We start from the raw sequence: 72,089 nt of genomic DNA, 5'->3' as shown, positions 1-72,089 counted from the left end.
CTGTTTGGGTCTGTGTGGGTCTGTCCGGGTCTGTGTGAGTCTGTGTGAGTCTGTGTGGGTCTGTGTAGGTCTGTCCAGGTCTGTGTTGGTCTGTGTGGGACTGTGTGGCTCTATGTGGGTCTGTCCGGGTCTGTGTGGGTCTGTTTGGGTCTGTGTGGGTCTGTCCGGGTCTGTGTGAGTCTGTGTGAGTCTGTGTGGGTCTGTCCGGGTCTGTGTGAGTCTGTGTGGGTCTGTCTGGGTCTCTGTGTATAGAGACCCACACAGACCCACACAGACCAACACAGACCTGGACAGACCTACACAGACCCACACAGACTCACACAGACTCACACAGACCTGGACAGACCCACACAGACCCACAGAGACCGGAACAGACCCACACAGACCAACAGAGACCCACACAGACCCACACAGACCTGGACAGACCCACACAGACCGGGACAGACCCACAAAGACCCACACAGACCCGGATAGTCATGTATGATCATGTATACTCATGTATGGTCTTGTATAGTTATGTATGTGTGTGTTGCTTCAAAAGCTCTCCATCAACACAGGGGAGTGGTCACAGTCAGACATTGAGCCCTTCTTGGGAGGTGATTGTCTCTCTGGACACTAATCACTGTCACAATGAACAATTATTGGAAATATGAGTGTGTCTGCTTGTCTCTTTCCTCTACTGTACCATCCAAGCCACACGGGCTGAGGAGATCAGGGTGTGTGTGGGACTTTCCCAGCGACAAACCCTCTAAGCTCCCTGACACACATCAGAGAAGGGACTGACTGATGAGGGTGGGCGCCACACTATGTGCCCAGCCCAACGTTTCTCCTTCCTTCCATCCTTAATAACGGCCACTTTCAGAGATCTGTTAAACCCTACTATTGGCATGGCGTGAGCTGAGGCAGACTGAGAGGACTGTGAGGCAGCCAGACATAGTATAGGAGAGATTCCGTCCCACTCTCATTCATAAGTTTATGATAAACAGACGTCTATGACAGATGTCTATGACAGATGTTCGTTCGTCTGTCTGTCTGTCATAGGCATCTATCTATCATAAACTCATGGACGAGAGACAGACAGACAGGTGTGTTTCAGAAGACACTATAAACATGTACACGCTGCCTGTGTGTGCAGTCGTGTGTGACACACCTGTCCTAAGGAGATGTGTCTGTCTGGGTGGTGCACCACAACATGAGCCTCTGGAAGCCTTATTGATGAGCCAGATTAAGGCCTGTATAATGACTATGTAATAATGACTGTGTAGTAATGTTTGGCAATGACTGTTATTATTATTATGGTGGTGATGAACAACACCTTCCCTTGTCTCTCTGTCTGGGTTCTGCCTACAGTAGAGTTTCTCCGGAGGTCAGATAAGGTCTTGGAAGTCTGAGGCTATTGTTGTTTCTTAAGAGGCTCCCGTCAACAAATTAGACTATAGTTATATCAATATATCATTCATCTTCAATCCCTTGTCCCGATATGAAAGGTAAATAATTACTACAACTTGACCCAGCTTGTCAAAGCTGTGATGCTGATCAGACATTTCTTTTCTACAACCCAACAGACATAGAGAAACAGGTCTCGGCATGCTTCTCCACATCATTATATTTTGGGTCCTCGTAATCTACTGGACCACTAAGGATGGGGAAAATACCTGAAGTGTGACCTCAGACACAATACCTTATGATCTGTGTTTTACCTGGATGAGATGTAACCAGACTGTTCTCATGAATCATACGCGTCTGTCTGTCTGTCTGTCTGTCTGTCTGTCTGTCTGTCTGTCTGTCTGTCTGTCTGTCTGTCTGTCTGTCTGTCTGTCTGTCTGTCTGTCTGTCTGCCTGCCTGCCTGCCTGCCTGCCTGCCTGCCTGCCTGCCTGCCTGCCTGCCTGCCTGCCTGCCTGCCTGCCTGCCTATTTGTCCGCATAGGGAGTTCTGACGATGAAGGAACCTATTGTTTAGGATTAGCTATGCCAAAGCAAACACCTAGCTTTTGTAAAAGGTAATTACCATCTAATACAGATATGTGAAGAATTAGCTATGCCAAAGCAAACACCTAGCTTACAGGGGGTACCGGTACAGAGTCAATGTGGAGGCTATATACAGGGTGTTCCGGTACAGAGTCAATGTGGAGGCTATATACAGGGGGTACCGGTACAGAGTCAATGTGGAGGCTATATACAGGGTGTTACGGTACAGAGTCAATGTGGAGGCTATATACAGGGTGTTCCGGTACAGAGTCAATGTGGAGGCTATATACAGGGTGTTACGGTACAGAGTCAATGTGGAGGCTATATACAGGGTGTTCTGGTACAGAGTCAATGTGGAGGCTATATACAGGGTGTTACGGTACAGAGTCAATGTGGAGGCTATATACAGGGTGTTCTGGTACAGAGTCAATGTGGAGGCTATATACAGGGTGTTCCGGTACAGAGTCAATGTGGAGGCTATATACAGGGTGTTCCGGTACAGAGTCAATGTGGAGGCTATATACAGGGTGTTACGGTACAGAGTCAATGTGGAGGCTATATACAGGGTGTTCCGGTACAGAGTCAATGTGGAGGCTATATACAGGGTGTTACGGTACAGAGTCAATGTGGAGGATATATACAGGGTGTTCCGGTACAGAGTCAATGTGGAGGCTATATACAGGGTGTTACGGTACAGAGTCAATGTGGAGGATATATACAGGGTGTTACGGTACAGAGTCAATGTGGAGGATATATACAGGGGGTTCCGGTACAGAGTCAATGTGGAGGCTATATACAGGGTGTTCCGGTACAGAGTCAATGTGGAGGCTATATACAGGGTGTTCCGGTACAGAGTCAATGTGGAGGCTATATACAGGGTGTTCCGGTACAGAGTCAATGTGGAGGCTATATACAGGGTGTTCCGGTACAGAGTTAATGTGGAGGCTATATACAGGGGGTTCCGGTACAGAGTCAATGTGGAGGCTATATACAGGGGGTTCCGGTACAGAGTCAATGTGGAGGCTATATACAGGGGGTACCGGTACAGAGTCAATGTGGAGGCTATATACAGGTGGTACTGGTACAGAGTCAATGTGGAGGCTATATACAGAGGGTTCCGGTACAGAGTCAATGTGGAGGCTATATACAGGGGGTTCCGGTACAGAGTCAATGTGGAGGCTATATACAGGGGGTACCGGTACAGAGTCAATGTGGAGGCTATATACAGGGGGTACCGGTACAGAGTCAATGTGGAGCTATATACAGGGTGTTCCGGTACAGAGTCAATGTGGAGGATATATACAGGGTGTTACGGTACAGAGTCAATGTGGAGGATATATACAGGGGGTTCCGGTACAGAGTCAATGTGGAGGCTATATACAGGGGGTTCCGGTACAGAGTCAATGTGGAGGCTATATACAGGGTGTTCCGGTACAGAGTCAATGTGGAGGCTATATACAGGGTGTTACGGTACAGAGTCAATGTGGAGGCTATATACAGGGTGTTACGGTACAGAGTCAATGTGGAGGATATATACAGGGTGTTACGGTACAGAGTCAATGTGGAGGATATATACAGGGTGTTACGGTACAGAGTCAATGTGGAGGCTATATACAGGGGGTACCGGTACAGAGTCAATGTGGAGGCTATATACAGGGGGTTCCGGTACAGAGTCAATGTGGAGGCTATATACAGGGTGTTCCGGTACAGAGTCAATGTGGAGGCTATATACAGGGGGTTCCGGTACAGAGTCAATGTGGAGGCTATATACAGGGTGTTACGGTACAGAGTCAATGTGGAGGCTATATACATGGTGTTACGGTATAGAGTCAATGTGGAGGCTATATACAGGGGGTTCCGGTACAGAGTCAATGTGGAGGCTATATACAGGGTGTTCCGGTACAGAGTCAATGTGGAGGCTATATACAGGGTGTTCCGGTACAGAGTCAATGTGGAGGCTATATACAGGGTGTTCCGGTACAGAGTCAATGTGGAGGCTATATACAGGGTGTTACGGTACAGAGTCAATGTGGAGGCTATATACAGGGGGTTCCGGTACAGAGTCAATGTGGAGGCTATATACAGGGGGTACCGGTACAGAGTCAATGTGGAGGCTATATACAGGGGGTACCGGTACAGAGTCAATGTGGAGGCTATATACAGGGTGTTCCGGTACAGAGTCAATGTGGAGGCTATATACAGGGGGTTCCGGTACAGAGTCAATGTGGAGGCTATATACAGGGTGTTCCGGTACAGAGTCAATGTGGAGGCTATATACAGGGTGTTACGGTACAGAGTCAATGTGGAGGCTATATACAGGGTGTTACGGTACAGAGTCAATGTGGAGGCTATATACAGGGTGTTACGGTACAGAGTCAATGTGGAGGATATATACAGGGTGTTACGGTACAGAGTCAATGTGGAGGCTATATACAGGGTGTTCCGGTACAGAGTCAATGTGGAGGCTATATACAGGGGGTTCCGGTACAGAGTCAATGTGGAGGCTATATACAGGGGGTTCCGGTACAGAGTCAATGTGGAGGCTATATACAGGGTGTTCCGGTACAGAGTCAATGTGGAGGCTATATACAGGGGGTACCGGTACAGAGTCAATGTGGAGGCTATATACAGGGGGGTAACGGTACAGAGTCAATGTGGAGGCTATATACAGGGTGTTCCGGTACAGAGTCAATGTGGAGGCTATATACAGGGTGTTACGGTACAGAGTCAATGTGGAGGCTATATACAGGGTGTTACGGTACAGAGTCAATGTGGAGGCTATATACAGGGTGTTACGGTACAGAGTCAATGTGGAGGATATATACAGGGGGTTCCGGTACAGAGTCAATGTGGAGGCTATATACAGGGGGTTCCGGTACAGAGTCAATGTGGAGGCTATATACAGGGGGTACCGGTACAGAGTCAATGTGGAGGCTATATACAGGGTGTTCCGGTACAGAGTCAATGTGGAGGCTATATACAGGGGGTACCGGTACAGAGTCAATGTGGAGGCTATATACAGGGTGTTCCGGTACAGAGTCAATGTGGAGGCTATATACAGGGTGTTACGGTACAGAGTCAATGTGGAGGCTATATACAGGGTGTTCCGGTACAGAGTCAATGTGGAGGCTATATACAGGGTGTTACGGTACAGAGTCAATGTGGAGGATATATACAGGGTGTTACGGTACAGAGTCAATGTGGAGGATATATACAGGGGGTTCCGGTACAGAGTCAATGTGGAGGCTATATACAGGGTGTTCCGGTACAGAGTCAATGTGGAGGCTATATACAGGGGGTTCCGGTACAGAGTCAATGTGGAGGCTATATACAGGGGGTACCGGTACAGAGTCAATGTGGAGGCTATATACAGGGGGTACCGGTACAGAGTCAATGTGGAGGCTATATACAGGGGGTTCCGGTACAGAGTCAATGTGGAGGCTATATACAGGGTGTTACGGTACAGAGTCAATGTGGAGGCTATATACAGGGGGTATTGGTACAGAGTCAATGTGGAGGCTATATACAGGGGGTACCGGTACAGAGTCAATGTGGAGGCTATATACAGGGTGTTACGGTACAGAGTCAATGTGGAGGCTATATACAGGGTGTTCCGGTACAGAGTCAATGTGGAGGCTATATACAGGGTGTTCCGGTACAGAGTCAATGTGGAGGCTATATACAGGGTGTTACGGTACAGAGTCAATGTGGAGGCTATATACAGGGTGTTACGGTACAGAGTCAATGTGGAGGCTATATACAGGGGGTTCCGGTACAGAGTCAATGTGGAGGCTATATACAGGGTGTTACGGTACAGAGTCAATGTGGAGGCTATATACAGGGTGTTACGGTACAGAGTCAATGTGGAGGATATATATAGGGTGTTACGGTACAGAGTCAATGTGGAGGCTATATACAGGGGGTTCCGGTACAGAGTCAATGTGGAGGCTATATACAGGGGGTTCCGGTACAGAGTCAATGTGGAGGCTATATACAGGGGGTTCCGGTACAGAGTCAATGTGGAGGCTATATACAGGGTGTTCCGGTACAGAGTCAATGTGGAGGCTATATACAGGGTGTTACGGTACAGAGTCAATGTGGAGGCTATATACAGGGTGTTACGGTACAGAGTCAATGTGGAGGCTATATACAGGGTGTTACGGTACAGAGTCAATGTGGAGGATATATACAGGGTGTTACGGTACAGAGTCAATGTGGAGGCTATATACAGGGTGTTCCGGTACAGAGTCAATGTGGAGGCTATATACAGGGGGTTCCGGTACAGAGTCAATGTGGAGGCTATATACAGGGGGTTCCGGTACAGAGTCAATGTGGAGGCTATATACAGGGTGTTCCGGTACAGAGTCAATGTGGAGGCTATATACAGGGGGTACCGGTACAGAGTCAATGTGGAGGCTATATACAGGGGGGTAACGGTACAGAGTCAATGTGGAGGCTATATACAGGGTGTTCCGGTACAGAGTCAATGTGGAGGCTATATACAGGGTGTTACGGTACAGAGTCAATGTGGAGGCTATATACAGGGTGTTACGGTACAGAGTCAATGTGGAGGCTATATACAGGGGGTTCCGGTACAGAGTCAATGTGGAGGCTATATACAGGGTGTTACGGTACAGAGTCAATGTGGAGGCTATATACAGGGGGTATTGGTACAGAGTCAATGTGGAGGCTATATACAGGGGGTACCGGTACAGAGTCAATGTGGAGGCTATATACAGGGTGTTACGGTACAGAGTCAATGTGGAGGCTATATACAGGGTGTTCCGGTACAGAGTCAATGTGGAGGCTATATACAGGGTGTTCCGGTACAGAGTCAATGTGGAGGCTATATACAGGGTGTTACGGTACAGAGTCAATGTGGAGGCTATATACAGGGTGTTACGGTACAGAGTCAATGTGGAGGCTATATACAGGGGGTTCCGGTACAGAGTCAATGTGGAGGCTATATACAGGGTGTTACGGTACAGAGTCAATGTGGAGGCTATATACAGGGTGTTACGGTACAGAGTCAATGTGGAGGATATATATAGGGTGTTACGGTACAGAGTCAATGTGGAGGCTATATACAGGGGGTTCCGGTACAGAGTCAATGTGGAGGCTATATACAGGGGGTTCCGGTACAGAGTCAATGTGGAGGCTATATACAGGGTGTTCCGGTACAGAGTCAATGTGGAGGCTATATACAGGGTGTTACGGTACAGAGTCAATGTGGAGGCTATATACAGGGTGTTACAGTACAGAGTCAATGTGGAGGCTATATACAGGGTGTTACGGTACAGAGTCAATGTGGAGGATATATACAGGGTGTTACGGTACAGAGTCAATGTGGAGGCTATATACAGGGTGTTCCGGTACAGAGTCAATGTGGAGGCTATATACAGGGGGTTCCGGTACAGAGTCAATGTGGAGGCTATATACAGGGGGTTCCGGTACAGAGTCAATGTGGAGGCTATATACAGGGTGTTCCGGTACAGAGTCAATGTGGAGGCTATATACAGGGGGTACCGGTACAGAGTCAATGTGGAGGCTATATACAGGGGGGTAACGGTACAGAGTCAATGTGGAGGCTATATACAGGGTGTTCCGGTACAGAGTCAATGTGGAGGCTATATACAGGGTGTTACGGTACAGAGTCAATGTGGAGGCTATATACAGGGTGTTACGGTACAGAGTCAATGTGGAGGCTATATACAGGGTGTTACGGTACAGAGTCAATGTGGAGGATATATACAGGGGGTTCCGGTACAGAGTCAATGTGGAGGCTATATACAGGGGGTTCCGGTACAGAGTCAATGTGGAGGCTATATACAGGGGGTACCGGTACAGAGTCAATGTGGAGGCTATATACAGGGGGTTACCGGTACAGAGTCAATGTGGAGGCTATATACAGGGGGTTCCGGTACAGAGTCAATGTGGAGGCTATATACAGGGGGTTCCGGTACAGAGTCAATGTGGAGGCTATATACAGGGTGTTCCGGTACAGAGTCAATGTGGAGGCTATATACAGGGGGTACCGGTACAGAGTCAATGTGGAGGCTATATACAGGGGGTAACGGTACAGAGTCAATGTGGAGGCTATATACAGGGTGTTCCGGTACAGAGTCAATGTGGAGGCTATATACAGGGTGTTACGGTACAGAGTCAATGTGGAGGCTATATACAGGGTGTTACGGTACAGAGTCAATGTGGAGGCTATATACAGGGTGTTACGGTACAGAGTCAATGTGGAGGATATATACAGGGGGTTCCGGTACAGAGTCAATGTGGAGGCTATATACAGGGGGTTCCGGTACAGAGTCAATGTGGAGGCTATATACAGGGGGTACCGGTACAGAGTCAATGTGGAGGCTATATACAGGGTGTTCCGGTACAGAGTCAATGTGGAGGCTATATACAGGGGGTACCGGTACAGAGTCAATGTGGAGGCTATATACAGGGTGTTCCGGTACAGAGTCAATGTGGAGGCTATATACAGGGTGTTACGGTACAGAGTCAATGTGGAGGCTATATACAGGGTGTTCCGGTACAGAGTCAATGTGGAGGCTATATACAGGGTGTTACGGTACAGAGTCAATGTGGAGGATATATACAGGGTGTTACGGTACAGAGTCAATGTGGAGGATATATACAGGGGTTACGGTACAGAGTCAATGTGGAGGCTATATACAGGGGTTACGGTACAGAGTCAATGTGGAGGCTATATACAGGGGGTTCCGGTACAGAGTCAATGTGGAGGCTATATACAGGGGGTTCCGGTACAGAGTCAATGTGGAGGCTATATACAGGGTGTTCCGGTACAGAGTCAATGTGGAGGCTATATACAGGGGGTACCGGTACAGAGTCAATGTGGAGGCTATATACAGGGGTACAGAGTCAATGTGGAGGCTATATACAGGGGGTACAGAGTCAATGTGGAGGCTATATACAGGGTGTTACGGTACAGAGTCAATGTGGAGGCTATATACAGGGTGTTACGGTACAGAGTCAATGTGGAGGCTATATACAGGGTGTTACGGTACAGAGTCAATGTGGAGGCTATATACAGGGTGTTACGGTACAGAGTCAATGTGGAGGCTATATACAGGGGGTTCCGGTACAGAGTCAATGTGGAGGCTATATACAGGGGGTTACCGGTACAGAGTCAATGTGGAGGCTATATACAGGGGGTACCGGTACAGAGTCAATGTGGAGGCTATATACAGGGTGTTCCGGTACAGAGTCAATGTGGAGGCTATATACAGGGGGTACCGGTACAGAGTCAATGTGGAGGCTATATACAGGGTGTTCCGGTACAGAGTCAATGTGGAGGCTATATACAGGGTGTTACGGTACAGAGTCAATGTGGAGGCTATATACAGGGTGTTCCGGTACAGAGTCAATGTGGAGGCTATATACAGGGTGTTACGGTACAGAGTCAATGTGGAGGATATATACAGGGTGTTACGGTACAGAGTCAATGTGGAGGATATATACAGGGGGTTCCGGTACAGAGTCAATGTGGAGGCTATATACAGGGTGTTCCGGTACAGAGTCAATGTGGAGGCTATATACAGGGTGTTCCGGTACAGAGTCAATGTGGAGGCTATATACAGGGTGTTCCGGTACAGAGTCAATGTGGAGGCTATATACAGGGTGTTACGGTACAGAGTCAATGTGGAGGCTATATACAGGGTGTTCCGGTACAGAGTCAATGTGGAGGCTATATACAGGGTGTTACGGTACAGAGTCAATGTGGAGGCTATATACAGGGTGTTACGGTACAGAGTCAATGTGGAGGCTATATACAGGGTGTTCCGGTACAGAGTCAATGTGGAGGCTATATACAGGGTGTTCCGGTACAGAGTCAATGTGGAGGCTATATACAGGGTGTTACGGTACAGAGTCAATGTGGAGGCTATATACAGGGTGTTCCGGTACAGAGTCAATGTGGAGGCTATATACAGGGTGTTCCGGTACAGAGTCAATGTGGAGGCTATATACAGGGGGTTCCGGTACAGAGTCAATGTGGAGGCTATATACAGGGGGTTCCGGTACAGAGTCAATGTGGAGGCTATATACAGGGTGTTCCGGTACAGAGTCAATGTGGAGGCTATATACAGGGTGTTACGGTACAGAGTCAATGTGGAGGCTATATACAGGGTGTTACGGTACAGAGTCAATGTGGAGGATATATACAGGGTGTTACGGTACAGAGTCAATGTGGAGGCTATATACAGGGTGTTCCGGTACAGAGTCAATGTGGAGGCTATATACAGGGTGTTCCGGTACAGAGTCAATGTGGAGGCTATATACAGGGTGTTCCGGTACAGAGTCAATGTGGAGGCTATATACAGGGTGTTCCGGTACAGAGTCAATGTGGAGGCTATATACAGGGTGTTACGGTACAGAGTCAATGTGGAGGCTATATACAGGGTGTTACGGTACAGAGTCAATGTGGAGGCTATATACAGGGTGTTACGGTACAGAGTCAATGTGGAGGCTATATACAGGGTGTTACGGTACAGAGTCAATGTGGAGGCTATATACAGGGTGTTCCGGTACAGAGTCAATGTGGAGGCTATATACAGGGTGTTACGGTACAGAGTCAATGTGGAGGATATATTCAGGGTGTTACGGTACAGAGTCAATGTGGAGGATATATACAGGGGGTTCCGGTACAGAGTCAATGTGGAGGCTATATACAGGGTGTTCCGGTACAGAGTCAATGTGGAGGCTATATACAGGGTGTTCCGGTACAGAGTCAATGTGGAGGCTATATACAGGGTGTTCCGGTACAGAGTCAATGTGGAGGCTATATACAGGGTGTTACGGTACAGAGTCAATGTGGAGGCTATATACAGGGTGTTCCGGTACAGAGTCAATGTGGAGGCTATATACAGGGTGTTACGGTACAGAGTCAATGTGGAGGATATATACAGGGTGTTACGGTACAGAGTCAATGTGGAGGCTATATACAGGGTGTTCCGGTACAGAGTCAATGTGGAGGCTATATACAGGGGGTTCCGGTACAGAGTCAATGTGGAGGCTATATACAGGGTGTTCCGGTACAGAGTCAATGTGGAGGCTATATACAGGGTGTTCCGGTACAGAGTCAATGTGGAGGCTATATACAGGGTGTTACGGTACAGAGTCAATGTGGAGGCTATATACAGGGTGTTACGGTACAGAGTCAATGTGGAGGATATATACAGGGTGTTACGGTACAGAGTCAATGTGGAGGATATATACAGGGTGTTCCGGTACAGAGTCAATGTGGAGGCTATATACAGGGGGTTCCGGTACAGAGTCAATGTGGAGGCTATATACAGGGTGTTCCGGTACAGAGTCAATGTGGAGGCTATATACAGGGTGTTCCGGTACAGAGTCAATGTGGAGGCTATATACAGGGTGTTACGGTACAGAGTCAATGTGGAGGCTATATACAGGGTGTTCCGGTACAGAGTCAATGTGGAGGCTATATACAGGGTGTTACGGTACAGAGTCAATGTGGAGGCTATATACAGGGTGTTCCGGTACAGAGTCAATGTGGAGGCTATATACAGGGTGTTACGGTACAGAGTCAATGTGGAGGATATATACAGGGTGTTACGGTACAGAGTCAATGTGGAGGATATATACAGGGGGTTCCGGTACAGAGTCAATGTGGAGGCTATATACAGGGTGTTCCGGTACAGAGTCAATGTGGAGGCTATATACAGGGTGTTCCGGTACAGAGTCAATGTGGAGGCTATATACAGGGTGTTCCGGTACAGAGTCAATGTGGAGGCTATATACAGGGTGTTACGGTACAGAGTCAATGTGGAGGCTATATACAGGGTGTTCCGGTACAGAGTCAATGTGGAGGCTATATACAGGGTGTTCCGGTACAGAGTCAATGTGGAGGCTATATACAGGGTGTTACGGTACAGAGTCAATGTGGAGGCTATATACAGGGTGTTCCGGTACAGAGTCAATGTGGAGGCTATATACAGGGTGTTCCGGTACAGAGTCAATGTGGAGGCTATATACAGGGGGTTCCGGTACAGAGTCAATGTGGAGGCTATATACAGGGGGTTCCGGTACAGAGTCAATGTGGAGGCTATATACAGGGTGTTCCGGTACAGAGTCAATGTGGAGGCTATATACAGGGTGTTACGGTACAGAGTCAATGTGGAGGCTATATACAGGGTGTTACGGTACAGAGTCAATGTGGAGGATATATACAGGGTGTTACGGTACAGAGTCAATGTGGAGGATATATACAGGGTGTTCCGGTACAGAGTCAATGTGGAGGCTATATACAGGGGGTTCCGGTACAGAGTCAATGTGGAGGCTATATACAGGGTGTTCCGGTACAGAGTCAATGTGGAGGCTATATACAGGGTGTTCCGGTACAGAGTCAATGTGGAGGCTATATACAGGGTGTTACGGTACAGAGTCAATGTGGAGGCTATATACAGGGTGTTCCGGTACAGAGTCAATGTGGAGGCTATATACAGGGTGTTACGGTACAGAGTCAATGTGGAGGCTATATACAGGGTGTTCCGGTACAGAGTCAATGTGGAGGCTATATACAGGGTGTTACGGTACAGAGTCAATGTGGAGGATATATTCAGGGTGTTACGGTACAGAGTCAATGTGGAGGATATATACAGGGGGTTCCGGTACAGAGTCAATGTGGAGGCTATATACAGGGTGTTCCGGTACAGAGTCAATGTGGAGGCTATATACAGGGTGTTCCGGTACAGAGTCAATGTGGAGGCTATATACAGGGTGTTCCGGTACAGAGTCAATGTGGAGGCTATATACAGGGTGTTACGGTACAGAGTCAATGTGGAGGCTATATACAGGGTGTTCCGGTACAGAGTCAATGTGGAGGCTATATACAGGGTGTTACGGTACAGAGTCAATGTGGAGGATATATACAGGGTGTTACGGTACAGAGTCAATGTGGAGGCTATATACAGGGTGTTCCGGTACAGAGTCAATGTGGAGGCTATATACAGGGGGTTCCGGTACAGAGTCAATGTGGAGGCTATATACAGGGTGTTCCGGTACAGAGTCAATGTGGAGGCTATATACAGGGTGTTCCGGTACAGAGTCAATGTGGAGGCTATATACAGGGTGTTACGGTACAGAGTCAATGTGGAGGCTATATACAGGGTGTTACGGTACAGAGTCAATGTGGAGGATATATACAGGGTGTTACGGTACAGAGTCAATGTGGAGGATATATACAGGGTGTTCCGGTACAGAGTCAATGTGGAGGCTATATACAGGGGGTTCCGGTACAGAGTCAATGTGGAGGCTATATACAGGGTGTTCCGGTACAGAGTCAATGTGGAGGCTATATACAGGGTGTTCCGGTACAGAGTCAATGTGGAGGCTATATACAGGGTGTTACGGTACAGAGTCAATGTGGAGGCTATATACAGGGTGTTACGGTACAGAGTCAATGTGGAGGCTATATACAGGGTGTTCCGGTACAGAGTCAATGTGGAGGCTATATACAGGGTGTTACGGTACAGAGTCAATGTGGAGGCTATATACAGGGTGTTCCGGTACAGAGTCAATGTGGAGGCTATATACAGGGTGTTACGGTACAGAGTCAATGTGGAGGATATATACAGGGTGTTACGGTACAGAGTCAATGTGGAGGATATATACAGGGGGTTCCGGTACAGAGTCAATGTGGAGGCTATATACAGGGTGTTCCGGTACAGAGTCAATGTGGAGGCTATATACAGGGTGTTCCGGTACAGAGTCAATGTGGAGGCTATATACAGGGTGTTCCGGTACAGAGTCAATGTGGAGGCTATATACAGGGTGTTCCGGTACAGAGTCAATGTGGAGGCTATATACAGGGTGTTCCGGTACAGAGTCAATGTGGAGGCTATATACAGGGTGTTCCGGTACAGAGTCAATGTGGAGGCTATATACAGGGTGTTACGGTACAGAGTCAATGTGGAGGATATATACAGGGTGTTACGGTACAGAGTCAATGTGGAGGCTATATACAGGGTGTTACGGTACAGAGTCAATGTGGAGGCTATATACAGGGGGTTCCGGTACAGAGTCAATGTGGAGGCTATATACAGTGGGTACCGGTACAGAGTCAATGTGGAGGCTATATACAGGGTGTTACGGTACAGAGTCAATGTGGAGGCTATATACAGGGGGTTCCGGTACAGAGTCAATGTGGAGGCTATATACAGGGTGTTCCGGTACAGAGTCAATGTGGAGGCTATATACAGGGTGTTCCGGTACAGAGTCAATGTGGAGGCTATATACAGGGTGTTACGGTACAGAGTCAATGTGGAGGCTATATACAGGGTGTTACGGTACAGAGTCAATGTGGAGGATATATACAGGGTGTTACGGTACAGAGTCAATGTGGAGGATATATACAGGGTGTTCCGGTACAGAGTCAATGTGGAGGCTATATACAGGGGGTTCCGGTACAGAGTCAATGTGGAGGCTATATACAGGGTGTTCCGGTACAGAGTCAATGTGGAGGCTATATACAGGGTGTTCCGGTACAGAGTCAATGTGGAGGCTATATACAGGGTGTTACGGTACAGAGTCAATGTGGAGGCTATATACAGGGTGTTCCGGTACAGAGTCAATGTGGAGGCTATATACAGGGTGTTACGGTACAGAGTCAATGTGGAGGCTATATACAGGGTGTTCCGGTACAGAGTCAATGTGGAGGCTATATACAGGGTGTTACGGTACAGAGTCAATGTGGAGGATATATACAGGGTGTTACGGTACAGAGTCAATGTGGAGGATATATACAGGGGGTTCCGGTACAGAGTCAATGTGGAGGCTATATACAGGGTGTTACGGTACAGAGTCAATGTGGAGGCTATATACAGGGTGTTCCGGTACAGAGTCAATGTGGAGGCTATATACAGGGTGTTACGGTACAGAGTCAATGTGGAGGCTATATACAGGGTGTTCCGGTACAGAGTCAATGTGGAGGCTATATACAGGGTGTTACGGTACAGAGTCAATGTGGAGGATATATACAGGGTGTTACGGTACAGAGTCAATGTGGAGGCTATATACAGGGTGTTACGGTACAGAGTCAATGTGGAGGCTATATACAGGGGGTTCCGGTACAGAGTCAATGTGGAGGCTATATACAGTGGGTACCGGTACAGAGTCAATGTGGAGGCTATATACAGGGTGTTACGGTACAGAGTCAATGTGGAGGCTATATACAGGGTGTTCCGGTACAGAGTCAATGTGGAGGCTATATACAGGGGGTTCCGGTACAGAGTCAATGTGGAGGCTATATACAGGGGGTTCCGGTACAGAGTCAATGTGGAGGCTATATACAGGGTGTTACGGTACAGAGTCAATGTGGAGGCTATATACAGGGTGTTCCGGTACAGAGTCAATGTGGAGGCTATATACAGGGGGTACCGGTACAGAGTCAATGTGTGGGGGTACAGGCTAGTCGAGGTAATTGAGGTAATATGTACATGTAGGTAGAGGTAAAGTGACTATGCATAGATAATAACAGAGGATAGCAGCAGTGTAAAATGGGGAGTGGGGACAATGCAAATAGTCCTGGTAGCCATTTGATTAGCTGTTCAAGTCTTATGGCTTGGGGGTAGAAGCTGTTATTATGAAGCCTTTTTGACCTGCACTTAGAGAGATACAGTAGATCTCACTAGACATATTTTACTAATGAAAACCCACCCATAGAGGGTGACAGGTGTGTTGTTGAGGCCCTTACAGTTTCAGAGAAGCTTGTGAGAGGCTGACTGGATTGAGACAGTCCACCCTAAAGTGGAGAAAAGTCCTAATCGTTTGGCCTTGAAGTCATCACTATGATTCCAGGTGGCTCCTAACAGATCTTATGAGGTCTGGTGGATTGGTGAGATCAGGGAAAGGCCAGGAAGAAGTGAACCTCTCACAGTATTTGGTCCCTTCAGGGTTGTGTCATCACTTTTGGACTATTTGACTCACATGTTCCCAGTATTACCTCAGAGGACAGCTCTCCAACCCAGTTCCAGGTGACCTATTTTTTATTTTTTTAAATTAACTAGGCAAGTCAGTTAAGTTAAGAAGAAATTCTTATTTTCAATGACAGCCTAGGAACAGTGTGTTAACTGCCTTGTTCAGGGGTAGAACAACAGATTTTTACCTTGTCAGCTCAGGGATTCGATCTTGCAACCTTTCGGTTACTAGTCCGACGCTCTAACCACTAGGCTACCTGCCACCCCTATAATGATATATATCTATTCTACAGTCTAGTCTGAATACTCAGATAGAGGAAAATGCATGCTTTTAAATGAGACGAATAATCAATATTCACAAAAATAATGTAGCATTCACAACTTTAAACTGCCTGTAAGCCCCAAGGCAAGATAGTTACTGTAGCATCATCAGACTAGGCCAGTTACAGGCTTTTCTCCTTCAAGCCATTAGCTTCTTGAGGAATAGACTATCTATTATTGTCAGAGAAACAATCAAACGTCTATGGTTGTTGTCAGAACAACAAAGGCATTTAAGACTAAAAGAGAGCTGGGTTTTGATGTTCAACCACAGCCATGATTAGCCGACATGGACAGCTGTGCTCCCGATCCCATATCCACCTGTTTGACCAGCACTCGCCTTGACCAACTATCAATTCAAATCAAATCAAATTGTATTTGTCACATGTGCCGAATACAACAGGTGTAGTAGACCTTACTGTGAAAGGCTTACTTACAAGACCTTGACCAACAATGCAGTTTTAAGAAAATATTTACAAAATAAACTAAAGTAAAAAATAAAATAAAAAGGAAAAAATGAAAGAACAATAACAAGGCTATAGAGGGGGTACAGGTACAGAGTCAATGTGCTGGGGTAGAGGTTAGTGGAGGTCATTTGTACATGTAGGTAGGGGTATATTGACTGTGCATAGATAATAAACAGTAGCAGCTGGGGGGGTGTCAATGTAAATAGTTCAGGTGGCCATTTGATTAATTGTTCAGCAGTCTTATGGCTTGGGGGTAGAAGACTGCAATGAACTGTTATTTCCTTGGCAGCTCCTTACCTAGCCTACATTTTTGCCTTTATGTGGAACAACTCACAGAGCTCTTTGAAATGAGATGTTCTGGTCCCCCTTGGTCAGTTCAGAGAGATGATCAGAGACCTCTATGTTGAAAAATGTGTCTGTTTTTCTTCATATGTTTTGTAATTTTGTATATTGTATGTTGTATATATATGTTTGATGTATTTATGCAGGGCTCATCTGAAAAAGAGAGCCTAGTCTCAGTATAGCTTCCCTGTCCAAATAGAGGTTTAATAATAATAATAACCTAATTTGGAAAGAAATTACAAGAATGCTTCAGGGGATATACTGTAGCTACAAATATAACGCCCTAAGGCAAATTCTGCAAGAAAAAGTATTAAGTTAATGCTAGCCAGATAGACTGAGATGTATATATACATATATACACACAATCATCTCAATCAATTTTTTGTGAATCAAGCAGATATATTGTAGGGACTCAGTGTGTCTCTCATCTGGTGAAGGTAGTCATTTACAGCAAACACTTGATCATTGGCTTGCCTCAATGGCTGCTCTATTGTTTGTGTGGACTGCCCTCTAGTGGTGAAACCTTGACATGACAGCAGATAAATAATACAACCGTTACTTTTGCTACTTTTGTTATTTCATCATATTCCATTACATGTATTCAGTAGGTCGATGAAATTATAAAAGACAAAGGTAAATTAGGTGAATTATCTTCAATACCTTGTAGGCTAACTGTGTTGTTATACTAGGTTGCAGGAGTGACACACGTGATGAAGAATAATTACGTCATGATCTGAGGATTAAATGAGAGCCGCATGAGGTGGAACAATTTTAGAAACTCAGCGCATATCAAACATATCGTAGGAATGACATAATATTAACGTTAGTGTTCTCATCACCTGTCTGAGGGGACTAAGGCATTTCAGCATGCGCTACCAATCAAGCGCTCCTGCGCACAATAAACGAGGTGCGTGCGTTTGGAACGCCCAGGAAACAGGAAGTGATCCGCAAGCGACTCTCTTTTTTTTGTGAATGAGCGGTGCTCGCTTGATGATGCTTCAGAGATGCGGGGATGATTACAGACATTTGTCAGCCTACACAATTATAGACACCATATAATTCGTCACCCACCCTAGGCTACGTACTGTATTCAGGAGAAGGAAGAAGAGTAGACTAGGGACTCTACTTCATACTCATATCAGGCGAGTTTGAAATATGCAATCTCTTCTGCTGCATCATTCAACTACAACAATACACTGTCTGTAATTCATGACCAGATTGTTTTCGAACGTATTGTTCAGTTGATATTGTCGGATATGCAGTAGCACTCGTCATGAAGATACAAGATCCCCACATGAGAAAAAGCACATTTTCAGTCATTGACTGCCCTGTAACTTTTAGATAAATAAAATATCTCGTCTATAAAAAAAACGATGAGAAATATATTTACAAGCAAAATACGTTTTGTGTCACTAGAAAGGTCCCTTATAAACAGAAACAACTATGTAATGAGGATGTTATAACATTGTAATTACAGAGAGAGAGAAGAGCACCACCACCATGTCATCGTCCTTCTCAGACACACTCCAGTTCCGTTTCTCCAGCCCCGTCCACGATGACTCCATCCTGCAAAAGATGAGCCTGCTGAGAGAGGACCGACGCTTCTGTGACGTCACCCTCGTCCTCGGATCAGGGTCGTTCCGCTTCCCGGGTCACCGGGTGGTTCTGGCGGCCTCCTCTGCCTTCCTCCGGGACCAGTTCCTGCTGCACGAGGGGAGCCGGGAGCTGCTGGTGACCGTGGTGCCCAGTGCGGAGGTGGGCCGTCGGCTGCTCCTGTCCTGTTACACAGGCCACCTGGAGGTCCCTCTGCGGGAGCTGGTCAGCTATCTGACGGCAGCGAGCGCACTGCAGATGAGCCACGTGGTGGAGAGGTGTGCCCAGGCCGTCTCTCAGTACCTGGACCCCACCCTGGCCCACCTGAAGCTGGAGAGGAGCCCAGAGACTGAGGGGACCCCTCCACCACCACCAGACAGCGTTAAACACCAACCCAGCTCAGCATGTCTGGACGAGGGGGAGATGGAGGGGGAGACCCAGGAGGACCCAGAGGACAGGGACCACAGCCTGACCTCAGAAGACATTCTGGACAGTGTCAACATGGTACACACTAACAGCACGTACCCTTACAGCCCGTACCCTTACCCGACGGGCGCCCACAGACGCAAGCAGCGCCCACCCACGCCATGCAGAGAGTATAGGAAGAGGACCTTCCCCCCAGCAGGAAGTCCTGACCACAGCAGTTCAGGATTGGCTGACAGCTCCCAGGACCAGGAAGTGGGTGGGGACTCTGGAGAGGACATATACATGCTTGCTGCTCGTCATATGCAGGGGGTTGGGGGCGGGTCTCCCGAGTCCTCCTTCAGAGTTCTGACGGGGGCAGAGTTTTCAGGACGGGGGCAGGAGATGCTCCTCCAGAGACCCTACCTGTGCAGGAAGTGTGACCGAGGGTTCCACCACCTGGACAGCTACGTGGGACACCTAAAGGAACACAGGCTCTACCCGTGTCTTCTCTGTGGGAAGAGCTTCAGCCAGAAAAGCAACCTCACCCGACACATCAGGGTTCACACAGGGGTCAAGCCTTTCCAGGTGAGTGGAACACATCCCTCCACCTTTACTGTGTTTAAAGCACTTTGAGCATCTTGACAAGCTCCTATGTGACTCAGTTGGTAAGCGTGTGGGGCTGTCAATGCCAGGGTTGTGAGATGTATAAGATGTATTTTAGTATTGTTTGTATGTAATGTATTGTAATCTGCTTTGGATGTAACTGTGCTAAATTTCATATATTATTATTTTATTACTATACTATTATTCCAGTGCCCGCTTTGCCACAAGACCTTTTCCCAGAAGGCCACGCTGCAAGACCACCTTAACCTCCACACAGGGGACAAACCACACAAGTGCAACTACTGCGCCATCCACTTCGCACACAAACCAGGCCTCCGGCGCCACCTCAAGGACATCCATGGCAAGAGCAGCCTTCAGAACATGTTTGAGGAGGTGGTGTGAGCTTGGCAGCTGCTGGACTTCTGCAGCAAGAGACTTCTGAGTTAAGCATACCAGTGCCTAAATTAAAACTACAGAGAATTAGAACTACAAAGAATTAAAACTGCAAAGAATTTGAACTACAAAGAAGTAAAACTGCAAAGAATTTGAACTACAAAGAAGTAAAACTACAGAGAATTAGAACTACAAAGAATTAAAACTACAAAGAATTAAAACTACAGAGAATTAGAACTACAAAGAATTAAAACTGCAAAGAATTTGAACTACAAAGAATTAAAACTGCAAAGAATTTGAACTACAAAGAAGTAAAACTACAGAGAATTAGAACTACAAAGAATTAAAACTGCAAAGAATTTGAACTACAAAGAATTAAAACTACAGAGAATTAGAACTACAAATAATTACAACTACATATAATTAGAACTACAAATAGTTAAAACTACAAAGAATTTGAACTACAAAGAATTTGAACTACAAAGAATTAGAACTACAAACAATTTAAACTACAAATAATTAGAACTACAAAGACAAGGAGGAAACTAGTGTAAATGTATTGCACTCAATGTGTATATATGCCAGTATATATTCAACTTGTCTGCCTCTTTAATGATGTAGCTAGAGTTTTAGCACAGACCAATGTCTAAATGAAACTATGTAGAAGAGCAGGCCAGGAGGGAGAAGTAGTCTAAACTAGAGTGGATTGAAAGGATATTGACGTCAAAAGTTCTCGAAATGACCAACTGGAGATGATCTTTCACTAGTTTGCCTCTTTCCTAATGTGATGTTTTTGCACTTTATTTTCTCCCCCCATCCAGAGACTCTAATGTGGTGTTTTTGCACTTTATTTTCTCCCCCCATCCAGAGACTCTAATGAGTGTTTTGATGGACGAGCACAGGAACATACAGAATCAGTCACCAAACTGTAGCTACATCACTGCTATTTATATTTCTGTGCATTAGTGTGTGTACCCACAAGTGTGTGTGTGTGTGTGTGTGTGTGTGTGTGTGTGTGTGTGTGTGTGTGTGTGTGTGTGTGTGTGTGTGTGTGTGTGTGTGTGTGTGTGTGTGTGTGTGTGTGTGTGTGTGTGTGTGTGTGTGTGTGTGTGTGTGTGTGTACTGTAAGAGAATGTGTCCACCTGTCTGTGTTTCTTTACGATAGATATCTGCTGCTTTGATATATGGCCGTGACGCACAACACCTCGAAGGATCCCATGTGTGTGTTATTAAGATGATGTCATTAAGATGATGTCATTTAGATGATGTCATTAAGATGATGTTATTAAGATGATGTCATTAAGATGATGTTGTTAAGATGATGTTATTAAGATGATGTTGTTAAGATGATGTCATTAAGATGATGTTATTAAGATGATGTTGTTAAGATGATGTCATTAAGATGATGTTATTAAGATGATGTTGTTAAGATGATGTCATTACGATGATGTCATTAAGATGATGTTATTAAGATGATGTTGTTAAGATGATGTTATTAAGACGATGTTATTAAGACGATGTCATTAAGATGATGTCATTAAGAGGATGTTATTAAGATGATGTTATTAAGATGATGTCATTAAGATGATGTCATTAAGATGATGTCATTAAGATGATGTCATTAAGATGATGTTATTAAGATGATGTCATTAAGATGATGTCATTTAGATGATGTCATTAAGATGATGTCATTTAGATGATGTCATTAAGATGATGTTGTTAAGATGATGTCATTAAGATGATGTTGTTAAGATGATGTTATTAAGATGATGTCATTAAGATGATGTCATTAAGATGATGTCATTAAGATGATGTCATTAAGATGATGTCATTAAGATGATGTCATTAAGATGATGTCGTTAAGATGATGTTGTTAAGATGATGTCATTAAGATGATGTCATTAAGATGATGTTGTTAAGATGATGTTATTAAGACGATGTTATTAAGACGATGTCATTAAGATGATGTCATTAAGAGGATGTTATTAAGATGATGTTATTAAGATGATGTTGTTAAGATGATGTCATTAAGATGATGTCATTAAGATGATGTCATTAAGATGATGTTATTAAGATGATGTCATTAAGATGATGTCGTTAAGATGATGTTGTTAAGATGATGTCATTAAGAGGATGTTATTAAGATGATGTTATTAAGATGATGTCATTAAGATGATGTTGTTAAGATGATGTTGTTAAGATGATGTCATTAAGATGATGTCATTAAGATGATGTCATTAAGATGATGTCGTTAAGATGATGTTGTTAAGATGATGTCATTAAGATGATGTCATTAAGATGATGTTGTTAAGATGATGTTATTAAGACGATGTTATTAAGATGATGTTATTAAGATGATGTCATTAAGATGATGTTGTTAAGATGATGTCATTAAGATGATGTTATTAAGATGATGTCATTAAGATGATGTCATTAAGATGATGTCATTAAGATGATGTCATTAAGATGATGTTATTAAGATGATGTCATTAAGATGATGTCATTTAGATGATGTCATTAAGATGATGTTGTTAAGATGATGTTGTTAAAATGATGTCATTAAGATGATGTTGTTAAGAGGATGTTGTTAAGATGATGTTGTTAAGACGATGTTATTAAGACGATGTCATTAAGATGATGTCATTAAGAGGATGTTATTAAGATGATGTTATTAAGATGATGTCATTAAGATGATGTCATTAAGATGATGTCATTAAGATGATGTCGTTAAGAGGATGTCGTTAAGATGATGTCATTAAGATGATGTTGTTAAGAGGATGTTGTTAAGATGATGTCGTTAAGATGATGTCATTAAGATGATGTTGTTAAGAGGATGTTGTTAAGAGGATGTTATTAAGATGATGTTGTTAAGAGGATGTTGTTAAGAGGATGTTATTAAGTTGATGTTGTTAAGGTGATACTTGACTTGTGAAGCACCTGTAAACATTGTAAACTGAAAATAATGAGGTAGTTTTATGCTGATTTACAAATCAGACATTGCTAATTTTAGGTAATTTACCAAATGTAACATTAGCTGTCTCTTTTCATATGAATATTGCATAATGTCTCATTGATTAAATGTGTGTCTGTTTAAATCAGCAGTTCTCTTGTCATGGTTGTGTAGATGTTTTAACTGCATACTGCGTTGTAGACTTTTATAGATGGCCACAAGGTGGCACCTGCAGTATTGGATGATGTGAATTTCATCTTTCTGACATTTCACTTGGAATAAAGAGCTTACTTGTAGACAGTCATTCTCCAAGAACACGTAATCATGGAATGTGTTGGTGTGTGTAGGAATGGAATGTATTAATCAATATGTTTTTTTGCGTAAATGAGTACTCTACAATATGTTGGTGTTTCTGTGTGTTGGTCTGTAGGGCTATATGTTCTGCATGGGTAAGAGATGTAGAGTGAGGGAGGCAGTGGTATGCCCCAGTATATAACCTGAGTCATCTGTGTACCTCACTAAGTATCAGGCGGTGGTATGCCCCAGTATATAACCTGAGTCATCTGTGTACCTCACTGAGCATCAGTATATAACCTGAGTCATCTGTGTACCTCACTGAGCCCCAGTATATAACCTGAGTCATCTGTGTATTTCACTGAGCCCCAGTATATAACCTGAGTCATCTGTGTACTTCACTGAGCCCCAGTATATAATCTGAGTCATCTGTGTACTTCACTGAGCCCCAGTATATAACCTGAGTCATCTGTGTACTTCACTGAGCCCCAGTATATAACCTGAGTCATCTGTGTACCTCACTGAGCATCTACACTGTCTGAGTGGATACTCCTGCATGTCTGAGAGGGTTTCCTTGCTCTCTCTCCCCTCCTTAATCTCTCTCAGTCACTCTCTCCTCTTTCTCTTTTATCCCTTTGCTGGATAAATGTCAGCCTCACTCAGCTCAGTGCAACCCAACAATTCTCCCATGGTCCCCCCGGAGTACTGAGAGTGACACAGATCGACTGTAAAAGGGAGTAGTGTGTGTGTGTGTGCGTGTGTGTGTGTGTGTGTGTGTGTGTGTGTGTGTGTGTGTGTGTGTGTGTGTGTGTGTGTGTGTGTGTGTGTGTGTGTGTGTGTAAAGTGCTGTTTAGGACCGTTCCATTATTGAATGAGGAATGGAGGAGAGGAGAGAGGGGGAGTATTGGGCCTCTCTTTCTCCATCCTCTGAACTACGTTTCTGCTACTTCTAGAGCCATACTACAACCAGCCAAAACTTAGATTCCAGTATGGGCTCAATAACTAGGTTATTATAGGTAGGCTACAATCATGACACAGTAACAACTGATGATTTACTGAATGCTAGAAACATTCTGAATGCACTGCACTTTATCTTGCATTAGATTGTACTGTTAGACAAATAAGATTAGCAAGCAGAGACAGTGAGACGGTCAATTCGATAGGTGTCTGTCAATATAGCGCCAAAACCCGCTCAGAGCATTGTGTCTATAGGTCCTATCGCATCGCCTGTCTCTTTAAAAACGATGCGGTCCACGCCTCGAAAAGCGGCTTGTTCCGGCTTTGCCCCTTTACGTCTTTATCCTTGCCCATAATATGAAAATAGTACCACATACGCACAACCATAATAAACAAGGTTTCGAGGTAAATGTTCAATATATATTATTTTGTTCCGCTCGTTTTAACCCGAAACCCTATCCGGCTGATCAAGACGCGCCTGCTACCGGCACGCAGTTCAAAAACGGGAAGCGGAGTGATACAATACACACGATCGTTGTCCCTAGTTGTCAAACCAAGGGAGGGTAGGCTACCTGAGCGAACAAGTCGCGTAGGTTGGGAATTAATATAGAAATTGGACAAATAACTAATTTGATGTGCTGAAATGACAGTTTTCAATGCGGGATCTATATAATTTAGTTGATTACTGCTGTTCCATTGCAGCAGCTGCTGATATTTTTTTTCCGTTTGTTCTCTTGGACGATAAAAAGATGATCATTATAGTACTCCGTTACAGTGCCTAAGGTAAGTGACAGAAAGAGGCGCGACTTTCAGCTGGTTGTCCATTTCTGATTTGTTTGTGTTGCATGCTGCTAAAACGCTAGGCAAATGGCTGTACAATTTGGATGTGGAATCATGTAGTAAATGCAATTTATTTCGGAAATATTGGTGACTTAGCATTTTCTTCAGGGGAATTCATATTTATGCATCGAAAGTGCAGCCCAGTGTTATCATCATGAAGTCAATGAGAAAAAGACCAAATAAACAATTGCATCTTCATCTATTGGAAATAGAGCTATTATTCAATCAGGCTCTTTTCACAGAGGCATCAACAGATTCATGTTAGATAATGTTACACAAACTGGCTGTCCAATGAAGTTGCATAACAAAATGCAGGCTCTAATAATTACTGTTGCACCTACTTCCGTGTGCAGTCAGATCTCTCACGAGTGATATGTGCCAGTGTCACCCACCCACCGCCAAGGTATTGATGCCAGGCTGAATACACTCTGAAAAGGCCTTCTTAAATCAAAATGAATACAGTCTGATATACAGCATATCATGTGCCCCAGGCCTAATATCACAAGGCCTACAATTGTAAAGTTGCACTTATAGTTGTGTTTATAGAGGACTGCAGTTATTCTGTTCCAAAATGAGAATAACAAATGGTTAATTTAATTTAATAGTCTAATATTAACCCTGACAAATGGATTATGTTTGAAAGTCACTCTACTAATTAAATTGTAAAATGTTGACCTCAGAATAGAAATCCAAACTGATAAACAAAAACAGGAAATAAACACTTTGGTTATTTTTGAACCCAGGAAGAGGAAACAAGCTTGTTTTGTTGTTTTTCCTACAAACAGTTTGTTTTGAAAGGACCATGATTCAGATAACGAGGGGTTCCGAGCAAAGAGCAAGCTATAACATGCAAAGGAATATAATATTGAACTATTCATTCAGGGGGTAGTGAGGGAATGGTGATTAGGTTTGTGGCGGTCTTTTTTCATGACTCAAATATACAGTAATGACTGTGACTCATTGAAGCCCACTCTGCTGGCAATGTTCCGTATTCCATATTCTATATTCCACAAAAACACACATGCACACACATACACACACACCTATGCATGCACCTGTGCACACATTCTCTCTCTCTCTCTCGCTCTCTTTCTCTCTCTCTCTCTCTCTCTCTCTCTCTCTCTCTCTCTCTCTCTCTCTCTCTCTCTCTCTCTCTCTCTCTCTCTCTCTCTCTCTCTCTCTCTGTATTTCTCGCTCTCTCTGTCTCTCTCTTGCTCGCTCTCTCTCTCTCTCTCTGTCTCTCGCTCGCTCTCTCTCTTTCTAAACCTCTCGCTCTTTATTTCTGTCTCTCTCTCTCTCTCTCTCTCTCTCTCTCTCTGTTTCCTGTCTCTCTCTCTCTCTCTCTCTCTCTCACACACACACACACACACTTATAAAACAGCCCTACTACTGGAGCTAACCTCCTCACATTCCAGGGGTTCAGGTTCTACCCCTGCCCAAAGGGAGGAGGAGGACCAACTAACATGAGGGCCTGTCCATCAGCAGACTCACAGATGATCCATTTAGAATGCCAGGCAGTCCTTTAGGTTCTAGAACACCTGCTGTTCTGTTGAGGCACATAGGGGACTCTTCGGGAGCCAACCGGGAACTCTATGGGGCCATGTGAGGACTGACTGGGGCATACAGTATGTGTGAGGAGAGCCAAATGTAAGGGGCCAAATGTGTATAGCCACATGTTAAATGTAAATTATCTGCTGGTGGAAGACTGTGTGTGTGTGTGTGTGTGTGTGTGTGTGTGTGTGTGTGTGTGTGTGTGTGTGTGTGTGTGTGTGTGTGTGTGTGTGTGTGTGTGTGTGTGTGTGTGTGTGTAGGAGGACAGATATCCCCTTTTCTCACCCACAGTAGTCACAAGATGATGAGCATGCCATTTCCTCTTGTTTATATATAGTTTATCACATCGGCTACTGATTGTATAAGATTCTATATCACGAGGAGATCAGGGCCAGTCTTTGCCTATCTGCTACTTTAGGCGAGACTGACAAACGCTGCCTCCCGCAAAACTAAAATAGTCCCAGTAAGCAAAATGACGTTGAAAAGACGTCTAAAAGACATCTAAAATACGTATTTTCCAGAAGTTGAAGTTAGGTTCAATTTAGGTTCTGAATGAAAGGTGAAAAGGTATTTTCCATATATTTAAAATACATATTTTCCAGGACATTGAAAAGGCATATTTTCTGGACGTTTAAAAATATGTATTTTCTGGATGTTAAAAATATATATTTTCCTGATGTTGAAATCAGGCTCATTTTTGTTTCTGAATGAAAGTTGAAAATAAGTAATTTATAAATGTCTATGTTTTGGCCAAATCAAGGCTGGTCAAGACCGGACAAAATCTGAACAAAACATAGACAATGTCTGTGGATGTGGAAATCAAGGCCAGTCTGGAACTGCACCAAAAAGAGAGGTCCAATCGGCATTGGCCTGTGCTTACTGAGGTGTAGCTTACCATGTTGTCTGAAATTGAATTTTATGAATGCCCATCAATGTGGTAAGCCTACTGTTTGTAAAACACCAAAGAACGTTGTCAGTACAGGACCAAAAAAATACATCCAAAAGAGGTCGGCTCATGCTTACTGGGGTGTAGCCTACCATGTCGGCCATCCATGTGGTAGGCCCATTTTTTGTAAAACAGGCCATTGCATTGACTTTATTAGTCCTGTTTGCTGTGACTAATCAATTTGACTATTTTAAACTCTGAATATCAGCTACCCAACTCTATCAGGAGTTATCGCGAGCCTATTTGCAATGTGTTTACACAGCGGGAAATGCAGAAGTATTTTATTTTTCGCTATGATCAGCTATGTCAAAAAATGTACGCTATGTCATAAATGTACTATACAAACTTGAAACCACTGATCATAATAATGGGATGAAAGTCCTGGACAATAGTTGTGATTGTCCATTCCATATTGTCCATTTTACTTTGACCTGTACCGTTTTTAGGATATGTTGTTTATTAACATGACAGCACATTTTTTATTTGATTGATCGCCATTTGGGTTAAACTATTTGATCGGAGAAACCTGCATCATGATGTCAAAAGTGTCCGTCTCATTACATTGACATACATTTTATCTCCAGCCTGTAGGCTACAGAAAATGCCACATACTATTTCAACCATATCGTATATCTGCTACATGATTTATGTTAGATCATTTTTTTTAAGGAACGATGGTGGATCGCTCTCAACAGCAGCATGGAGAGGCACGCTGGGAATGGACAAGCAAAATGTTTTGCGCCCCTGCCTTTGACAAAGTGGGCACTGCTTATCAACGGGCGGCACCAGCGCTCACCTAAAAAGCTCATACGCCACTGGTTGAGAGAAATTGTCATAGTTTTTAGGCAGAATTATGTGAGGTTTTATGTGTTGTTGTTCGTGGTGCGTCTTGGTCAATTTATCTCAGAAAATGCCGCTCTCGTCAATCTGCCACCCTAGGCGGCCGCCTAAACATTCATGAGGAGATGTTTTAAATGATCTGGGGCACCCCGAACAACAGGATATGTCGCTGTAGCTTACAGTCAGAAACAGGTGGTTTCAACGAGACACTGAATCACTCACTGTGGTTCAAATTGTATTTGCGGTTTCCCCGCCCAGAGGCTTCGGCGCGTCACCAAATCTAACTTCAGCTCTCCAAAAACGCTACCCCCGGTAGCTTTTACATGCGTTTTCACTTTAGTCCGCGAGCCAGTGACTGAGCCCTCGCGGAAACATGACGCGCAAGATCAGCACAGAGTTGTTCACGCGGGAGAGGCAATGTGGACACCGCGCACCCTGGGCCACTTGGATGGTGTGTAATTTAGTTGGAAAAAAAGCTTGACCAGCTTGATCTTTTAGTAGATAGATTTGTAGGCATGCATATACTTTATGCAACGTTTCATTTTCTAGTTGTGTGAGATTCGTGAGTTGAGTTAATTGTTGTTTTTACTACATAATGACATTTTCTAGTTAATGATGGACACAGCCAGCCAAGAATGCACGCACGCACACGCGAAGGCGCGCATACACTTTCCTGACCTTAGGGTCACGGTGGATGGTGTCTCCCTCTCTCTGCACAATGATTGATTGTGAACAGTAGTGCGTTCCTTTGTTGCATAACTGAACTCAGCATTACAGTAAGATAGTACAGGTCTAGCCTGGTAGAGCCATCTCTGGGCCTGCCTGATGCAACTTCCTCATGCCATGCATTGGGTGAGGGGTGATGATGGAGCAGTTGGTTCCACCCAGCAGTTACCGGTCTGTCGGTGCAGCTGTTGCATGAAGGAAAGTGAATTCCGTCGTGGCTCCTGGGTGCTTTTCCTGCTTTGTACAGAACCCTGTGGTCTAAACTAAAGCCTTGCACAGACTTGCTAATTGGCCAGATCGTCTGCAGCAATGATCCTTATCCATTTGGCTACAATTGGCTGTATGAGCATATTCTCTCTATCTCTGTCTGAACCAGACTCTGGCTTTACTGGAGACGTTGATATGGCGAATCTCCTGCCCATGAAGCAGCCATTCAACTAGCCATTCACTAGCTTTTCAAGGTTAACAATTATTTACTGCCGTCATGGCCAGTATGTATTTCCATAAAAGGTCGAAAATAAAAAGGTCTATTCGCCACGTCCAATCGTTCAGTTCACGTCCCAAGGATCCCGGACAGCACTAACCTTACTGCCTACAAATGTACAATACAAAGGATGTTGCCGTAGAGGCATAGAGAGAGAGAGACAGAGAGAAAAAGAGAGAGAGAGAAAGAGAGAGAGAGAGAGAGACAGAGAGACAGAGAGAGAGAGAGAGAGAGAGAGAGAGCAAGAGAGACAGAGAGACAGAGAGAGAGAGAGAGAGAGAGAAAAAGAGAGAAAAAGAGAGAGAGAGAGAGACAGAGACAGAGACAGAGAGAGAGACAGAGAGACAGAGACAAAGACAGAGACAGAGACAGAGAGACAGAGACAGAGACAGAGACAGAGACAGAGACAGAGACAGAGACAGAGAGACAGAGAGAGAGGGGTGTAAATCTGGCCTGGTACTCAGTCAGTGTGTAAATCAGACTGATAGGATCATGCCATGGTAGAACACCTCCATGATCTTTAGCCAGCCAAAGGAGGCCTCTCCACCTGCTTGCCCAGGAGGAGGCATGATGGAAGAGCAGGGAAGGCATCAGAGAGAGGGTGGAGCTGCAGCAGAATGGGTGGGGTTGTGGGTGTGTGACCAACTGGGGTTCTAATTTCGTGGCGCAGGTGCTCCCTAATTTCGTGGTCCGTTGAGCTAAAGCCTATGCATTAGACCAAGCAGTTAACACAAGTCTACAGAGGGTAGTGGGCAATGGATGAGAGATGTGTAGAAGAGAGTGAGATTGAGGGAAAGAAAGATAGCGTTGAGAGATTGCCGCTCACCGCTCTACTTTCTTTTCCAAGATTGGGATTGTGAAACAGCTACAACGTTTATAGCCACTAGGGGACAGATTTATGGAGCATTGCACCTGGGCAGTTGGCACCTTTTTGTATTTGCAAGGCAATGAAAGACAAAAAATGACACTAAAACTCAACAGGCCAGTTTCCCAGACACAAATTAAAATCCTAGTCCAGGACTAAAAAGCTTGCTTAATGGAGGAGCAATGGAGTGCAGGATCTCTCTGGCGATGACCAGTCTGCCGCTGACCTGCACTCTAACCTACTTTCTTTCTTCTTCTATACCAGTTGTCAGTGAGCTGTCGGGGCGTGGCGGCATGCGATCCCCCTGAGCAAGACAGCGCCCTCCAGAGGTGACAGCAGGGAGGACAGGCAGCAGGATGCCAGTGCAGGCGGCCCAGTGGACAGAGTTCCTCTCCTGCCCCATCTGCTACAACGAGTTTGACAGCAGCGGCCACAAGCCCATCAGTCTGGGCTGCTCGCACACTGTGTGTAAGACCTGTCTGCACAAGCTGCACCGCAAGGCCTGTCCCTTCGACCAGACAGCCATCAACACTGACATCGACCTCCTGCCAGTCAACAGTGCCCTGCTACAGCTGGTGGGAGCTCAGGTGGGCACAGCATGTCTTGTTGTTGTTGTGGTTCTTCTGATGATGATGATATTTATGATAATGATTGTGATGGTAATAATGATGATTGTGAAAATTATGATGATACTGATGATGATGATGATTGTGATGATAATGATGAAGATGATGATGATACTGATGATTATGATGATTGTGATGATGATGATTGTGATGATAATTATAATGATTGTGATGATACTGATTATGATGATGATTGTGAAGATAATGATGATGATTGTGAAGATAATAATGATACTGATGATGATATTGATGATACTGATGATGGTGATGATTGTGATAATGATGATACTGATGACGGTGATGACAATGATGACGATAATGATAATGATGATTGTGAAGATAATGATGATATCGATGATGAAAATGATGATGATAATGATTATACTGATGATGGTGATAATGATTATAACAATGATACCGATGATGATGATGATGACGATGAGAGTGATGATGATGATGATGATTGTGATGATAATGATGATTGTGATGATAATGATGTTACGGATGATGATGATGATGACGATGAGAGTGATGATGATGATTGTGATGATACCGATGATGATGATGATGACGATGAGAGTGATGATGATAATGATGATTGTGATGATAATGATGTTACGGATGATGATGATGATGACGATGAGAGTGATGATGATGATTGTGATGATAATGATGTTACAGATGATGATGATGATGACGATGAGAGTGATGATGATGATTGTGATGATAATGATGTTACGGATGATGATGATGATGATAATGATGTTGTGTGTTCCCAGGCTGTGGAGTCCCAGCCTGTGACTCTGAGCAGTGCTGTGGAGGTAGGGCATTATGAGGTGTGCAAGGTGTGTGTGGAGGAGCTGGCTCTCTATCTCAAACCCATCAGTGGAGGAAAAGGTACCAGAACACAGAGATTTGGTGATAAATGCATCTGTGTGTGTGTGTGTGTGTGTGTGTGTGTGAGCGTGTGCAGTTGAGGTTAGGGAAACACAGTATTTCCTGTTATTCTCAGGGTCTGAGCTTAATGTGGTGGTAACGTTTGCGTCAGAGCATGTAGAAGCAGCTAGAACCAGGAAGCCCATGCGCTCTGTAAGGCCATACAGAACTTGGGCCACCAACACAAACCCCACATTACATCAATAGGAAATATAATGGTCTGTGTCGAAAGTAGTTTGAGTTAAATGTGTTTAATTTAAAGGAGTCCTTCAATTAGATGACAAGAAAAAAGTATATTTACGAAATGTGAAGAAGTTAAACTACCAACATGACTTTACCCTGCATGTCATTTCAAATTGCATATATCATGATACCTCATTCTCAGAATAACAGTATATTGCAGAGTAGATCATCTGTTTCAAATACTTTAGTTTATTTATTTTCTTAAAACTACACTGTTGGTTAAGGGCTTGTAAGTAAACATTTCACGTAAGGTCTACCTACACCTGTTGTATTCAGTGCATGTGACAAATACAATTTGATTTGGTAATTGCATGGTGAAGGATGGAAAATCCTTCTCCCAGGACCCATAAAACGCTGTGTGACGGGCAGTAAACCTTGAGTCCTGTTTTCCCATCAGTGCTTTTAAAAGCCAATAACTGAGGAGTAGTGCTCCGTTTATTGGGTTAATTCACCTGGAAAGCTGAGAACGCAGTTCAATCCCTCGGCAGCTTTGTCAACAGTTTTTGTGGTGATCACAGAATTGGAGAGGGGACAGTGGTCATCCATCCCTGGTCTTTAATAGACTCACTCTAATAAAGGGTTTTAAGACACTTTTGTCAGCACTTTGTCCTGCTATGGGACATTTATTAGAGGATGGGAGGGGTTTTCTACTGCGGGCAGCACTAACAGACTACATAAATGCAGTTTTGTTTTAGACTAGGATTACATTTTAGCTCTGGTAAACAATAACAGAGTTTGGGAAATTGTCTCTGTATTAGTATGTCAGTGTGTGTCTGTGTGTGTGTTTCTGTACATGTGTCTGTGTGTGTGTGTGTCTGTACATGTGTCTGTGTTTCTGTACATGTGTCTGTGTTTCTGTTCATGTGTCTGTGTTTCTGTACATGTGTCTGTGTTTCTGTACATGTGTCTGTGTGTCTGTACATGTGTCTGTGTGTCTGTGTTTCTGTACATGTGTCTGTGTGTCTGTACATGTGTCTGTGTGTCTGTGTTTCTGTACATGTGTCTGTGTTTCTGTTCATGTGTCTGTGTGTCTGTACATGTGTCTGTGTTTCTGTACATGTGTCTGTGTGTCTGTGTTTCTGTTCATGTGTCTGTGTTTCTGTACATGTGTCTGTGTTTCTGTTCATGTGTCTGTGTGTCTGTGTTTCTGTACATGTGTTTCTGTACATGTGTCTGTGTGTCTGTACATGTGTCTGTGTGTCTGTACATGTGTCTGTGTTTCTGTTCATGTGTCTGTGTGTCTGTACATGTGTCTGTGTTTCTGTACATGTGTCTGTGTGTCTGTGTTTCTGTACATGTGTCTGTGTGTCTGTGTTTCTGTACATGTGTCTGTGTTTCTGTTCATGTGTCTGTGTGTCTGTGTTTCTGTACATGTGTCTGTGTTTCTGTTCATGTGTCTGTGTTTCTGTACATGTGTCTGTGTGTCTGTTCATGTGTCTGTGTTTCTGTACATGTGTCTGTGTGTCTGTTCATGTGTCTGTGTTTCTGTACATGTGTCTGTGTGTCTGTGTTTCTGTACATGTGTCTGTGTGTCTGTACATGTGTTTGTGTGTCTGTGTTTTTGTTCGTGATTCTGTTAATGTGTCTGTGTTTCTGTACATGTGTCTGTGTTTCTGTTCATGTGTCTGTGTGTCTGTACATGTGTCTGTGTTTCTGTACATGTGTCTGTGTGTCTGTGTTTCTGTACATGTGTCTGTGTGTCTGTGTTTCTGTACATGTGTCTGTGTGTCTGTGTTTCTGTACATGTGTCTGTGTGTCTGTGTTTCTGTACATGTGTCTGTGTTTCTGTACATGTGTCTGTGTGTCTGTGTTTCTGTACATGTGTTTGTGTGTCTGTGTTTTTGTTCGTGATTCTGTTAATGTGTCTGTGTTTCTGTACATGTGTCTGTGTGTCTGTACATGTGTCTGTGTTTCTGTTCATGTGTCTGTGTGTCTGTGTTTCTGTTCATGTGTCTGTGTTTCTGTGTGTCTGTGTGTCTGTGTTTCTGTTCATGTGTTTCTGTGTTTCTGTTCATGTGTTTCTGTTCGTGTTTCTGTCCTTTTGTGTGCGTATTTCAGTATTTATGTTTCTGATGCCGTCTTCTGACATTTGAACCCTTCCTCTCTGCAATCCAGGTGTGGTGACCCTCAGTCCGAGCGTACTCAGTCGGCCCATGCAGAGGAAGCTGGTGACACTCGTCAACTGTCAGCTGGTGGAGGAGGAGGGGCGGTTGCGGGCGGTGCGGGCGGGCAGGTCGCTAGGGGAACGTACCGTCACAGAGCTCATCCTGCAGCACCAGAACCCACAGCAGCTCTCTGCTAACCTGTGGGCTGCCGTCAGAGCACGGGGATGCCAGTTCCTGGGGCCTGGTGAGTGGTGATTGGATGATACACCTGTCAGTCATATGATGTACTGGACCTAGTCAGTGGTGATAGGATAATACACCTGTCAATCACATCTTCAGCATGCTTTTCTCTCTGTGTCCTATCCTCCCTCTCTACTCTGTAATATGATGCTGCAGCACTATGGTGTCTTATAATGATTACTCATAGGGCAGATCCTGAGCGAGGGGTTTCCAGTCTGAGGACACCAGTACAACACTGTATCATTTCCTACAGTGTGATAGGATTCCCTCTTGCTGTAAAAAAAAAAAAAATATGATGAAATGTCAGATATGTACTAATACATATTATGTCATTTATTTATTTGATCAGGTTAGCCTCATTGAGATGAACAATCTCTTTTACAAGAGAGACCTGGCTAAAATAGCAGCACATAAAGTTTCAGACACATTTACAACATAAAACACAAAGCATAACCTCCCTAAATGACTACCACCCTGTAGCACTCACGTCTGTAGCCATGAAGTGCTTTGAAAGGCTGGTCATGGCTCACATCAACACAATCATCCCGGAAACCCTAGACCCACTCCAATTTGCATAAACAACTCCCTCTGCAACTGGATCCTGGACTTCCTGACCGGCCACCTCCAGGTGGTAAGGGTAGGCAACACATCTACCACGCTGATTCTCAACAAGGGGTGCGTGCTTGGTCCCCTACTGTACTCCCTGTTCACCCACGACTGCGTGGCCACGCACGACTCCAACACAATCATTAAGTTTGCTGACGACAACGGTGGTAGGCCTGATCACTGACAATGACGAGACAGCCTATAAGGAGGAGGTCAGAGACCTGGCAGTGTCTTATAACGTTAGCAAGATAAAGGAGCTGATCGTGGACTACAGGAAAAGGAGGGCCGAACACACCCCCATTCACATCGACGGGGCTGTAGTGGAGCGGGTCGAGAGTTTCAAGTTCCTTGATGCCCACATCACCAACAAACTATGATGGTGCAAATGCACCAAGACAGTCGTGAAGAGGGCACGACATCACCTTTTCCCCCTCAGGAGACTGAAAAGATTTGGCATAGGTCCCCAGATCCTTAAAATGTTCTACAGCTGCACCATCGAGAGCATCCTGACCTGTTACATCACCGCCTGGTATGGAAACTGCTATACTAGGCGGTGTCAGAGAAAGGCCCAAAAAATTGTCAAAGACTCCAGTCACACAAGTCATAGACTGTTCTCTCTGCTACCGCACGGCAAGCGGTACCGGAGCGCCAAGTCTAGGTCCAAAAGGCTCCTTAACAGTTTCTACCCCCAAGCCATAAGACTGCTGAACAATTCATCAAATGGCCACCCGGACAATTTGCATTGCATTGTTTTTACACTGCTGCTACTCGCTGTTTATTATCTATGCATAGTCACTTTACCCCTATCTACATGTACACATGACCTCGACTAACCTGTACCCAGCACACTGACTTGGTACCAGTACCCCCTCTATACGGCCTTGTTATTGTTCTTTTATTGTGTTACTTTTTACTTTATTTATTACTTTAGTTTACTTAGTAAATCTTTTCTTTACTTTATTTTCTTAGAACTGTATTGTTGGTTAAACGGGCTTGTAAGTAAGCATTTCACAGTAAGGTTGTATTAGGCGGATGTGACAAGTACTATTTTATTTTATTTCATAATAATACATAAATAAAGCATAGTGATATCAATAATACAGCATAGTAATATCAGATACTATGTAGTATGTACTAGTACTTAAAACATTAGTTTTGGAACATAAGGCCACTGATATGTACTAGTAGTACTTCATAAGTACTATGCAGTATGTACTAGTACTTAAATAATTCCTTAATTAATCCTCTTCATCTGCTTTGGAACATAAGGCCACTGATATGTACTAGCAGTACTTCATAAGTACTATGCAGTATGTACTGTAGCTACATGATGACAGTTGTGTGTGTCGTCTGATACAGCCACGCAGGAGGATGCTCTGAAGCTGGTGCTGTTGGCGCTAGAGGACGGCTCAGCTCTGTCCAGGAAAGTTCTGGTCCTTTTTGTGGTCCAGAAGCTGGAGGCTCGGTTCCCTCAGGCCTCCAAAACCTCCATAGGACATGTGGTCCAGCTACTCTACAGGGCCTCCTGCTTTAAGGTGAGACCTATTCTATTGTATATTGTATTGTATATTGTATTGTATGCGCACAAATGCACTTATGATGCACGTAGGCATGCAAATACACACACATACGCACAAGTACACATGCACATGCACACACACACACACCAACTCATACACGTCACTGACGTCGATAACGGTCTCCATAACCTTGTAGCCTACATGCTGTCGTGGTTTAATGTAATGATAATAGAAAATATGGTTTTATCAAAGTGCTAAAAAAGTATTTTAAAAGTGCCAGAGACATAACTAGGCACCATACTGTACCGTACCACCAGTCATGATTATTGATGCACTCTGAAGAGGTGCCACCTTCTGCCTCTGGCACTCATCATGCCCAGCAGTGGAGAAAGCTTCCGCTTGTCACTTACCATGTGTTCCTGAATCTCTCTGGGAGAGAGATTTAGATTTATATTGCCAATTATGACACATTACTGTAGCTGTCATTGGAAACATGTTCCACATGAAACGACTCAAATGGTCCTCTCTCTGCTCACTCCTCTGCTCACTCCCAGTGATAGAAACTGTCTGCTAGTGGTGACGTGTGTGTGTGTTTGTGTGTGCGTGCATAAGTGCGTGTGCATGTGTGTATGTACTTGTGTGTGCACGTGAGAGATAGCCTTGTTGTTGAGTCCTCCAGCCTGTAAGCGTGGTTGGCATGGTTGGCATGGTTGGCAGGACTGCAATGCCAACCATTTACCCAGGGTGAAACACTGTTCTATATTTTCCCCAGTTGCCCATTCGGTCACAGAGTCACAGTCACAGAGGGACAGTCACAGATGGACTGGCCTGGTGTCTTATGATGATTACTCTTTGGGGCAGATTCTGAGTTACTGTTACTGTAGACCACAGGGTTACTGTAGATCACAGGGTTACTGTAGGTCACTGGGTTACTGTAGGTCACTGGGTTACTGTAGGTCACTGGGTTACTGTAGGTCACTGGGTTACTGTAGATCACAGGGTTACTGTAGGTCACTGGGTTACTGTAGGTCACTGGGTTACTGTAGGTCACTGGGTTACTGTAGGTCACTGGGTTACTGTAGGTCACTGGGTTACTGTAGGTCACTGGGTTACTGTAGGTCACTGGGTTACTGTAGGTCACTGGGTTACTGTAGGTCACTGGGTTACTGTAGGTCACTGGGTTACTGTAGGTCACTGGGTTACTGTAGGTCACTGGGTTACTGTAGGTCACTGGGTTACTGTAGACCACAGGGTTACTGTAGATCACAGGGTTACTGTAGGTCACTGGGTTACTGTAGGTCACTGGGTTACTGTAGGTCACTGGGTTACTGTAGGTCACTGGGTTACTGTAGGTCACTGGGTTACTGTAGGTCACTGGGTTACTGTAGGTCACTGGGTTACTGTAGGTCACTGGGTTACTGTAGGTCACTGGGTTACTGTAGGTCACTGGGTTACTGTAGGTCATTGGGTTACTGTAGGTCACTGGGTTACTGTAGGTCACTGGGTTACTGTAGGTCACTGGGTTACTGTAGGTCACTGGGTTACTGTAGGTCATTGGGTTACTGTAGGTCACTGGGTTACTGTAGGTCACTGGGTTACTGTAGGTCATTGGGTTACTGTAGGTCACTGGGTTACTGTAGGTCACTGGGTTACTGTAGGTCACAGGGTTACTGTAGGTCACAGGGTTACTGTAGGTCACTGGGTTACTGTAGGTCACTGGGTTACTGTAGATTATGTGAATTTGTTTGGTTTATTGGGTGTAGGTTTCTAACTGTACTGTATGTCCCAACCCTCCCCCCACCTCCTCTCCCTCCCTCCCATCCTCCGCTCCTCCACTCGCACCCCCTCAACTCCCCTCCCTCCCTCTCCTACCTACCTCCCTCCCTCCCTCCCATCCAACCCTCCCTCTCCTACCTACCTACCTACCTACCTACCTACCTACCTACCTACCTACCTACCTACCTACCTACCTACCTACCTACCTACCTACCTACCTACCTACCTACCTACCTACCTACCTACCTACCTACCTACCTACCTACCTCCACCCTACCTCCCATCCTCCTCTTCTCCCCTCCCTCCCTCCCTCCCAACCTCCTCCCCTCCCTCCCAGGTGACCAAGCGTGACGAGGACTCGTCGCTGATGCAGCTAAAGGAGGAGTTCCGTGCTTACGAGGCGCTGCGTCGCGAGCACGACGCCCAGATCGTACACATCGCCATGGAGGCGGGGCTCCGTATCTCCCCTGAACAGTGGTCCTCTCTGCTCTATGGAGACCTCATCCACAAGTCACACATGCAGTCTATCATCGATAAGGTAGGAGACCTCATCCACAAGTCACACATGCAGTCTATCATCGATAAGGTAGGAGACCTCATCCACAAGTCACACATGCAGTCTATCATCGATAAGGTAGGAGACCTCATCCACAAGTCACACATACAGTCTATCATCGATAAGGTAGGAGACCTCATCCACAAGTCACACATACAGTCTATCATCGATAAGGTTTGCTGTCTGCCTCCCCACCACTGTATTACTTTTATTTATGTAACCTTTATTTAAGGCAAGTCAGTTAAGAACAAATTCTTATTTACAATGACGGCCTAACTCGGCCAAACCCTAACCTGGACGACGCTGGGCCAATTGTGCGCCGCCCTATGGGACTCCCAATCACGGCCGGTTGTGATACAGCCTGGAATCGAACCAGGGTCTGTAGTGACGCCGGTTTGTGGACCACGTCCCAGGCACCATATCCCAGGCACCATGTCTGTAGTGGACCATGTCCCAGGCACCACACCCCAGGCACCACGTCCCAGGCACCATGCCTGTAGTGGACCATGTCCCAGGCACCACGTCCCAGGCACCACGTCTGTAGTGGACCACGTCCCAGGCACCACGTCTGTAGTGGACCACGTCCCAGGCACCATGTCCCAGGCACCGCGTCCCAGGGACCACGTCCCAGGCACCACATCCAAGGCACCACGTCTGTAGTGGACCATGTCCTAGGCACCACGTCCCAGGCACCACGTCTGTAGTGGACCACGTCCCATGCACCACGTCCCAGGCACCACGTCTGTAGTGGACCACGTCCCAGGCACCACATCCCAGGCACCACGTCTGTAGTGGACCATGTCCCAGGCACCACGTCCCAGGCACCACGTCTGTAGTGGACCACGTCCCATGCACCACGTCCCAGGCACCACGTCTGTAGTGGACCACGTCCCAGGCACCATGTCCCAGGCACCATGTCCCAGGCACCACGTCCCAGGCACCACGTCCCAGGCACCACGTCCCAGGGACCACGACAGGGACCACGTCCCAGGTGGGTTCACGTCCCAGGGACCACATCAGGGACCACGTCCCAGGGACCACGTCAGGGACCACCTCAGGGACCGCATCCCAGGGACCACATCCCAGGCACCACGTCCACCACGTCCCAGGGACCATGTCAGAGACCACGTCCCAGGGACCACATCCCAGGCACCACGTCCACCACGTCCCAGGGACCACGTCCACCACGTCCCAGGGACCACGTCAGAGACCACGTCCCAGGCACCACGTCCCAGGCAACACATCCCAGGGACCATGTCAGAGACCACATCCCAGGCACCACGTCCACCACGTCCCAGGGACCATGTCAGAGACCACGTCCCAGGGACCACATCCCAGGCACCACGTCCACCACGTCCCAGGGACCATGTCAGAGACCACGTCCCAGGGACCACATCCCAGGCACCACGTCCACCACGTCCCAGGGACCACGTCCACCACGTCCCAGGGACCACGTCCCAGGCACCACGTCCCAGGCACCACGTCCCAGGCAACACGTCCCAGGGACCACGTCCCAGGCAAACCGGCAACCTAGGGATCCCCATCATACGTTAGCAACAACAACAACAACAAAAAATCAAGTCTTGTCTTGTCATCAGGTGAATGATAATGGCAAGGAGAAGTAATCAACATTTTAAAATTAAAACATTTAATAGATAGTTTTCCATTATTTTGACCTCCCACATTATAACTGGAAGAGGAAATGTAAACTCTATTGACTGGCAGCCTGCCACAGGGTTCAATCCTCGGGCCGACTCTTTTCTCTCTATATGTCAATGATGTCGCTCTTGCTGCGGGTGATTCCCTGATCCACCTCTACGCAGATGACACCATTCTGTATACATCTGGCCCTTCTTTGGACACTGTGTTAACTAACCTCCAAACGAGCTTTGATGCCATACAGTAGTATGGTAGCCTATTGACTGGTAGCTTATTGACTGGTAGTCTATTGACTGGTAGCCTACTGACTGGTAGCCTATTGACTGGTAGCCTATTGACTGGTAGTCTATTGACTGGTAGCCTTTTGACTGGTAGCCTACTGACTGGTAGCCTATTGACTGGTAGCTTATTGACTGGTAGCCTATTGACTGGTAGCCTATTGACTGGTAGCTTATTGACTGGTAGTCTATTGACTGGTAGTCTATTGACTGGTAGCCTACTGACTGGTAGCCTATTGACTGGTAGCCTATTGACTGGTAGTCTATTGACTGGTAGCCTTTTGACTGGTAGCCTACTGACTGGTAGCCTATTGACTGGTAGCCTATTGACTGGTAGCCTGTTGACTGGTAGCCTGTTGACTGGTAGCTTATTGACTGGTAGCCTATTGACTGGTAGTCTATTGACTGGTAGTCTATTGACTGGTAGCCTATTGACTGGTAGCTTATTGACTGGTAGCCTACTGACTGGTAGCCTATTGACTGGTAGCCTGTTGACTGGTAGCTTATTGACTGGTAGCCTACTGACTGGTAGCCTACTGACTGGTAGCCTACTGACTGGTAGCCTATTGACTGGTAGTCTGTTGACTGGTAGCCTATTGACTGGTAGCCTATTAGCGGATACTTTGAAAAAGCACATGTCAGTTACTCCAGTGAGTGTAATTGACTCCAATGAGTGTAACTGACTCCAGTGAGTGTAACAGACTCCAGTGAGTGTAACAGACTCCAGTGAGTGTAACAGACTCCAGTGAGTGTAACAGACTCCAGTGAGTGTAACAGACTCCAGTAAGTGTAATTGACTCCAGTGAGTGTAATTGACTCCAGTGAGTGTAACTGACTCCAGTGAGTGTAACTGACTCCAGTGAGTGTAATTGACTCCAGTGAGTGTAATTGACTCCAGTGAGTGTAACTGACTCCAGTGAGTGTAACTGACTCCAGTGAGTGTAATTGACTCCAGTGAGTGTAATTGACTCCAGTGAGTGTAACTGACTCCAGTGAGTGTAACTGACTCCAGTGAGTGTAACTGACTCCAGTGAGTGTAACTGACTCCAGTGAGTGTAACAGACTCCAGTGAGTGTAACAGACTCCAGTAAGTGTAATTGACTCCAGTGAGTGTAATTGACTCCAGTGAGTGTAACTGACTCCAGTGAGTGTAACTGACTCCAGTGAGTGTAATTGACTCCAGTGAGTGTAATTGACTCCAGTGAGTGTAACTGACTCCAGTGAGTGTAACTGACTCCAGTGAGTGTAATTGACTCCAGTGAGTGTAATTGACTCCAGTGAGTGTAACTGACTCCAGTGAGTGTAACTGACTCCAGTGAGTGTAATTGACTCCAGTGAGTGTAACAGACTCCAGTGAGTGTAACAGACTCCAGTGAGTGTAACAGACTCCAGTGAGTGTAACAGACTCCAGTGAGTGTAACAGACTCCAGTGAGTGTAATTGACTCCAGTGAGTGTAATTGACTCCAGTGAGTGTAATTTGCTCAACATTAGGAGTTGAGAAATAAAGTTGGCATCATCAGAAATAAGATATTCTCCTCTTTTCCTACTGTAGGTATGTCATTCAAAATTAGTTTATTCTATTGTTGCTAGAGATATTCATAAAAGCATTCCACATTTATTGTAATTTTTTTAAATATTTTCGTGGATCCCCTGCAGTACCTCCGCTGACCCCTGGTTGAATACCGCTGGTGTAGACTCAGTACAACCATATTCAATTGCACTTCAATGAGTTGTTAGGTGTTTCTTCACTAACTCTACTGGATGATGGTCACTCCCACAGCTCCAGTCCCCAGAGTCCTTTGCAAAGAGTGTCCAGGAGCTGACGATAGTTCTACAGAGAACAGGAGACCCAGCCAATCTGAACAGCCTCAGACCACACCTGGAACTACTGGCCAACATCGACCACAACCCAGGTAGACACAGTACAGATCAACCCACACCTTTCAGCTCAGGGCCTGGCGAACCCAGCAGCTTCCCCATGCAACTCCCTTGAGGTTCAGACCAGGGTTTCCCAAACTCTGGCTGCACGTTTCGATTTTTTTGCCCTAGCACTACACAGCTGATTCAAATAACCAAAGCTTGATGATGAGTTGGTTATTTGAATCAGCTGTGTAGTTTTAGGGCAAAACCAAAAGGTGTACCTGGGGGGGAAGCCCTAGTTTAGATCATCACCAATTATACTACTGAACAGAAGAGGTAACATGATAATGCACCATTGTTTCATGTTAGTGGGTGAAAACTGGCTGCAGTGAATACACTATGACTCACTAGACTTGTAAAGAAATGGAGAGACCGGGCCTGTGAGACAGGTGGACAGACCGGGCCTGTGAGACAGGTGGACAGACCGGGCCTGTGAGACAGGTGGACAGACCGGGCCTGTGAGACAGGTGGACAGACCGGGCCTGTGAGACAGGTGGAGGTATCTGTGGTATATCTTTGTGGGTTTTGCGGGTTTGTTTAGAAGCTGCAGACACTATGATATTGTTTAGAAACAAGGAGACAGGGATGTTGATATGGGATGTGTGTTTTGGTGTGGGTAGATGCAGCGGTGGCTCCGTGGTGGGAGGAGCTGGAGAGTGTGATGCTGGCTGTGAAGGTGGTCGTTCATGGTCTGGTTGAGTTTATACACAACTTCAGTAAGAAGAGCCATGAGACAGCACAGGTACAGAACCGGACATCACACACACACACACACACACACACACACACACACACACACACACACACACACACACACACACACACACACACACACACACACACACACACACACACACACACACACACACACACACACGCACGCATGCACACGCGCACGCACGCACGCACAAACACACGCAAATGTACACACACAGAAGCACATGCACACACACACACATGCATGCACGCAAAATCACACACGCACATACACACGTGCAAACGTAATACAGCTGTTAAATGTACAACAGAGACAATGGGAGAGACATTTATGTCCTTCATCAAGCACAGTGGTTTTCTATTGTCAGTAACATTGTTTTGTCTGTCTCCTTCCCATGCAGCCGCAGCCCAACAGCAAATATAAGACCAGTATCTGTCGAGACCTCCGGCAGCAGGGTGGCTGTCCCCGAGGATCCAACTGCACCTTTGCACACACACAGGACGAGCTAGAGAAGTGAGGGAGGACACCACCACACTCATTTGCATGCGATGCACAGTTTTTATCAAGGCTTTTATGTGAACAAAACCTTAAACGAACCTACCCTTCTAATTATCTCTGTTTCTCTCTCTGTCCCCCCCTCTCTCTGTCCCCCCCTCTCTCCACCCTATCCATCTCTTCACCCCGTCCATCTCTCCACCCTGTCCATCTCTCCACCCTGTCCATCTCTCCACCCTGTCCATCTCTCCACCCTCTCCATTTCTCCACCCTGTCCATCTCTCCTCCCTCTCCATCTCTCCACCCTGTCCATCTCTCCACCCTCTCCACCCTGTCCATCTCTCCACCCTCTCCATCTCTCCACCCTGTCCATCTCTCCACCCTGTCCATCTCTCCACCCTCTCCACCCTGTCCATCTCTCCACCTCTCCATTTCTCCACCCTGTCCATCTCTCCTCCCTCTCCATCTCTCCACCCTCTCCACCCTGTCCACCCTCTCCACCCTCTCCACCCTGTCCACCCTCTCCACCCTCTCCATCTCTCCGCCCTCTCCATCTCTCCGCCCTCTCCATCTCTCCACCCTGTCCATCTCTCCACCCTCTCCATCTCTCCGCCCTCTCCATCTCTCCGCCCTCTCCATATCTCCGCCCTCTCCATCTCTCCACCCTGTCCATCTCTCCACCCTGTCCATCTCTCCACCCTCTCCACCCTGTCCATCTCTCCACCCTGTCCATCTCTCCATCTCTCCACCCTGTCCATCTCTCCACCCTGTCCATCTCTCCACCCTCTCCACCCTGTCCATCTCTCCACCCTGTACATCTCTCCACCCTCTCCACCCTGTCCATCTCTCCACCCTGTCCATCTCTCCACCCTGTCCATCTCTCCACCCTCTCCATTCTCCATCTCTCCACCCTGTCCATCTCTCCACCCTCTCCCTCCCCCTTTCAAGGAACAGAATGAGAAACAAGAAGATCAGTGGCATGGGCCGGCCCTTCCTCCTGGCCCAGGGGAGTATGGGTAGTGGTCTGAGTATGGAGGGGGGCGACTCAGGAGAGGAGGCCTGCACTGGGGGTCTGAAGAGCTCACATAAGGGGGGGTCAGGTTCCCTAAAGGAGGGGGCCACACCCTCCCAGCTCATCCCCAGGGGAGGGGATATTATGGAGGAGATGAAGAGGGAGAGGTCTGTACTTAACGGGTCCACAGGCTCCAGCCGCTCCTCATCTGGCTCTATGGAACAGTAAGTAATTCTCTGTCACATTATGATCCTTCTACTGTAATGCTTTATGCTAGCAGTACAGCATTCCTTTCACTTTCACATACAGTCACTTACTGTATATTCTTATTATTCATGATGATGACTCATCACTGATGAGTATTAAACGTTCAGGCTGAAAGTGGGACGTTTCAGCTGTCTTTAATGTGTCATCATGAACAATGAGTCGTATTGTTGTCTCTGTAGCTCCCTCCAGTAACCACGAGCACAACTGTTCCTTGATTTTAACTGGCGGCTTTATTCTGTAGTTTTAGTCAGAATTATCACCTTCCGTGAGAACTATAAAGTAAATGAAAAGACAGTTAAACACACTCTTACAACCTTCTTGTCTTACGAGTGACTTATTAGCTTGGTATAACTCTGAAGTGCTTACATTCATAAACAGTTTAGCCGGCGCTATAACAGTATCAGATTAAACACATGAATAAAGGAAAAATACCTCATTGGCTGCTTATTACAGAAGGGAGGAAATCAAAAACTTCACACTTATTATTCCTGGCATGAATTCACGCTTCATCCTTAATTATAACGTTACCATCCTAACATACACGCTTCAACCTTTACAAACTACACCTGAAGACATGAAAACTTAGCTAACACAGCGCGGGATTGCCTTCACTCCAAAGGTGTGTTGCTACGATAATGATCCCCGTTACAACAGTTATTAGCCACGTAGTTCCGCTTGTCTTATCATTTCCCCGCATAGCGAACACGTAAACAATTAAGCCAAAAAACAACGACATAGGCTTACAGGTTAATTGTCAGTTACAGTCTCTCTAGACTGACATCCTTTCTCTGTTTCTCTCTCTCTCTCTCTCTCTCTCTCTGTGTCTCTCTCTGTGTGTCTCTCTCTCTCTCTCTCTGTGTCTCTCTATGTCTCTCGCTGTGTGTCTCTCTTTCTCTGTCCCTTTCTCTCTCTCTCTCTCTGTGTCTCTCTATGTCTCTCGCTGTGTGTCTCTCTTTCTCTGTCCCTTTCTCTGTCTTTCTGTCTCTCTCTCCCTCAATTTTCAATTTAAGGGCTTTGTTGGCATGGGAAACATATGTTTACATTGCCATAGCAAGTGAAATAGATAATAAACAAAACTGAAATAAACAATAAAAAATAAACAGTAAACTTACAAAAGTTCCAAAAGAATAAAGACATTTCAAATGTCATATTATTAATATATACAGTGTTCTCTCTGTCTCTCTCTCTGTCTCTCTCCCTCTTTCTGTGTCTCTCTCTTTCCCTCTCTCTGTGTCTCCCTCTCTCTATCAGGAAGTCTATTTCTCCTCCAAAGACACCGGTCAATTCCTCCTCAGCTCCTTCTCCCTACGGCCCAGGGTCTAGACTAGAATGTGACTCTGCACACCCCAAACAGGCCCACTACCTAATGATAAGACCCCTTCCTCAGCCCCCTCCCCACCAACCTCCGTCCTCTGAACTGTGTTACCAGGACCCCCGACCTCCCTACGACGTGCAGCCCTACCAGCCAGCCAGTGAGTACAGCCATCTAAGAGACATGTGACCGGTGTCTGTCAGACCTGGGTTGAAAAGCATTTGTTTTCAAATACATTAGCGTTTGATTGAGCCTCCCTGAGTGCCAGAGGGGCGGGGTTTGCACAGACTATTCCATTGGTTCCATTGCTCCAGACAAGCATAGTCAATTGCAGCTAAAGTATTTGAAAACAAATGCCTTTGAATCCGGGTGTGTCCGTTTCACTCTATTCAATCTTTCATCATCTAAATAAGGTATTATGTAGACTCACTGATGTCTTCTGTCCCTCTTTAGGTAACGGCTACCCCTCTGCGATACACCACCACAAACCCTGCGTGGCTCGCTTCCTCCGTTCCAGCCACGTCCCAGAGTCCTCTCTACCTCCCTCCATGGCCCCTCTGTACTCAGAGCAGTACCCCTCCTTGCCCCCACCACGGGACCACGCTGGTCCCTCTCCCTACAGTCCCCCACCGGTCCCCCAGTACGGGCCCCTGGCCCCAGCCCACGGTGGCTACGCTCCCCTGTATGACAGCCGGCATATGTGGAGGCCCCAGCTCTACCACCGCGAGGACACCAGGAGTAACTCGCTGCCTCCCGAGGTGCTGCACTCCTCTGTGTACCAGCCCCCCCTCCGAGAGAGATACGCCTCCCTGGACAGCCCCTACTGCTCAGCGGGGGAGCACAGAGCAGCACTGCACAGGGTACAGTTACTGTATAGCCTCCTCTGCAAGCACGCAGTACAGTCTTGAACACGACTGGCTTTATCATGTCTTTCTATTCCTCCTGCCTCTCCTCTCCTCCCAATCAGCATAGCAAACTCATTGTCACCCACATATTCTCTTCCTCCTCTTCCGCTTCCCCTTCACGTTGCCCTCCTCCTCCTCTTCCCCTTCACGTTGCCCTCCTCTTCCGCTTCCCCTTCACGTTGCCCTCCTCCTCCGCTTCCCCTTCACGTTGCCCTCCTCCTCCGCTTCCCCTTCACGTTGCCCTCCTCCTCCGCTTCCCCTTCACGTTGCCCTCCTCCTCCGCTTCCCCTTCACGTTGCCCTCCTCCTCCGCTTCCCCTTCACGTTGCCCTCCTCCTCCGCTTCCCCTTCACGTTGCCCTCCTCCTCCTCTTCCCCTTCACGTTGCCATCCTCCTCCGCTTCCCCTTCACGTTGCCCTCCTCCTCCGCTTCCCCTTCACGTTGCCCTCCTCCTCCGCTTCCCCTTCACGTTGCCATCCTCCTCCGCTTCCCCTTCACGTTGCCCTCCTCCTCCTCTTCCCCTTCACGTTGCCATCCTCCTCCGCTTCCCCTTCACGTTGCCCTCCTCCTCCGCTTCCCCTTCACGTTGCCCTCCTCCTCCGCTTCCCCTTCACGTTGCCCTCCTCCTCCGCTTCCCCTTCACGTTGCCCTCCTCCTCCGCTTCCCCTTCACGTTGCCCTCCTCCTCCGCTTCCCCTTCACGTTGCCCTCCTCCTCCGCTTCCCCTTCACGTTGCCCTCCTCCTCCGCTTCCCCTTCACGTTGCCCTCCTCCTCCGCTTCCCCTTCACGTTGCCCTCCTCCTCCGCTTCCCCTTCACGTTGCCCTCCTCCTCCGCTTCACGTTGCCCTCCTCCTCCTCTTCCCCTTCACGTTGCCCTCCTCCTCCGCTTCCCCTTCACGTTGCCCTCCTCCTCCGCTTCCCCTTCACGTTGCCCTCCTCCTCCGCTTCCCCTTCACGTTGCCCTCCTCCTCCGCTTCCCCTTCACGTTGCCCTCCTCCTCCGCTTCCCCTTCACGTTGCCCTCCTCCTCCTCTTCCCCTTCACGTTGCCATCCTCCTCCGCTTCCCCTTCACGTTGCCCTCCTCCTCCGCTTCCCCTTCACGTTGCCCTCCTCCCCCGTTTCCCCTCATCGTTGCCCTCCTCCTCCTCCTATTGAAGGCTATGAGTAATGTTGTTGTAGATGGTTAGTGTACATAGGGGAGATCTCAGCCAACTCTAACCCCTGCTCTCTCTCTATCTCTCTCTCTCAATTCAATTTCAATTTAAGGGCTTTATTAGCATGGGAAACATATGTTAACATTGCCAAAGCAAGTGAAGTAGATAATAAACAAAAATACAATAAAAATGAACAGTAAACATTACACTCACAGAAGTTCCAAAAGAATAAAGACATTTCAAATGTCTTATTATGTCTATATACAGTGTTGTATATCTCTCTCTCTCTCTCTCTCTCTGTCTCTCTCTCTCTGTCTCTCTGTCTCCCTCTCTCTCTGTCTTTCTCTCCCGCTCCCTCTCCAGGACTCTTATGGGCGTGTTCCTCTTGGATGCGAGGATCTGTTCAAGCGGAAACAGGAGCAGTGGGCACACCATCACCACGGCAACGTGAACAGGCCCTCCCAGTCCTCCCCCATCTTCACCGTAGACTTTGGTGCAGAGGTACGTAGGCCTGCACGTACACAGAGTGTGTTTGTACATCCGTTGTGAGTCACGACCATAGAACGAGAGAGAGAGGGAGAGGGGTGTAGAGACGGACAGGGAGAGAGACAGAGGGAGATGGGGGAGAGAGACGGACAGGGAGAGAGGGAGAGACGGACAGGGAGCGAGACGGACAGGGAGAGAGGGAGAGAGACGGACAGGGAGAGAGGGAGAGAGACAGACAGGGAGAGAGGAGAGAGAGAGTAGAGAGAGAGTAGAGAGTAGAGAGTAGAGAGTAGAGAGTAGAGAGTAGAGAGAGAGAGAGAGAGACGGACAGGGAGAGGGAGAGAGAGACGGACAGGGAGAGGGAGAGAGAGACGGACAGGAAGAGAGACGGACAGGGAGAGAGAGGGAGAGACGGACAGGGAGAGAGAGGGAGAGACGGACAGGGAGAGACGGACAGGGAGAGAGAGGGAGAGACGGACAGGGAGAGAGAGGGAGAGACAGACAGGGAGAGAGACGGACAGGAAGAGAGACGGACAGGGAGAGAGACGGAGAGACGGACAGGGAGAGAGAGGGAGAGACGGACAGGGAGAGAGAGGGAGAGACGGACAGGGAGAGAGAGGGAGAGACGGACAGGGAGAGGGAGAGAGAGACGGACAGGGAGAGGGAGAGAGAGACGGACAGGGAGAGGGAGAGAGAGACGGACAGGGAGAGGGAGAGAGAGACGGACAGGGAGAGGGAGAGAGAGACGGACAGGGAGAGGGAGAGAGAGACGGACAGGGAGAGGGAGAGAGAGACGGACAGGGAGAGGGAGAGAGAGACGGACAGGGAGAGGGAGAGAGAGACGGACAGGGAGAGGGAGAGAGAGACGGACAGGGAGAGAGAGAGAGAGAGAGAGACGGAAAGGGAGAGAAAGGGAGAGAGAGAAACCCAGACAGAGAGAAATAGAGACGGACAGGGAAAGAAAGGGAGAGACAGAGAAAGACAGACAGAGAGAAAGAGAGACAGAGAGAGAAAGAAAGAGAAAGTTTGTGTATAGCACAAGTATAAAAGGCATACTGTAATCAGTTTTCTCCACTCTGTTGCCCCATGAAATCAAGGTAAAGAATGCTGACTTATACAGTACTGTATATGTTGTTTGTGTGTGTTTTTGATTCTGGCCCAAAAGCTGTGTTGAATCCAAAGCTATTTTAGACTGTGACTGTTGCTGGGCAACTGGTTGCTATAGCATAGAGAGTCGCAGTTTGTGTTTGGGAGTCTTCATAACTCTCCCCCCCCTATTCTCTCTGTCCCCCATCCCCATCCCTCCATCTCTCCATTATTTTCCCCCTCCCTCTCTTCTCTCTCTCTCTCAATTTCAATACAATTTCAATTCAATTTAATTTACGGGCTTTATTGTCTTGGGAAACGTATGTTTACATTGCCAAAGCAAGTGAAATAGATAATAAACAATAGTGAAATAAACAATAAAAAATGTACAGTAAACATTACACTTATAAAAGTTCCAAAAGAATAAAGACATTTCAAATGTCTCTCTCTCTCTCTTTCTCATTCTCTCTGGCTATCTCTCCTCTCTATCTCTCTTTCCCTCGTTCTCTCTCTTTCTCTCTCTCTCTTGCTATCTCCCCTCTCTCTATCTCTCTTTCCCTCGTCCTCTCTCTCCCCTCTTTCTTTCTTTCTTTCTTTCTTTCTTTCTTTCTTTCTCTCTTTCTTTCTCTCTTTCTTTCTCTCTTTCTTTCTCTCTCTCTCTCTAGCATGATGACGGTGGTGGTGGTCAGTGTATGAACTGTAAGTTCCGTGGAGAGGAGAATCTGTCCCACTACTCTCCCTGGTCCTGTGGAACCATCAGTACCTGCATCAGCCCCTTTGAACCAGAGCATCACAAGGCCTCAGCTCACTCCCGCTCCGAAAACTTAGTGGGTCTCACAACATGCCTTCTTAATTCAACCAAACAGCCACACAGACACATATAGATCCTACAGAACATAACAATATAGTCTAGGATCACATGACAAATTAGGCAATTACTGTGACATAGCCTACACTAACAAATGAAAATGTCTATGTTTTCTACTAATGCTTTGTCTTTCAGGAAGTAGACAATGGTGAAAGGATGCGGTGGCTACACACGTTTGAGCCCTACCGCCGTCTGAAAGACGAGGATCCCAGCATACCGTTTGAGACCTACCGCCATCTGAAAGACGAGGACCCCAGCATACCGTTTGAGCCCTACCGCCGTCTGAAAGACGAGGATCCCAGCATACCGTTTGAGACCTACCGCCGTCTGAAAGACGAGGACCCCTGCATACCGTTTGAGCCCTACCGCCGTCTGAAAGACGAGGATCCCAGCATACCGTTTGAGACCTACCGCCGTCTGAAAGACGAGGATCCCAGCATACCGTTTGAGCCCTACCGCCATCTGAAAGACGAGGACCCCAGCATACCGTTTGAGACCTACCGCCGTCTGAAAGATGAGGACCCCAGCATACCGTTTGAGACCTACCGCCGTCTGAAAGACGAGGACCCCAGCATACCGTTTGAGCCCTACCGCCGTCTGAAAGATGAGGACCCCAGCATACCGTTTGAGCCCTACCAGCATCTGAAAGACGAGGACCCCAGCATACCGTTTGAGACCTACCGCCGTCTGAAAGACAAGGACCCCAGCATACCGTTTGGAGAGGGGCCCATCATACCATTTGGAGAAGGGCCTATCATCTCCAAATGGGGGGCGATATCCCGCGCCTCCCGTACAGGGTACCACACCACCGACCCGGTCCAGGCCACGGCCTGCCAGGGAAGCAACAGGACCATCCCCATCAACTTCAGAGGTGAGGAGGGTATGGGGGATTGGAGTTCAAATGTAAAGGAATAAGATATTATACATTATTATATCTCTCTTGTAATGTTTTATATATCCTCTCTATGACTTGTTATGTCTCTGATTTACTGTGAAATGACAGCAGAAGAAAAAACTTAAGATGTTCAACCAACAGAATTGTTATTCCCTAGTTCATTTTCTCTTTCAAATATGTGTTTTAGGACCAGCTGCTAGGCTAGCACAGAGCAGAATCCTCTTAACATGTGTTTTAGGACCAGCTGCTAGGCTAGCACAGAGCAGAATCCTCTTAACATGTGTTTTAGGACCAGCTGCTAGGCTAGCACAGAGCAGAATCCTCTTAACATGTGTTTTAGGACCAGCTGCTAGGCTAGCACAGAGCAGAATCCTCTTAACATGTGTTTTAGGATCAGCTGCTAGGCTAGCACAGAGCAGACTCCTCTTAACATGTGTTTTAGGAACAGCTGCTAGGCTAGCACAGAGCAGAATCCTCTTAACATGTGTTTTAGGACCAGCTGCTAGGCTAGCACAGAGCAGAATCCTCTTAACATGTGTTTTAGGACCAGCTGCTAGGCTAGCACAGAGCAGAATCCTCTTAACATGTGTTTTAGGACCAGCTGCTAGGCTAGCACAGAGCAGAATCCTCTTAACATGTGTTTTAGGAACAGCTGCTAGGCTAGCACAGAGCAGAATCCTCTTAACATGTGTTTTAGGACCAGCTGCTAGGCTAGCACAGAGCAGACTCCTCTTAACATGTGTTTTAGGAACAGCTGCTAGGCTAGCACAGAGCAGAATCCTCTTAACATGTGTTTTAGGACCAGCTGCTAGGCTAGCACAGAGCAGAATCCTCTTAACATGTGTTTTAGGACCAGCTGCTAGGCTAGCACAGAGCAGAATCCTCTTAACATGTGTTTTAGGATCAGCTGCTAGGCTAGCACAGAGCAGACTCCTCTTAACATGTGTTTTAGGAACAGCTGCTAGGCTAGCACAGAGCAGAATCCTCTTAACATGTGTTTTAGGACCAGCTGCTAGGCTAGCACAGAGCAGAATCCTCTTAACATGTGTTTTAGGACCAGCTGCTAGGCTAGCACAGAGCAGAATCCTCTTAACATGTGTTTTAGGACCAGCTGCTAGGCTAGCACAGAGCAGAATCCTCTTAACATGTGTTTTAGGAACAGCTGCTAGGCTAGCACAGAGCAGAATCCTCTTAACATGTGTTTTAGGACCAGCTGCTAGGCTAGCACAGAGCAGAATCCTCTTAACATGTGTTTTAGGACCAGCTGCTAGGCTAGCACAGAGCAGAATCCTCTTAACATGTGTTTTAGGATCAGCTGCTAGGCTAGCACAGAGCAGACTCCTCTTAACATGTGTTTTAGGAACAGCTGCTAGGCTAGCACAGAGCAGAATCCTCTTAACATGTGTTTTAGGATCAGCTGCTAGGCTAGCACAGAGCAGACTCCTCTTAACATGTGTTTTAGGAACAGCTGCTAGGCTAGCACAGAGCAGAATCCTCTTAACATGTGTTTTAGGACCAGCTGCTAGGCTAGCACAGAGCAGAATCCTCTTAACATGTGTTTTAGGACCAGCTGCTAGGCTAGCACAGAGCAGAATCCTCTTAACATGTGTTTTAGGACCAGCTGCTAGGCTAGCACAGAGCAGAATCCTCTTAACATGTGTTTTAGGACCAGCTGCTAGGCTAGCACAGAGCAGAATCCTCTTAACATGTGTTTTAGGACCAGCTGCTAGGCTAGCACAGAGCAGAATCCTCTTAACATGTGTTTTAGGACCAGCTGCTAGGCTAGCACAGAGCAGAATCCTCTTAACATGTGTTTTAGGACCAGCTGCTAGGCTAGCACAGAGCAGAATCCTCTTAACATGTGTTTTAGGATCAGCTGCTAGGCTAGCACAGAGCAGACTCCTCTTAACATGTGTTTTAGGAACAGCTGCTAGGCTAGCACAGAGCAGAATCCTCTTAACATGTGTTTTAGGACCAGCTGCTAGGCTAGCACAGAGCAGAATCCTCTTAACATGTGTTTTAGGACCAGCTGCTAGGCTAGCACAGAGCAGACTCCTCTCAATATGTGTTTTAGGACCAGCTGCTAGGCTAGCACAGAGCAGAATCCTCTCAACATGTGTTTTAGGACCAGCTGCTAGGCTAGCACAGAGCAGAATCCTCTCAATATGTGTTTTAGGACCAGCTGCTAGGCTAGCACAGAGCAGAATCCTCTTAACTTCTTATGGCTGAAGGGGCAGTATTGAGTAGCTTGGATGAAAGGTGCCCATTGTAAACGGCCAGCTCCTCAGTCTCAGTTGCTAATATATGCATATTATTATTAGTATTGGATAGAAAACACTCTAAAGTTTCTAAAACTGTTTGAATTAAGTCTGTGAGATTAACAGAACTCATATGGCATGCAAAAACCTGAGAAGTTCCACTTCCTGTTTGGATTTTTTCTGGGGGTGCCATATTTTCAACCAAGCTCTTATTGAAAATACAGAGAGATATGGATGGGTTTTCACTTCCTACGGCTTCCACTAGATGTCAACAGTCAACAGAACTAAGTCTGATGACTCTAATGTGAAGGGGGGGTCGAAGGAGACAGAATTTAGTAATCACTGCCATGAGGTGACCATGCATCAACACGCGCATTCACGTGAGAGGCAGCTCCGTTCCATCTCTCAATTGAAGTCGATTTAATTCTCCGGTTGGAACGTTATTCAAGATGTATGTTAACAACATTCTAAAGATTGATTCAGTACATCGTTTGCCATGTTTCTACTGACTGTAACGGAACGTTTGGACATTTCGTCACGTTATAGTGGTCGCGCTTTGAAACTTTGGTTAGGGTATTTGGTAAACAATTCGAAAGTAGCTAATTTGACATAAATAACGGACATGAACGAACAAATCAAGCATTTATTGTGGACCTGGGATTCCTAGGACTGCATTCTGATGAATTCATCAAAGGTAAGGAAACATTTATCATGTATTTTCTGGTTTCTGGTGAGTCCAACATGGTGGCTAATTTGGCTAATCATCTGAGCTCCGTCTCAGATTATTGCATGGTTTATATTTCCGTAAAGTTTTTTTGAAATCTGACACAGCGGTTGCATTAAGGAGAGGTATATCTATAATTCTATGTGTATTACTTGTATTATCATTTATATTTATGTTGAGTATTTCTGTTGAAACGATGTGGCTATGCAAAGTCACTTGATGTTTTTGCAACTAGTGAATCTAACGCCTCAATGTAAACTCAGATTTTTTTATATAAATATGAACTTAATCAAACAAAACATGCATGTATTGTGTAACATGAAGTCCTATGAGTGTCATCTGATGAAAATAATCGAAGGTTAGTGATTAATTTTATCTCTATTCTGGTTTTTGTGAAAGCTATCTTTAGCTGGAAAAAATGGCTGTGGTTATTGTGGTTTTGTGGTGACCTAACATAATCGTTTGTAGTGCTTTCGCTGAAAAGCCTATTTGAAATCGGACACTTTGGTGGGATTAACAACAAGATTACCTTTAAAATGATATAAGACACATGAATGTCTGAGGAATTTTAATTATGAGATTTCTGTTTTTTGAATTTGGCGCCCTGCACTTCGACTGGCTGTTGTCATATCGATCCCGTTAACGGGACTGCAGCCATAAGAAGTTTAACATGTGTTTTAGGACCAGCTGCTAGGCTAGCACAGAGCAGAATCCTCTCAATATGTGGGGGGATTAGAGCGTGAACATAAATGAAAGTTTTCTTTCATCTCCAGGCCAGTCTCTGAATGCAACCAGCTCTCAGCAGGCTCAGCAGAGCCCTGGTTCACTGCAGGCAGTGCTCCCATGCATTCACTTAAGCATAGTGTTGACAAGGGTGGGAAAATGTATTGTAATAGTTTTGCTCAATGTTGTTATTGTAAATCTATGGTTCTAACAGATTATGGTCCACACATCGGCCATGGGGACTACAGGTGGAGCTCCGGGGGGTCTGACTCTTCCAGCCACTCCAGTTTCCTAGAGGGGTACAGTATGGATTCTATACTATATACTACTATATAATATTATACTATATAATACTATACTATATAATACAATACTATATAATACTATACAATGCTATATAATACTATACTATTTAATACTATACTATAAAATATTATATAATACTATACTATATAATACTATACTATGTAATACTATACAATGCTATATAATACTATTTAATACTATACTATAAAATACTATATAATACTATACCATATACTACTATATAATACTATACTATATAATACAATACTATATAATACGATACTATATAATGCTATATAATACTATACTATTTAATACTATGCTATAAAATATTATATACTACTATATAATACTATACTATGTAATACTATATTATACGAAACTATATAATACTATACTATATACCATGTAGAGCCATCCCATCCCCCCCTTTCTCTCTTCACCCTAAACAAAGGCATTGTCCTGTTTTCTTTTATACCTTGTCTTTTTTATCTTGTCTTTTATACCTTGTCTTTTTTATCTTGTCTTTTATACCTTGTCTTTTTTATCTTGTCTTTTATACCTTGTCTTTTTTATCTTGTCTTTTTTATCTTGTCTTTTTTATCTTTTATACCTTGTCTTTTTTATCTTGTCTTTTTTATCTTGTCTTTTATACCTTGTCTTTTATACCTTGTCTTTTTTATCTTGTCTTTTTTATCTTGTCTTTTATACCTTGTCTTTTATACCTTGTCTTTTTTATCTTGTCTTTTTTATCTTGTCTTTTATACCTTGTCTTTTATACCTTGTCTTTTATACCTTGTCTTTTATACCTTGTCTTTTATATCTTGTCTTTTTTATCTTGTCTTTTTACTTCGAGGTCCTATTGTATGTATGCAGCTGAGAATTTGCTTGCTCATCATGACTGTGTTGGAAGTGCTGTTTTCACCCTCTCCTCTCCTCCTCTTCTTTCTTCTCTCCTCATCTTCTCTTCCCTCTCCTTCTCTTCTCTCCTCCTCTTCTTCTCTCCTCCTCTTCTCCCTCCCCTTCTCTCCTCCTCCTCCTCTTTCATTGTGCTGCAGTCAGTTCTCTCCTCAGACTAAACATAGAGCATCTCTCTGGTCTGTCATTGCTTGCTCCTCACGTTCTCTTCTGTAACCCCCCCCCCCCTGACTCTGACTAACAGTCTCTCTGTAGCTTTGATTGGAGGGGAATCTAGTCCTCTGTTCTGTACTCCACAAGTCTCTCATTCTGCTGTCAGTACATCAGCTATTTACATCATTTCAGTCAGAATACACATGTGATAACAGTACAGTACAGTACAATACAGTACCATACAGTACATTACAGTACAATACAAAGCCACTGTTTTACTGTAATGTTGCATATCTGAAGCAACACATACAATGAAGATATTGTAGATAATCTTAAATTGCCACCATTCCTGTATGTCAACAGTGAACAGCTAGCCGCCCGTCGGCGGTCCTTCAGCAGTGGAGAGCAGGCTGGTGCAGGAGACATGCTGCAGACTGACTACCGTAAAGACACGACAGAGCGTGAACTGGACAGAGACGTAGAACTGGAGCTGTCTGTACTAGACGTAGAGGACACTGACCTGCAGGACAACAGTCAACAGTCTAAGGTGCAGTGACGTCTCTATGTGTCTGATTGGTTGGTTGATTGGTTGATTTCATTATTGACTGATTGATTAATTGATTGGTTGATTGATTGGTGTCTGTGTCCCATAAGGGATGATCTGGGATCTGTAAAGTGGTAGAATATTGCAACATCTGACTTTGTAATGTAGTTAGTTGATTAGATCAACTATATGTTTTCCATGTCTACTCTCTCCGTCTGACTTTTTCTCTGGTTGTCTTAGAAGCCCCTGGAGCTGAGAGAGCCCCACCTCCTCACCCCTCCCAGCAGTGAACCCCAGAGGACACAGACAGACAAGCTGTCAGCAGACAAGATGGAAGCTCAACTGCTGAAGAAGATGGCCTTCAGGTGAGCTCGGTCAACAACTAGCCTCAACCGATGTCTGGCAACGTGAGACAAGTAAACACTAAACACACCAGTAGCATGGCTCAATATTGATGTGGTTTCTCCCTTATCGCAAACATTCAATTCAATAAGCTTTATTTATCCCTGAGGGTAATTCTTTCTGGCAGGCATGGTCATAACATGGTCATAACATGGTCATACACACATCAGATAGGCCTACACTTGGGTGAGTAAGTGCAGCATAAACGAAACAACTGTTCCCTTACTGCAGCTTCTCTGTTTCTGACAAGAACTATAAAGGGCAGAGATCTCTTCTACTCATTGGTTACTGATCAGAGCTCATACTGCATCTCTGTGTTCCAGGAGGTCTCTCTCCCCTGGAGGTCTGGGCTCAGGAGGCCTCAGCGTGGGGAAGCTGATGATGAGGACCGGACCTCTGAGACTGGGGGACATGGGCCCTTGCCCTAACACAGGCCCTGAGATGCTGCTCAACGGGAACTGAGAGGGCAAACACACCTCACCCCCACGCCTGGTGGTCCCGGCCGGTGGTCCCAGCCGGTGGTCCCGAGCGGTGGTCCCGGCCCAGCGCTACACAGCTCCTACACCTGCTGTCACAGTAACATCTTAGGGTTGTATAGGCCTGTATCATCAGACAGCGATCAGGTCTCACCCCACTAATATCACCAGTCTGAGGGCATATTATATACAGTATGCTACTTTAGACCACAGGTAGTGTTGTTTCAAACATGACAAAGAGAGATGTATAGTTCAGACACACACCAGTAGCCTCCGTCGCATTTCCTCTTTTCTCATCTCGGCAGGGTCTTTTTTTGATCAAGTGTTTGTTTGTGTGTGCTGCTCGCTCTCCACTTCCTATAATGATGATGGTGATGGTGATTATCATGCTTCACATGGCATCCAATAGTTTTATTTTTGTTAGTTCTACAATGTTTCCAAGGTAACAAAGGTGTTCAGCACTGTTGTGTGTGTGTATGCGATCAGCATCTGTTGACATTGAGCTGATGACAATAACAGCACATTACTATGCATTTGTAGTCATAGGAAGGATATTTGCCTCTCGAAAAATTCCAAGTCTTTACTTTGAAAAAAAAACAGCGCTAATTGAACAAGGTTTGTATGTCTTAAAAGAGGAAGATAAACAGGAAGAGATGAAGGATACCAACACTAGATGTTGCTCTAGTCCAACTCCCATCTACTTTAGACATTGTAGTAGCCTATCAAAGGTTCCTAAGGCTTGGCCGTGTTATCCTGTGTGACGTGTCATTTGTTGGTCTCAAGCATTTCATAGATGAGATTCAAGACGATGACGATCAATCAGATGTCACCGCACTCACATGTATGCACAATTGTGGCCTTTTTTTTATGTTCGTAAAATATCTCTTCATATTTAGTCTTCACCATGGGGTTAATACATTAAAAACACCAAATAGTACAACATGTATCAACAATCCTTGATATATTCAACAGATTTCAGTATTCATTGGTTCTGGCACCATCATTTATTGCTATCCTCTGTGCAACTGCAGCCAGGGATTGAATTGTAGTGATCTGCTGTGATGGAATGATACGTCATACTTACAGTTATCTGTACAGTGTAATCACATGACATATATTCACAATGTAAACTGGTTGTTGCAGCTCTTTTTGGTTCTGTGCATCAAACTCATAATCTGTGTTTACTATGACAGATTGTCAACAAACCAGCAGGTGATTATTGTGTTTCTTCACGCTGTCTTTGTTTAGTTTGGTCCCTGTTCAAACTTTTCACAAATGTTTTGTTATTTTCTTTCAAGCATTGCTAACTTCCGTGAAGTTATTTGTCAAAATATTTTCTATCGGGATCTCTGTTTTGTTTCGTTGTTGGTGGTCATTTTTGGGAAGAAATGAAACCGACCCATCAGTCTGTCTCTATATTCATGTTTCAAGCAGTCTAACGAATACAGTCCATCATCATTATGTGATCGCTACCGAGGGTCATGCATTGGCCTAAAAGGGTCAGTGTTATTTTACTGCAGTTTTGTGCACTGAACGTTCTGTTTGCTGTCTTCTCCTGCCTGTGGGGGTGAAGAGATTCGGGTGACGCTATGTGTTAACTTGCAGCACTTAGAAAAACTCTCCTATTTATAATAGGGTTTATTTTGTTACGGTCTGAAAGGAAGCAGACAGGCTAAGTGAGACACAACTTGACCAGTGATTGATAATTCTTAAGGACTGCCCCATACATATATAAAGACATACAGTATATCCATTCTCTTAGCATTACTGACAGGCTACTGTATTTCTGTTGCTCTTCTGTTCCTGTTTCAGACTTTGACTTAAGAAATTGTCTTAGTGTCATATTCTATACAATCAATCATCCATTGTTGTCTAACGGCGGACAGGGCCCTATAGGGGATAGGGGCCTTTGGGTATAAGATGTGGGAGGGACCAGGGAGTCTATTAAGGTTTAGAACCTGGTCAAGTTCAAGGGTAGTGTTGTGATTCTAGACCAATCTATCTCGCTCCTGTAGTTTAGGTTTGTTCCAGCAGGGAGTGCTAGAGCCTAGTCTCTGCAGCCCTTAGTGATGGAGGAGTTATGTTGCTAAGCTACTGATGAAGGGTTTATTCATTACGCCGATTCTGTTGCAGGAAGCAAACGGAACGAAACGAGGAGGGACATACCTGAATTTGTCCAATAGAAACTCTCATTTTAGTTGCAAAACGTAATGTTTTGCAACTGTTTGGCTAATGATTACACCCTTGAACGCATCTTCAGCACTGAATATTATGGGTCATGTGCGCAAATATTTTCATTAATGAATATAGTTTAATGTAACTTTTCACCACATAAATTGTGTTTAAGGAGGGATTTATAATTTTGCTATAATGTGTCCTTTTATGTTTGGATTCAATACCAATAGTATTACCCAGTTGGGAAGGGAATGGGCACATTAAGAACAGGGAGTTATGTAGGTAGAGTTCCCAGAGTGTTCCAGTGCCTGTCTAATGACTCACTGGTGTAATGATCTGATCGCACTGCACTTCCCACGTCATCATTGCAAGATGTTCTTACTCCCCACTATCCAGCCAGTGCCCCAGGTCATGCATGCTAGTCCCTCTTGTTGTCATGGCGAAGGAGGAAGTACATGATTCTGTAGTTGTGATACAACACACCCAGCGATGTAAGTGTTCTGCACATGCCCACTGTGTGGCCACGCCAAGTATTTTAGCCTGCCTGCAGCATTTGACTGTTTACTGCTTCTGAAATGCTTTATTATTGATAACGATCAATGTATTATTATTACTTACTACCATCATTGGTTGAGTTGTAGTACTTCACTCTGGATAAGTCAAGTCTGCTTCTTCAGTTGAATTTTGAAAATTTGCTGAATAGTCAAAGTTAGCCGAGGATGGTCTTGTAAGGTGAAAACATTTGCCTGTTTGTCAATTGTACAACTATGACGGAACTGATGTTTGAATATTTATGTCTGTATTAGACATTTTCTTAGCAAATCTATTGTTCGATTGAAATGTTAATGAAATACAAGATGGTGCACACATCCATCATTATTGTACACAGCTGGCACCATCGTTAGATGGACTAACTGCTCGTTTATACAACAAAATGTAATCAGCTATTTAAATAAATACTGATATAGAGGGACAAATAAAGGTTTCAGAATGATGAAACTGGCTGAGACAGCATAAACAAATGTCTAAATGAATAATATGTATTCCATTTATTTCATTTGAAATATCACTTTGTGAAAGGTTTCCCTGCATTGCAAGGCAATATCCTGAACCATATTCTTAGTTTGAAGTATTGATTGTGTTCAGATGTGACCAGCCAACTGCCTGACCTGTTGGTTGTCTTTGTGTGCTATTTGCTCCTGCACTGACAGCTTGGCCAAGCAGAATACTCTGATACTATTTTGATGGACCAGGCAGACCTGTGAAATCAGAGGGAGATGTCAGTACCTGAAACTTTGCATGCTACAATAAATGAAAAACAAACACAAAATATGTGACTTTGTCCTGTTTCAACTGCTTTGAGAACTTCGGATCTGGGCCCATATTCTGGGCTCCCAAGAGGCACAGCGGTCTAAGACACGGCATCTCAGTGCGAGAGGCATCATTACAGACACCCTGGTTCGATTCCAGGCTGTATCACAACTGACTGTGATTGGGAGTCCCATCGGGTGTACACAATTGTAAATAAGAATTTTATCTTAATTGACTTGCCTAGTTAAATAAAAGGTTAAATATTCATAAAGCTTCAGATCAAGTGTGAATGGCTCCCCCTGGTGGGCTGCCTGTGAATATTGCTACGGTTACCTATTGTACACACTTCCCCTCTAGCTCTATTTCAACAGAATATACCAGAGGTAGATACAGACCTTTCTGAGGTAACATTTCACACTCTTTAGTCCAGGAACATGATGAAACAAGCCTTGACAGGAAGAACTAGCTTTACATGGCCTTTACCATGGTGTTGCCGAACCTGAATTTAGATTCTGATACAATGTTTCCTCAGGGTTTTGATGGCGGAGGGGAGTTACACCAATTTGCAACAAGAACCATATGTTCAGAGGGGAGTGTGAGAGAGGGAGGAAAGGCAGAAAAAGATGGTGAAGCAACAGCTGTGCTGGAATGAGAACAATATGTGTGTCAGTTCTGATGGTATGGAGCGGGAGGATGAGGGTCAAGGACCAGAATGGTCGGTAGTGGAAAGACATAAGAAGAAGAGAGATCATGATGCAGAAAGCAGTGGAGCGTCTAGTAAAGAAAGCATAAAGAGGGCCAAGGTAGGAAGCAATAATAGTGATGTGTTGGAGTGGAAAGTGGTGTTTGATGAGACCACAGGACCTCACTTACACCCTATCCAACTAACTAATTGTCACGCCCTGACCTTAAAAGAGCCTTTTATTCTCTAATTTGGTTAGGTCGGGGTGTGACTAGGGTGGGTACTCTAGTTTTTTTATTTCTATGTTGGCCTGGTATGGTTCCCAATCAGAGGCAGCTGTCTATCGTTGTCTCTGATTGGGGATCATATTTAGGCAGCCTTTTCCCACTGGGTTTTTGTGGGATCTTGTTTTTGGTTAGTTGCCTGTGAGCACTACATTAGCTTCACGTTTCGTTTGTGCTTTATTGTTTTTTTGTGCCGGTTCACTAAATAAATATGTTGAACCCATACCACGCTGCACTTTGGTCAGACAATCCTTACAACGACGTCCGTGACACTAATGCCATAGAGAAAGAGGTAGGGGAAGTGAAATGAGCTTGTTTCATTGGAAATGGTAGATTGTTAACATTGTGTGGTAGACAGGCTCAGCAAGAGGAGATTCTGAAAATGGAAAAGCTTAATGGGAAGAAGATTAAAAGCAATGTCCCTGGTGATTATGCTAGATTGAGGGGAGTCTTCACTGGGGTCCCAATATCTACGTCCACAGTTGATATTAAAGAGAATGTGAAGGAAGGCAGATTGATTGATTGAGGCCAAAAGGTTAATCAGTAGGAAAGAGGGTCAAAGAAGTGAAAGCTTATCAGTGATGCTGAGGTTTGAGAAAGTCTTCCTTAGTTTTAATGTTAGAGAATTTGTCCCATATGCACTGTGGTGTTTTAAATGCCTAAAGAATGGGACATGTAGCTGCTCAGAGTAAAGGAAAGAAAAGATGTGCCAAGTGTGGAGGGGAACATGATTATGGTGAATGTGGAAGCAATGTGAAGGTTAAGTGCTGTAATTGTGGGGGAAAACACAGTGCAGCATTTAGTGGATGCCAGCTACATAGAGAGGCTAGAGAGGCTCAGAGATACAGGATCAGTCATGATGTATCATATGCAGAGGCAGGAAAACAGATTGGTAGAACTACAGTGCAGACTGATGGATCATGGATGTACCTGTAGTAAGTGGACCTACTGTCAGACTGATGGATCATGGATGTACCTGTAGTAAGTGGACCTACTGTCAGACTGATGGATCATGGATGTACCTGTAGTAAGTGGACCTACTGTCAGACTGATGGATCTTACATGGATGTACCTGTAGTAAGTGGACCTACTGTCAGACTGATGGATCATGGATGTACCTGTAGTAAGTGGACCTACTGTCAGACTGATGGATCATGGATGTACCTGTAGTAAGTGGACCTACTGTCAGACTGATGGATCTTACATGGATGTACCTGTAGTAAGTGGACCTACTGTCAGACTGATGGATCATGGATGTACCTGTAGTAAGTGGACCTACTGTCAGACTGATGGATCATGGATGTACCTGTAGTAAGTGGACCTACTGTCGGGTCTGGTGCTTCTGATGGTCCAGGATGGTTTCGAGACCGGTTCAGAAATGTTGTGCCCATGAACGTGCGGTGTGATAATGAATAAAGTTGACTTCATAGCTTTTTTTGGTAAGGTCTTCAATACGACCCGGGTTGTGGAAAGCAGAAATGCCAGGTTATTTTTGAGACGGAAAAAGAGATATTGGGGGTAACAGATGTTACTGTTGAAATGGTTGTTGACATGCTGAACAATTCTAATGGTGTTTCAGCATGATATAGAGCAGTGGATCCCAAACTTTTTATAGTCTCGTACCTCTTCTAACATTCAACCTCCAGCTGCGTACCCCCTCTAGCACCAGGGTCAGCGCACTCTCAAATGTTGTTTTTTGCCATCAGTGTGGCCTGTCATGCCCTGACCTTAAAGATACTTTTTATTCTCTATTTGGTTAGGTCAGGGTGTGACTAGGGTGGGCAATCTATGTTGTATTTCTATGTTGGCCTGGTATGGTTCCCAGTCAGAGGCAGCTGTCTATCGTTGTCTCTGATTGGGGATCATACTTAGGCAGCCTTTTTTCCACCTTAGTTTGTGGGATCTTGATTTTGTATAGTTGCTGTGTAGCCTGCAGAACTTTACGTTCGTTTTGTATTTTGTTGTTTTTCGGTGTTCATTTAAATAAAAGTAAGATGTTCACCTACCTACCTACCTACCACCACCTTGGTCTCCTCATTCAAACGACTTACGTAACACTGCCACACACTTTTATTAAACATAAGAACGAGTGTCACAACCCGGCTCGTGGGAAGTGACAGAGGACCAGGGCACAAATAATAATATAATAATAATCAATAATTTTCCCTTTATTTAGCCATCTTACATATAAAACCTTATTTGTTCATCAAAAATGGTGAATAACTCACCACAGGTTAATGAGAAGAGTGAGCTTGAAAGGATGCACATAACTCTGCGTCTGCTAAATGACTAAAAATGTAAAAAATAAATAAATGTACTCATCATATTTGCGCCTCTTCGATGGTCCATCGTCCCTGTCTGTTGTTCGCAAGGGGGCAGTAGCTCTTCGGCTGCTTCAGATTCAAAACTGTCAGTGTCCATGCTAGCTGAGCTAACAACAAATGTAGAATTACTGATGCTAGCATTGGATGTGCTCGTGGAAGCAGAACAACTTGTGTCGTCAATAGGTGCAGGTGTAGTACTGCTGGTAGTAGCAGTACTATCAGTAGAGCTGGTATGTGTCTCTATGGACGCGGGCCTTACTTTTTTTGAATCATTTATCAATTTTCGAGCAAACAGAATGAGTAGCAGCTACGTTTGGCTTCATACCGTCTGTTAGTGGAATTCCCGCTGGAAAGTAACAGATAATGTGATTGGATATTAATTATTTGACTAGGCTACCTGTATTTGACATTGTATTGTTATTTCGCAGAACACTAGATGGTTTCATTTTATTTTATTATTTTTGTAAAATAAATGTTTTTATGTGAATAATATTTTTATTCGGCAGACCCCAGTTTGGGAATACCTGATTGTAGATAACGTTTAATTGGGTTTGGGGGGAGGGTGGAGGGTGTGGTAGAAGTTGATTGATCGTACATTCCAGCACAGTAGGTGGCGACAAGAAGAACCATATGTTCATCATCCACATTTTCTGGTGATGCACTGTCTGATCTTCACCACATGTTCACGGGGCCATTACTGGTATGCCTGAATCCTATGCAGAATACTTATTTGACACTTCATTCGATTTTTCTCAGACACTCAGTGCCTCTTAATTTTCTCAAATAGACTTAAAAAAAAAATATTTTGCACGGCTACACTTTGACAACCAGGGCATTGTACTGCGCATGCGCCGTTACCGTGGGGTTTGGGTTCTGTTTACAGAAAGAATGGTGTTGCAGAAGTAGCAAGCTAACTTGTGCAATGTTATGTCAACCGTCTTTGGAATAAAACACAATTGTGGACACAGGTAAGATATTCGACACTTACATGCATATTTGTTTTCAATAAATATGTTGTCTCCTTTGAACAGGATAATTTGAAGCTAATGCGTCTGTTGTTAGATTGCTAGCTCCGACAGTGCAGTGGGCTGCTGGACGAACGTCAACGTTCAAGGCTTGTGCATCACTATGAAGGCCAAGTTTTGCGAAAGGATTTATCACAGATTTTGTTATATTTGGTTTTATGTCCAAACTAGACAGTAGCTAGTCAGTAACGTTAGCTAGTTAGATATATAACGTTAGTGTTCTTTCAATTTAAGTTGGCTGGAGAAAGCAGTTAGGTAGCTAACGCGTTAGCTAGGCTAGCGGGGCTATCTGCTAACTAGAGGTAATGCTGGTTATTTTTCTCGGTAACTATCTATCTACGTTAGCTAGTTAACTTAGCTCTACCCAGGCAGCTACTGTACAGTATATTGCACTCAATCGTGTGTTAGATGGGCGTTTAGCTAACGTTATTTGTTTGCATATCAAATAATCGTGCTAACCTTACGTTAGCGTTATTTACAAATGAAGGGGACTAAAAAGATAGCTACGTTAGCTAGTTGCTTGGTATTAAATTCCATAATCGGCATTGGCAGATGAATAGTTTGCCAGCTAGCTGGTGGCCCCCTGATGACTAACAAATTACATCAGGGTACCCGCATAGCGGTAGTCATGGCAACGTAGCCAGACCAGGTGAGCTTTGTTCACTCATCTGAAATACAAGCAGCAGTCGACAAAACAATTATGCAGCTTGTCACGCACCCTCCTCCCCATTATCCTGAACTATATTCAAATATTTGCATATAAACCTGCTTCGGGAGCCCCAGTGGAGGAAAGCTCTGTCCTAAAGTTGTATTTGATCAGTGTTTGGTGGAGTTGTTGTTGACAGTGTGCAGGTGTTTTGAATTCTATACCAGGCTGCAGAATTTCAGTAATTTTCCTTTGTGCAAATTAATATCTGGCCATGTAGCCTTGAATTGTGTTACTTCAGGTATAGATAAGCCTTACTGTTGTTGCATTGTTACCCCCTTGTCCAGTCAGCCTGGCAGTGGCATCTGTTGACAGCCAGGCATGGACAAGAGTCAGGTCATGACAGGACAAGGCTTTTCCCCAGAGAACTTTCACAGGTGGTACTCGGTGCAAATTGTACCTGCTGAACAAGGTAGTCAGGTGTTCGCCTGCAGGATGTCACCTGTGTGGATATAAGACACCTGTCCTTGTTCTCTATGCAGACAGACACATGGTGTGTGTACTGTTACTGTACCCCTGAAGTAGCTGAGCACACCACCTGGTCTTTCAGCTATGGGAAGGGAGTTTCAGTGTCAGTGTTGGCATGTGCTGTTCATTGATTGATTGTATTATGCAACCTTTCTTACAAGGAAAGGGTGTAGGCCAGACCAACACACAGATATGAGTAGAGATCTTCATGCCGTTTCTCAGTCTTCGACTTCCACATAATACAGTTTAGTAGCTTATGATGGGGAACTGTGTGTGTAGGATCCCTTTATGAATAGCCAGAAGTCACCCTAAGCCAGTCAAGCTTGTGCATGTGGCTGAGTTCTCTAGGTTCAAAATGAGATGGTTATCATTACCGGCACAATGTGATTCAGTGACTGTCACAGTCTCTCTCTGCCTCTCTCTTTCTCTCCCCCTCCTCTCTTTCTTTTGTGCACTGCCACTCGTGACTTGACTGTCCCAAGCTCAACTGTAACCCCGGTGTCTCTCTCTGTCTGTGTCTCTCTCGTTTTCTTTTTCTCACTGCCTTTGAAATCACTGCTGTAAATGTGGTTGAAACTAGCGGATATGCAAGCCTGACTGCTCACAGTCCCAGTCCCTGTCTTCCTCTAGTGAGATGAGAGGCACTTAGAGGAGGAGAGCTCAGCTGGCCTGGCAGGCCTTAAAGCAGCCAGTTCAACTGTAGGGAGAGCGACAGACAAGGGCACAAAGAGATAAGAGTCCCCCTGCAGCGCCGGGACTGAAGACACAGCTGACGACTGTTGAAAGGCTGTGGCAGCTGATTAGCCGAACTCTAGTAACCAAACTACTCCAGCAGCTGAACAGTGAGCAAAGCAGACCCTAGCCTAACTTCTCGAATACACTGACTGATGACCACTGAGAGGCTTTATTAACAGCCCAGCCAGTCATTTTTGTCAATATGTTGAACATCTAGAAATGTTAACATGGTCTCTCTGAAGGGATAGATAGATGGTGTTGTCATGGTGAGATACAGCTGACATGACAACAGCTAAGCCTACAGAACAGAAGACAGAAACTGGTTCTTGATGCATCAGCTTGGCAATCAGAATAACCCCCATTTGCTTTCTTCCCATATATGGATTCGAGAGTGAGAGAGAGAGAGAGAGATAGATGTAGAGGAGAGACGGGGAGAGAGAGATAGATGTAGGGAAGAGACAGAGGGAAGAGACAGAGGGAAGAGACGGAGGGAAGAGACAGAGAGAGAGATAGATGTAGGGGAGAGACAGAGGGAAGAGACAGAGAGAGAGAGATAGATGTAGGGGAGAGACGGAGGGAAGAGACAGAGAGAGAGAGAGATAGATGTAGGGGAGGGAAGAGACAGAGAGAGAGAGAGATAGATGTAGGGGAGAGACAGAGGGAAGAGACACAGAGAGAGAGATAGATGTAGGGGAGAGACGAAGGGAAGAGAGATAGATGTAGGGGAGAGACAGAGAGAGAGAGAGAGATGTAGGGGAGAGACAAAGGGAAGAGAGATAGATGTAGAGGAGAGACGGGGAGAGAGAGATAGATGTAGAGGAGAGACAGAGGGAAGAGACAGAGGGAAGAGACAGAGGGAAGAGACAGAGGGAAGAGACAGAGGGAAGAGACAGAGGGAAGAGACAGAGGGAAGAGACAGAGAGAGAGAGATAGATGTAGGGGAGAGACGGAGGGAAGAGACAGAGAGAGAGAGATAGATGTAGGGGAGAGACGGAGGGAAGAGACAGAGAGAGAGAGATAGATGTAGGGGAGAGACGGAGGGAAGAGACAGAGAGAGAGATAGATGTAGGGGAGGGAAGAGACAGAGAGAGAGAGAGATAGATGTAGGGGAGAGACAGAGGGAAGAGACACAGAGAGAGAGATAGATGTAGGGGAGAGACGAAGGGAAGAGAGATAGATGTAGGGGAGAGACAGAGAGAGAGAGAGAGATGTAGGGGAGAGACAAAGGGAAGAGAGATAGATGTAGGGGAGAGACAGAGGGACGAGAGAGAGATGTAGGGGAGAGACGGAGGGAAGAGACAGAGAGGTAGATGTAGGGGAGAGACGGAGGGAAGAGACAGAGAGAGATAGATGTAGGGGAGAGACAGAGGGAAGAGACACAGAGAGAGAGATAGATGTAGGGGAGAGACGAAGGGAAGAGAGATAGATGTAGGGGAGAGACAGAGAGAGAGAGATAGATGTAGGGGAGAGACGAAGGGAAGAGAGATAGATGTAGGGGAGAGACAGAGAGAGAGAGATAGATGTAGGGGAGAGACAGAGAGAGAGAGATAGATGTAGGGGAGAGACGGAGGGAAGAGAGATAGATGTAGGGGAGAGACAGAGGGACGAGACAGAGAGATGTAGGGGAGAGACGGAGGGAAGAGAGAGAGAGAGATAGATGTAGGGGAGAGACGAAGGGAAGAGAGATAGATGTAGGGGAGAGACAGAGGGAAGAGACAGAGAGAGAGAGATAGATGTAGGGGAGAGACGAAGGGAAGAGAGATAGATGTAGGGGAGAGACAGAGAGAGAGAGATGTAGGGGAGAGACGGAGGGAAGAGACAGAGAGAGAGAGATAGATGTAGGGGAGAGACGGAGGGAAGAGACAGAGAGAGAGATAGATGTAGGGGAGAGACGGAGAGAGAGAGATAGATGTAGGGGAGAGACGGAGGGAAGAGACAGAGAGAGAGAGATAGATGTAGGGGAGAGACAGAGAGAGAGAGATAGATGTAGGGGAGAGACGGAGGGAAGAGACAGAGAGAGAGAGATAGATGTAGGGGAGAGACGGAGGGAGGAAACATCAGCAGCTTGTTTCAGTTCAGAGAGGGAGAGGGAGAGGGAAAGCCTTGACAAAACAGCCTTTATAAGGAGCTGGGAGCAGGGGAACAGAGCAGGGTGTCAGGGTGTGAGACACCAACATGAAACAACATCTTCTTGTGTAAATGTGTCAGTGCAACTATTAAAGTGGTTTGTTTTTTCAGTTTCAGCCAGTGTATCGTGTGTTCCAGTCTGATTGTCCGTTCATGCATGTGACTGTCTAACTGTCCCATACTTGGACCCCAGGAAGAGTAGCTGCTGCTCCTGTAAAAGCTAATGGGGATTTTAATAAACAAACATATACTGTGTGTGTTGAATTTCTGCCTGGGTGCATCTACAATATCTTTTCAGATATTTCACCCGATGTATAAGTGTGAAGCATCCGGTTGGCGTTTCCACTCACTACCAGATATGGTGATGAGGAAGCCCAGTATCCGGCAGTGGGAGAAGATGGAGCCAGATGGATTTCACCCAAAGTGCCAGGATGAATTGAGTTATTGCACACGCACACTTTAGAGTAGGCGTTCCCTAATGGAAATATGCAATTAAATGCTAGAATGCGCCAATAGGATCTCACTAGCTTGTGCTTGGCTCTGCCCACCTCCTTGTTTGTTCTGCCCACTTTGATTAATTTGCTCCGATTGGAAACGACAGGATCTGGTCTATTTTGGGTTAGTTATTAAAATCTTTGGCATCTCTGTGTCTATGTGTGTGACTTGAAAATAATTAGGCACCGAGCCACTTTGTGTTCATTTTGAAGGAAGTGTTGTCAGTGTCTATGATGTAACAATGTGGTTGGTGAGTGGTGGTTATGCCTAGAGCCTTGTGTCCAAGACAATCATGTCACATGACTTGTGACGAACTGTTCCCTTGTTCTTTTTATATCAGATGGTCCAGCACCATCCTCAGACAATTGCTTTCATTGTTGGTGTAATTCTCAATTCTGGAAAGGCTCAAAATAAAGGTTAAAAGTGAGGTCTTGATGGCCCTAAAATGCCATATGACCAGCCCCCTAGCTGTCCTAGAAAACCAAAGCTGCATCAAATTTGGCTAAATTCAAGAAAGGAGTCTCAACAGCTCAGAATAAAAACCCCAACCATGCTTTACTTTCATGCATTTTTGAACTAGTCACCTGTTGAATCCAGAATGATGGTTTGTGCTGTTAGTGCCGTCATTCGGTTGAAATAACCTGTTGAATCCAGAATGATGGTTTGTGCTGTTAGTGCCGTCATTCGGTTGAAATAACCTGTTGAATCCAGAATGATGGTTTGTGCTGTTAGTGCCGTCATTCGGTTGAAATACTTTGCATCTGCACTGTTCTTTCAGTAAATGTGTTTTTGTGGAAATTGTTCAATGTAGTCCTTGTGCACAGAGTTATATGGTTGGTTTAACTTTGCAATCATTGTTTTTTTGTTTGACATACATTTTAAAGTCTCAGTGTCACTCTGTTACTGTGGAATTGCCCCCTGTTGGATTTGAGTGTGTTATTGACATACTGTAGAGCACCTAGCCGTCGTCTTTGTGTGAACTGCTCCCATGTTTGTTCCTCCTATTCCTCCATTATTGGGAAGGATCTAAGTATAGCTTGCTGTATGGTTCCTGACCCTCCGCCAAAACCTTCTGGTG

The 72,089-nt window shown here is 45.4% G+C and overlaps 3 protein-coding genes across 4 annotated transcripts in view; all 3 read left to right on the top strand.

Annotated features, from left to right (window-relative positions):
- The first annotated feature begins 18,565 nt into the window (after positions 1–18,565).
- Positions 18,566–21,054, top strand: LOC120044779 (zinc finger and BTB domain-containing protein 26-like). The gene is made up of 2 exons (XM_038989454.1): positions 18,566–19,648; positions 19,877–21,054. Exons 1-2 carry the CDS (start codon positions 18,566–18,568, stop codon positions 20,066–20,068), a joined length of 1,275 nt encoding a protein of 424 aa, XP_038845382.1. The 3' UTR covers positions 20,069–21,054.
- A 9,735-nt stretch (positions 21,055–30,789) lies between these two features.
- On the top strand, positions 30,790–62,171 carry LOC120044908 (roquin-2-like). Its single transcript, XM_038989639.1, has 18 exons — positions 30,790–31,099; positions 31,918–32,035; positions 34,433–34,666; positions 36,628–36,803; positions 38,902–39,102; positions 42,839–42,971; positions 43,599–43,720; positions 44,097–44,209; positions 45,140–45,427; positions 46,722–46,942; positions 47,236–47,642; positions 49,204–49,341; positions 51,078–51,239; positions 51,416–52,151; positions 56,095–56,179; positions 57,621–57,804; positions 58,042–58,166; positions 58,527–62,171. Exons 1-18 carry the CDS (start codon positions 30,869–30,871, stop codon positions 58,663–58,665), a joined length of 3,813 nt encoding a protein of 1,270 aa, XP_038845567.1. The 5' UTR covers positions 30,790–30,868; the 3' UTR covers positions 58,666–62,171.
- Positions 62,172–66,325: 4,154 nt separating this feature from the next.
- LOC120044909 (rab GTPase-activating protein 1-like) overlaps positions 66,326–72,089 on the top strand; it is a 161,748-nt gene continuing 155,984 nt past the window's right edge. For both annotated transcript variants that reach the window (XM_038989642.1, XM_038989640.1), the window contains exon 1: positions 66,326–66,423. The gene's annotated coding sequence lies outside the window, so the exon portion shown is untranslated. The remainder of the gene's footprint in view (positions 66,424–72,089) is intronic.

Source organism: Salvelinus namaycush, chromosome 3 (assembly GCF_016432855.1).
Source record: "Salvelinus namaycush isolate Seneca chromosome 3, SaNama_1.0, whole genome shotgun sequence".
NCBI classification, from domain to species: domain Eukaryota; kingdom Metazoa; phylum Chordata; class Actinopteri; order Salmoniformes; family Salmonidae; genus Salvelinus; species Salvelinus namaycush.
This window is presented reverse-complemented; position numbering and strand designations above follow the sequence as displayed.

What these genes read in the sequence shown, in the direction of transcription:
- LOC120044779 (XM_038989454.1), top strand. Translation starts at nt 18,566, where the DNA reads ATGTCATCGTCCTTCTCAGACACACTCCAGTTCCGTTTCTCCAGCCCC. An exon ending in CAGGGGTCAAGCCTTTCCAG is followed by an intron (nt 19,649 to 19,876) that starts GTGAGTGGAACA and finishes CTATTATTCCAG; the next exon opens with TGCCCGCTTTGCCACAAGAC.
- LOC120044908 (XM_038989639.1), top strand. Translation starts at nt 30,869, where the DNA reads ATGCCAGTGCAGGCGGCCCAGTGGACAGAGTTCCTCTCCTGCCCCATC. An exon ending in ACCCATCAGTGGAGGAAAAG is followed by an intron (nt 32,036 to 34,432) that starts GTACCAGAACAC and finishes TCTGCAATCCAG; the next exon opens with GTGTGGTGACCCTCAGTCCG. An exon ending in CAACATCGACCACAACCCAG is followed by an intron (nt 42,972 to 43,598) that starts GTAGACACAGTA and finishes TGGTGTGGGTAG; the next exon opens with ATGCAGCGGTGGCTCCGTGG.